We start from the raw sequence: 72,089 nt of genomic DNA, 5'->3' as shown, positions 1-72,089 counted from the left end.
CCTGGTTCCTCTAAAATACACGTAATCAAAATTCCTGACTTAAGTATTCTTGGCCAATACCATGATGCATGATTGGGGCATTTCATGACCCTCAGGTGTTTCCATTCTCTAACCCTCAACTAGCAGACTCCCTTAGGGTAGTAGGCGTGTCCTTCCACGTGCAGACCTTGTATTGTGAATTTGACTGTGAATCTGCTGCAGATTTACATACCAAGAGCTCTATTTTCCTTCACTCGTTCATGCTGAGACTGCTGGGTGAAAATCCCACAGACTTTTGTGGGCATGCTGTTTCTTACCTGAACTCTAAACCAATTGTGGAAAGGGTTTACAGATGGTTCAGCTCTTGTCAATTCCTCAATTATACACTTCTCTGTACCTCTAAACAGCATATCTCTTTAAAGATAGATAACGGGTCCAATGAATATTTAAAGCACATATACAAATATAACCTTCTTCCAACAAATGGACTTGGTCATAATTTATGATGCCTAAACTGCTCCCATTGACATTTAGCTATCCCACACATATCTTTGGATTGGATGGAATCCATATGGTATACATGATATTCTCCATTCCATGCTTTAGTCTTCCCTTTTAATAGATTGAAGAAATCTGTATCTACTGCTACTGGGGAAGACACTGCAACTATTATATGCCTAGAGGGGGTTTGAGATGTGTGTTACATAACATCTCTGCTCCGTATTAATGTAGTGTTCTACTGGAGCCAAATAGGCTGCCTACAGCGTAATTAAATTGTCCTTCTCAATACTTTTTGCTGTTCCACAAAGTGTATCCTGTGATCTGTTAAAATTGGGTTAGGTGAGTCTGGCCATAAGAAAGTAGATGTCAACATAATTTATGTTGGGGTCGGTGCGGTGATCTCGGACTTTGGAGGTCATTGTACTGACAGGTGCTGCATTGATTCTTTGGCCACAAGGCAGAGGTGCATGGACATTCTTCCCGCACAACAGTGCTGCATTGGAAAAGCAGGCAATAGAAGGGCACCATTTCGATTTTCAGGTTACTTTAGTTCTTTGCAGTTCTTGGCAGCAGGAACAATCTCCAAAGGCCCAGAACTTGAGTTGGCACCACAAGGCCGGTCAGAACTCCCAGCAATGGAGTTCAAGAATGCAGCAGGTGAAGTCTTTGTGTCCCTGAGATTTCAGAACAGGAGGCAAGCTCTACATCAAGCCCTTAGCGATCTTCTTTAAGAAGGGCAAAAGTTTCAGTCCTTTTTTCTGCCCAGAGATAGAAGCAGCAACTGCATGCCAACCCAGCAAAGCAACACACAGCAAAGGGGTAATACTCCTCCTGGCAGCTCTTCAGCTCTTCTTCTTGGCAGGGTCCTCTTAGTCCCAGAAGTGATCTAAAGTGCTGGGAGTTTAGAGCCAATACTTATGCCCCATTTTCTCTTTGTAGTCTTTGTTTCTAGAGTCTCTGAGCTCAGAAAAAAACAGTTCTGACCTGGCCAGCTTTACTACAGGAGGTGGAGACAGCATTGTGCAGTGCCAACACAGCCTATGCAGGTGCTAGGGAAAACTCCTCCCACAACCCAATATGCAGAAAGATCTATTCAGCCTGGTTATGATTCACCAAGGCAAGGCAGGTTACACCTCAACCTCCTTGTGACTGCCTAGAGTGAATGCACATCTCCAGCTCCTGTCACTTCAAAACCAGACAGTAAATACACAAACAGGCAGAGGTACACAGGATGGTTAAACAAGAAAATGGTCACTTTCTAAAAGTGGCATTTTCAAACACACAATTTAAAAACCACCTTTACTAAAAGGTGAGTTATTGGGCCCCAGTTCAGTGCGCATAAACTCCAAATCTCTAGCTGTTCCCAATTGAAAGTTACACATGTAAAATGTTACAAAGCAGCTCCAATGATAGCCTTTCGGAAAGATAGTCCTTACAATAGTGAAAAACGAAATGCACAGTATTTCGCCATCATGACATGTAACACACACCAGTACATGACCTACCTTCCACATACACTGCACCCTGCCCACGGGGGTACCTTGGGCCTACCTTGGAGGTGACTTACATATAAGAAAAGGGAAGGTAAGGTCCTCCTGGCAAGTGGGTGCACTTGCTTGCCAGGTCAACATGGCAGTTAATAACTGTGTGTACAGACACTATGATGACAGGTCTGAGACACATTTGAAAGGCTACTTGTGTGGGTGGCACAGTCAGTGCTGCAGGCCCACTAGTAGTATTTGATTTAGAGCCTCAGGGCACACAAAATGCACTTTACTAGAGACTTACCAGTAAATCAAATATGCCAATCATGGATAGCAATCATAATCACAATTTACACAGGGAGCACTTACACTTTGACACTGATCAGCAGTGGCAAAGTGCCCAGAGTCCTATAGCCAACAAAAACAGGGTCAGAAAAAATAGGAAGAAGAAAGAAAAATGTTTGGGGATAACTCAGCAAAAAGGGAAAGATTCAACAAACATCCTTCAGGACTTTTTCCAGGTGAACACAGTCTTACAGATTGCTAGTTCGAGCTATTCAAATGATATTGATATGTCTTTAGTGTGCACTTCTCTCGCTGGCACTTAAAGCCTTCAGACACATCAGGATATGTATTGTAAAGGAAACACACATTCATTTTCATCAGTTTTTATAGTGTCTCTAAATATGGTGGGCTGCATGGCCAACAGGGAAGCAGAGTAAACAATTCTTCTACCCTGATATACCAGAGTATGGTCCACCAGGTCCTAAATGTTGTGTTGGTCTGATCTGATGGAATTAGGAACATAAGTGTGTTGTCTGATACAACAGGATTGGTTACATGTTTGGGGGAGTGATGCAAAGTAACATTGTGCAAATCAAGAAATTCCAGAAATTTTGAGAAAAAAGGGAGGAGAGATACTGGGCAACAGCTAGAGGATAAGGAAGGGTCAGCTGAGGATTTGTTAGAAGAGGAAGTACAGCTGCAAATTTGAAACATTGTGATATAAATCACCTGTTTATTCAGGACCATTAATGCTCACAGGTCATAGAAACAGAAGATATCAACTTCTATTGTTCAAGTTGTGCTGATGGTATGAACTCAGCAAACACAATGAGATTCTGGACGGATCGCTGAAACTTTTCAGACACTCACCCCCATTCACAGATCTGGGTTGAGTACATCATCGTTCCTTAGCTCACTTTGCGACCCCAGTTCAGACACAGCTATATGCAAATTAGTCTTGACCCTGTGCCTCATGGGAACAGTCAAGCCGGAACTGCCAAGCCATGTCTTCCCTGGACCGGAAACAAGCATCTTGGGACCAGTTTTGGGGTAACACCCCTCATCAGCCAGACTAACTTGAATCCAGTGGCAGAGTGAGCAAGGGGCCCACGTCTGGGCATATCCTGACAACTTAGGGCGAACAAAGCAAATGCAAGGAAATGATGGACAGAGCGCTGAAACTTTTCAGACACTCGCCCCAGTAACAGATCTGGCTTGAATTCATCATTGTACTTCAGCACACTTCGTCACCCCAGTTCAGAATCAGCAGTATGCAAATCAGTCTTGACCCTGTGCCTCATGGGAACAGTCCAGCCTGAACTGCCAAGCTATGTCTTCCCAGGAACAGAGACAAGCATCCTGGGACCGGTTTCAGGCTACCAGCGCTCATCAGCCAGGCTAACTTGAATCCAGTGGCAAAGTGAGCAAGGGACCCACGTCTGGGTATACCCTGACAAGTTAGGGCGAACATAGCAAACGCAAGTGAAGGATGGACGGACGCTGAAACTTTTTAGGCACTCACCCCCAGTAACAGATCTGGCTTGAATCCATCATTGTTCTTCAGCACACTTCGCCACCCCAGTTCAGACACAGCTGTATGCAAATCAGTCTTGCCCCTGAGTCTCATGGGAACAGTGGGGATAAGCAAACTGTGCACTAAGACCACATTGAATGTGTAGCCCTCTTTGTATTACATCTGTTTGCATACTCAAAAACCTCTCTGTCCCCTTTTCATCCTGGAAATGTTTGGAGATTTACTGCAGCAGAGGGCACATCGTGGGGAAGTGGATGAAAGGTTTTCACCATGGACAAGAAAAATAAAAATCTTCATTTGCACAGTGGATTTAAATCTCTAGGTGTACCTGTGGGAATATTTGTGAATCTGTGAAAGTAGTAAATCTGCACCCACTCTTAGTAGTAAATCTATAGGTTCAGATTTCAAAAAATATTTTAAATCGGATCCTTGGTGTTTTTTTTTATAATCAAACTTTTATTGATTTTTGCAACACACGTAAAGAACATAACAAAGTTCACAGCACTCAGTACAAAGCATGATATCTGCACAACATAGACATTAAAGCAAACAACATCAGGCCAGAATATATCCATCACCATCCAAGTTATAATATGCCCTCCACAGCCAACAGATTTTTTAGTGTTTACGAGGGCAGCCATGGGACTAATTCTAGCCCCATCTTTCTTGGCACACCAGACCTTCATAGAGCACCATTAGCGATGGTGGGTGGCGAGGGGAATGTCCAATGGTGCATAATCTTGGAATTTGGCTATCACAACACCAATGCCAACAATAGCGTGCTTCTCCCGTAGTCTCCTTACACCCTCCAGGACACCCAGCAGTGCAACATGGGGAGCAGTCAAAAGGTCTCTCCAGAATATTGGATAGTATCTTGAAGATCGAGGACCAGTACCTTTCAATGATCAGGCAGATCCATCTCATGTGATAGAATTCTCTGTTGATGCTAGTGCATCTATGGCATACAGGGGTGCGTAATGTGCTCATCCTCATCAGGCACTGTGGTATGAGGTAAAGACCATGAAGACATTTCAACTGGATCAGACGTATATGAAAAGGAATGACCAGCTCACATGGGGCCATCCTAGCTTCTCTCCAGTCCACATCATGAAGCTCACCAACCCTTCTCTCTCCCACTCAGTTTGAAGAGCCCCAAAGGATTCCAGAGAATTCACACCAGGGCCCGAAATATCTACGAGTTGCCACTGCGACCCAGCTACCCCTGTAAAACCTGGGTCTCAAGGGTGCTGTACTCTGGCAGATCCTGCAGCTGTCATTTATACACTGCCAGTGCATGCAGAAGCTGCAAATATCTGTAGAACTGTGTCCTATGGAGAGTAAAATTCTTCTTTGAGGGCCTGAAAGGACTTCATAAGCGAGCCTTCTCAAATGTCCGCAAGGTGGGATATGCCTATAAGGTCCCAACGTTCAAACCCATTCAGGCCAAAGACAAGGAGTATCCATCCGCCCTGCCATAGGGGAGTCGCGTGCGTCAACTGGCAGTCCCAACCAATTCATTGGACGGCACGCTGCCAGCCCAGGAGAGTGATCCTTGTAGGCCCAGGAAGGTAGCTGCAGATTGGGCTACTGTACAACAGATACAGGATGCGTTTTCGGCCCATGAGACAAACCTCCAAGTGAAAAGCTGGGTCCTCAGCTCCCCGAACATCCAGTTGTTAATGCTTTGGAGCTGTGAGGCCCATTAGTACAAATAAATGCCAGCTATTCCCATCTGCAAAAAGAACAAGTGATGGACAGAATTCAGAACAATACCATACATTTACCCCAGTACAGAGAGCTGGGCCTAAATCCATAGTTTCTTTTGCTCACCATGCCATTCAAGTTTGGACCCAGCCATATGCAAATCAGTCTCAACCCTGCGCCCATTGGAAACAGTCAAGCCCGAACTGCCAGGCCAGGTCCTCCCTGGACTGGAAAAAGCATCCTAGGACCAGTTTCGGGCTTTCAGCCCTCATCAGCCAGGATAGCTTGACTCCAATGGTATGGAGAGCACAGGACCCATGTCTGGGCATACCCGTCCCACTCGGGGTGACAAATGCAAAAAGAACAATTGTTGGACAGAATGCAGAACAATGTCATACATTTACCCCAGTACAGAGACTGGACCTAAATCCATTGTTTTTTTTGCTAACCATGCCATTCCAGTTTAGACCCAGCCATAAGCAAATCAGTCTGGACCCTGCTTCCAATGGGAACAGTCCAGCCGGAACTGCCAGGCAATGCCCTCCCTGTACTGGAAACAAGCATCCTAGGACCAGTTTTGGGCTTTCAGCCCTCATCAGCCAAGATAGCTTGATTCCAGTGGCATGGAGAGCAAGGGATCCGCGTCTGGGCATACCCATCCCACTCGGGGTGACAGATGCAAAAAGAACAATTTATGGACAGAATGCAGAACAATGTCACACATTCACCCCAGTACAGACATCTGGGCCTAAATCCATCGTTTTTTTGCTCACCATGCCATTCCACTATTGACCCAGCCAAATGCACATCATTCTTGACCCTGTGCCCAATGGGAACAGCCCAGCCCGAACTGCCAGGCCAAGCCTTCTTGGACTGGAAACAAGCATCCTAGGACTGGTATTGGGCTTTCAGCCCTCATCAGCCAGGATAGCTTGACTCCAGTGGCATGGAGAGCACAGGACCCAAGTCTGGCATACCCGTCCCACTCGGGCGACAAATGTAAAAAGAACAATAGATGGACAGAATGCAGAACAATTTCATACATTCACTCCAGTACAGAGAGCTGGACCTAAATCCATCTTTTTTTGCTCACCATGCCATTCCAGTTTGGACCCAGCCATATGCAAATCAGTCTTGACCCTGCGCCCAATGGGAATAGTCCAGCCTAAACTGCCAGGCCAGGTCCTCCCTTGACTGGAAACAAGCATCATAGGACCGGTTTCAGGGTTTCAGCCCTCATCAGCCAGGATAGCTGGACTCTAGTGGCATGGAGAGCACGGCATCCACGTCTGGGCACACCCGTCCCACTCAGGCTGACAAATGCAAAAAGAACAATTGATGGACAGAATGCAGAACAATGTCATACATTCACCCCTGTACAGAGATCTGGGCCTAAATCCATTGTTGTTTTGCTCAACATGCCATTCTAGTTTGGACCCATCCATATGCAAATCAGTCTTGACCCTGCGCCCAATGGGAACAGTCCTGCCTGAAATGCCAGGCCAGATCCTCCCTTGACTGGAAACAAGCATCCTAGGACCAGTTTCGGGGTTTCAGCCCTCATCAGCCAGGATAGCTTGACTCCAGTGGCATGGAGAGCACGGCACCCATGTCCAGGCATACCGTCCCACTCGGGGTGACAAATGCAAAAAGAACAATTGATGGACAGAATGCAGAACAATGTCATACATTCACCCCAGTACAGAGATCTAGCCTAAATCCATTCCCATCCTGCCATCGTAGGGTGATTGGACACAGTTACAGAGAGCTTTTTGGGGTGTTTGTTCACCCACAGGAAGGATTGCCCAGAGGAGGCTTGTAAACCAGGATTGGGGAACAAAGAGAAAGAAGTTCTGCAGTATATAAAGAAGTCATGTAAGTGCAATAATTTTGAATACTTTGACGCAGTCCAGGACATTGACTCAGAGGGAAACCCTTTTGGTCAGGTCCAGGCAAGTCCGGAGCAACAGCGGGCAATGATTACTCCCAGGTAGGGAAAGTTCAATCTGTGCATAGGCAATCCTGCCAATCTGGAACATGGAGTGATTTGGCCCAGTTGACTACAATCTCAGAAGTGTCACCATAGAGCTGGATCATCTGGAGGAGTCTGGGCCTGGTGACGTGCGGTTGGCAGAGGAAAAACGGATATTGTCTGCATATAAGGCAATAAGATCTTTTGGATAATTCTGCCACTGGAATCCCCAAATTTGGGTGTTGCACTGATCCCAGGTTACATGGGGTTCAGTTGCCAAGACGAATTAAAGGACTGGACTTTGCTCTCTGCATCCTGCTTTCTTAAGTTCTCCACGGGTTTGACTGAGCTTGCTTCCTGTTGCTGATGACTTAGGGACATCAAAGACTTTGCCTGCATCTTGCTACCTGCACCTGGACTCCTCTGCTGTGAGTTCTGACCTGCCAAGTGGTGCCAATCGCAGTCCTATGCCCTTAGAGATGTATTTGGTGCTGCAACCAAGAAACCAACGCATCAACTCCAAACCATCAGTTGAAACTGGCTCATCCCTGTGAAATCGACGCATCATCACTGCTTGCACCAAAGTCATGGACACCGCTAGCCAAGGGAGCAACACAACGACTTTGACTTCAACGCAGCCTCGACTTTGCCACAGCGTCTCCGAAGAACCACTGCAGCGTGAGTCTTGACTACACAACACCGATGTCCGTGGTGCACCATCTTGACTCCGATGCATCCCCGGCTCTGTGTGACTCTCAGTCGATGCAGTGCCTTAGGTTCAGCGGTTCGACTTTGATGCAGAGGAGTATGCGCTCTGCACTCTAGATATCGACGCATCATCGACACCGCAGAGCGTTCAGGAAGTGAGGTCTTTCACAACCAACTGACGCATCTCCTCCCCTGCAACCAATCATCATCCTGGAGCAGCAAACCTTTAACAGCTGTGTACGGCCTTAAGGAACCGACACCTCACCTGCATCTGCGATGCCTCACATCCTCTGCATGATGCTTTGTCTTCAGTTTCCTATGCAATCAATGTACTGTAAGAGGGGTCTGAGTGACTCCTGTATTTGGCCCGCTCTCCATCGTGGTCGGACTTAACTTTTGTGTTTGTCTCGGTCAGGCGCGACAACGAGCCCCAGTTGGAGCAATAGACTTCTAAGCATTGAATTTTGATTTAAACTTTGAAAATTCATATCTTGAATTTTGTATACTAGATTTTTGTCACTTTGGTATTGTTTTACTCAGATAAATGTTGGCTAATTTTCTAAACTCGTATAGAGTACTTTTGTGTTTTTTTTTACTGTGTTACTGTGTGTGAGAGAGCACAAATACTTTACTCATTGCCTCTGAGGATAACCCTGACTTCTCTGTGCCAAGCTTCCAAGAGGGTGAGCACAGGTTAACTTTGGTGTGTAATTTACTTACCCTGACTACAATTGTGGGTCCCTACTTGGACAGGGTGCATGCCTCTGCCAACTAGAGACTCAGGGCCAGATGTAGGTCTCCAAATACCGGTCGGTAACGGCCGATTTTGGCCGTTACCGACCGGTATTTGGTGATTGAGATGTAGGGGGCTAAAATTTTACAGATTCAGTAAATTTACTGAATCAGTAAATTTACCGATTCTGTAAAATACCGATTCGGTAACTTTACCGTATCGGTAAATCTATATGTAGGTGGCACTGCAAACAGTGCCACAGGCTCCTAAGAATTTGTTATTTACCATGTAATACTATTGCATGGTAAATAACGAGTTCCTGTGTACATGCACATCTGTGCATGTACACCTGTGCCATGTGGCACACAGACATGCCCTAAGGGCATGTCTGTGTGTCACATGGCACACAAGCCTGAATCAGGGGTGCAACAGGGTGTCAAAGTGACACCCTGTCCCGCTTGTCAATTCTGTAATTTTACGGAATCAGTATTTACTGATTCGGTAATTGCCATAGGTTCCTATGGGCCTCAAGGCCCATAGGAATCAATGCCAATTACCGAATCTGTAAATACCGATTCAGTAATTACCGAATCATTCCGATTCGGGAAAAATTACTGAATAATTACCTACATCTTATTTACCGAATCTAAAATACCGAATCTGTAAAATTCGGTATTTTAGAGTCGGTAAATAAGATTTACCTACATCTGGCCCTCAATCTCTAGAGCTTCACAAAGAAAAATAGATGTAAAGTTAAGAAAAGCAAATCTATATGTTTCTCTATGCACTTACCTGCTTTGACTTTTTGGCCACAATATTTTGGTAGCACTAAGGTTCTGTTATTGATATTTAGACCCCATTAATAATGATCAATAAAGCTGTTTTTTTTTTTAATGCAGCCCGTTTTCCTTAAAGGAAAACAGGATGCATTTATGAAAGAAAAATCGAACTTTTCAGTTTTATTTTTGAGGTCTTAAAATATATTTGCTCATCCATTCACAAAGGGAAAAGAGTCCCGTGGGGATCCCTTCCCGTTTGCGAGTGGCCTACCACCATTCTGAGAAGGGTGGTTAACTGCAAGTGTTTTGCGACCATACATTGGGTATGGACTCGCTATTAGGAAGAGACGCCCTTGGCACACCCCTTCCTAATAGTAAGTCGCTAACCATATTTTGCGAGTCGCAAAAAGCGACTTGCAAAATAGGGTTAATACATCCCCTTTGAGACCACAAAAAACGGTTGTAAATCTGGCCCTAAGTGCCTGGGCCTAAACATTTGCTCTGAACCTGTGGCCCGCTCTATCAAAGGTTGAGGTGCTAAACATCAAGGCTCCCTAGTCTTGACTCCACCCGATGCCACTTTAATTCACCACCCGGCAGTCTATACCTTCTTTTATCTCACTCCTACGTGCTCTTTTTCATCCCTATTTGCTCCCAGTACCACTTTTTTTCTGTCTTTCTGTTCATCCTTCTATTTTCGCCCCGTATCACCATGTTTTCTGTCTTTCTCCTCATCTTTCTTTCTGTGACTGTGTTTTTCTCTTTTTTACTCTGGCTCAAAGCCACGTGAGGAAAAATAAATACAGCGAGAACCAGTGGGCCCCACCTACAACCAATAGCACAAATTAAGCACTGCTTTTGCGCTATTAATCGTACAGACACCATTTTAGTGAGTGTTTACACCTAACTGTGCGAGCGTGTTTAAAGATGGCTGTGTTACCATGCTGCCGAAATTACAGTTGACTGTAAATTTAAGGAATTATCGCCACTGAGATCCATTAAGCGAGGAAATGGACTTTTTGCCAGAACGCGCGGGAAATTTCGCTGGGAACCAGTCCTTAACAGCTTTCCGTAAGGCTCATAATAGCTGTTAGGATTAAGCACGATTATTTAACTTGAAGTTTGGTGATTTTAACGAGCAGGACTTTCCCATCGAAGCCCACAGATTGTTTCAGATAACCTGCTTTCCTTACCCTGGCGCCTAAGATCTTTTGGGGTGATTCACTGCAAATAATCCGCTCACGAGCAGCAAATAATGAAGTTCAAGCATCTGATTCCTAACGCGGTGTGTGGGACACTTCCCCGGTCTGCTCCTCTGTAGGGTCGTTCACCAATTACCAAATCTCCCTAAATCTTTGCTGTGAATAATTGGAGACGATATCTCACCTGATTGCTGCTTCGATAAACTCTACAACATTCTCTAGGGAGAAAAGAGATGTGAAGGAAGTGCACGTTTGAGGAGTTTAATAAAAAATAAAAGAGTCTTTTCACAAAGATATTTTGGGGAACCTAAAGTAGTACTCCTGTATTATTAATTTATTTAATCTTACATGCCTTTGTAGCTTGGTCTCAAAACATCGAAAATGAGAATAAAAACAAAATAACTATGAATAGTTAATTCACATAGAAAGGACTGTGCCCCCATTGCACTTTTACTAACAGCGATCTGAGAGGATTCAAAATGCATGTTAGAGTACGAATAAAGATTGCGCATGTAGTACGACTTCCTATGCACCTAAACGCTTCTGTGACCCGTCTCCCTCCATGTTCTTCTCAATGCAGACCATGCTGTTTTCATACTATTTCATCATAAACGGTTTTACTAATCTTCCCCTTTTTGCTATTCTCTGACACATTTCAAGTGAATAAGAGGATTTGGGGGCATATTATCAAGGACGGCGTTAAAATTATCGCCGGTTCAGTGCCAGAAAACTGCAGCGAGAGCGGCAATAATGGGCTTGATAATATGCCCTAGAGAATTCCAATAGAAGCCCGTTTTGACACCAGAACATGGACTTCTATTGGAATTCTCAAGTGCATATTAACAAGCCCATTATCGCCGCTTCAGCTGCAGTTTTCTGCCGCTAAACCGGCGATAATTTTTAACGCCGTCCTTGATAATATGCACCTTGGTGCTTTGTTCTGTTGTGGGAGAATTGGCATGAGTACGCCATATAAAGTTGGAGCTTAACAACCGTTAAACCTTTACTTTGAACTGTTCACGCTTAAAATAGTGATTCCAAGTAACACTGGATAAAAAGCAAGCATTTGTAATGCAATTGGCCTCACATTTGTGAAAGTTAGGGACTTTGGCATTTAAAATTACAATCTTTTTACTTTAGTTTTTTTTATATGCAGTGTATATTGCCATTCGTATAACCTTGTGGTGCTAAAGAGCCCGAAATGCAAAATAGGTCATAAGGGAGGGGAGAGAAGAGTAATATGCTACCTAAAAAAATGTACCATCCTTGAAAAAGCAATCACTCATAGGCGCTGCAACATTAAGAAAGCAAATGCAAGGAGATGATGGACGGAGTGTTGAAACTTTTCAGACACTCACCTCCAGTCATAGATCTGGGTTGAATCCATCATCAATCTTTAGCTCACTTCGCCACCTCAGTCTAGACCCAGCTATATGCAAATCAGTCTTGACCCAGTGCCTTATGGGCACAGTCCAGCCTGAACTGCCAAGCCAGGTCTTCCTGAACCAGAAACAAGCATCCTGGAAGCGGTTTCTGGACAACACCCTTCATCAGTCATGCTAATTTGAGTCCAGTGGCAAAGTGAGCAAGGAACCCACATCTGGGCATACCCTGCCAACTTAGGGCGAAGAAAGCAAACACAAGGAGATGATGGACGGAGTGCTGAAACTTTTCAGACACTCACCCCCAGTCATAGAACTGGGTTGAACCCATCACCATTCTTTAGCTCACTTCACCAACTCAGTGGCCCAGATCTCTTGACTGGGGGAGAATGTTTGAATCATTCAGCATTCCGTCCATCATTTGTTGCAGTTACACTTTTCGCCCTAAGTGGGATGGGTATGCAAAGACGTGGGTCCCCTGCTCACTGCGCCACTGGATTCAAGTTAGCCTGGCTGATGAAGGCTGACATTCCCCGAAACCGGTCCCAGGATGCTTGTTTCCGGTCCAGGGAGGACCTGGCTTGGCAGTTTGGTCTGGACTGTTCCCATGAGGCACAGGGTCAACACTGATTTGCATATGACTGGGTCCAAACTGGGGTGGCATAGTGGGCAAAAGAACGATGGGTTTGACCCAGATCTCTTGACTAGGGGGAGAATATTTGAATCATTCAGCATTCCATCCATAATTTTTTGCAGTTACACTTTTCGCCCTAAGGGGGATTCGTATGCCCAGACATGGATCAGTACAAAGAGAATAACCTCTTATCAGGCCTTTCTTATTTTCAACATGGTAATGACTCTAATCATAAAATTTTCTCACAACATAGAATCTCAGCACACAAATAACCTTTCTTTTTAGTTTTATTTATCAAAAAATATTTTTATATTATTGTTTTTTATTTTCATTTTATATTCAATTATATAAGCATAGCAATTTGTACATACAATGAAATCACAGTATTGTTTCAGTTAGGAAAAAAGAAACATCCTTTGACTTTTCTAAACCGTAACTTATGTTTACAATGACCCCCAAAATTTACTCATCATTCTTCCATTCTCACCTTTCATTTACTCATAAATATCAACTATCATACCACACAAACAGATTCATAATAAAAACACATATGAACAGAAATCCTACTCGCTAATTCTGTATGTATTGTATGTGTCAGTTCCACAGTTTAACAACAAAACACAAGCCCATCAGTTTAGTTTTAGTTGCTTCTTCTTTTTAGCTTGGGTAGGGCTCTCAGATGTGTGTCACTGGCCTACGTACGTTTCGGTGAAACCAGAATTGTCTCACCTTCATCAGGACCAAGAAAGTACATTTTCCATCTTAAAAATGGTCTGGGGGTATATCTGTAATTATACAATCTAGTGCATGAGGGCATATTCTGTGAGGTATTCCTAAACTAAAGATACAGTCAAATTACTTTCAAAGAACATTAGTTAAACTCTAGTTAGGTGCTTTGAAGTTAAACAGACGAACGTCACTCATAAATCACCAAAACCTGTGTTTGAAAAGCAAAGAAAATGTGATGGGGTTTAGTATGGAAAGCATTGAGAGACCTCCCACATGCTAGGCAAGTCGCCACCATAAAAGGAAAACCTGTTGGTGAGGGCAAAAAGGAAAGAGAGTGATATGATAGAAAAGGCCTACACCAGGTTGAGTAATAAACAAGAGTTTATCTTTGGCCTGCATGTCTCAGACGTGCATCCCTTGCTCACTGTGCTACTGGATTCAAGCTACTCTGGCTGATGAAGAGTGACACACCCCGAAACCTGTCCCAGGATGCTTGTTTCCGGTCCAGGAAGGACCTGGCTTGGCAGTTCGGTCTGGACTGTTCCCATGAGGCAAAGGGCGAAGCCTGATTTGTATATGGCTGGGTCCAAACTGGGGTGGCATAGTGGGCAAAAGAACCATGCATTTAACCCAGATCTCTTGACTGGAGGAGAGGGTTTGAATTATTCATCATTCCGTCCATCATTTGTTGCAGTTACACTTTTCGCCCTAAATGGGATGGGTATGCCCAAACGTGGGACCCTTGCTCACTGTGCTACTGGATTCAAACTAGCCCGGCTCATGAAGGGTGACATACCCCGGAACCAGTCCCAGGATGCTTGTTTCCGGTCAAGGGAGGACCTGGCTTGGCAGTTCGGTCTGGACTGTTCCCATGAGGCACAGGGTCAAGACTGATTTGCATATGGCTGGGTCCAAACTGGGGTGGCATAATGGGCAAAAGACGAATGGATTTAACCCAGATCTTTTGACTATAGGGAGAATGTTTGAATCATTCAGCATTCCATCCATCATTTGTTTGCGTAGCACTTTTCACCCTAAGTGGGATGGGTATGCCCAGACGTGGGTCCCTTGCTCACTGTACTACTGGATTCAAGCTAGCCTGGGTGATGAAGGATGACCTACCCCAAAACCAGTCCCAGTATGCTTGTTTCCGATCTAGGGAGGACCTGGCTTGGCAGTTCGGTCTGGCCATTCCCACAAGGCACAGGATCAAGGCTGATTTGCTTATGGCTGGGTCCAAACTGCGGTGGCATAGTGGGCAAAAGAACAATGGATTCAACCCAGATCTCTTGACTGGGGGGGAATGTTTGAATCATTCAGCATTCCATCTATCATTTGTTGCAGTTAAACTTTTCGCCCTAAGTGGGATGGGTATGCCCAGACGAGGGTCCCTTGCTCACTGTGCCAGTGGATTCAAGATAGCCTGGCTGATGAAGGGTGACAAACCCCACAACCGGTCTCAGGATGCTTGTTTCCGGTTCAGGGAGGACCTGGTTTGGCAGTGTGGTCTGGACTGTTCCCATGAGGCACAGGGTCAAGACTGATTTGCAAATGGCTGGGTCCAAACTGGGGTGGCATAGTGGGCAGAAGAACGATGGATTTAACCCAGATCTCTTGACTGGGGGAGAATGTTTGAATCATTCAGCATTCTGTCCATCATTTGTTGCAGTTACGCAACATTAAGAAAACCATGTGAAATGTAAGCAGGAAAAACATGGTTAAATTAACGCTTTTACACTTATTATTCAGAAATGAATGAGTGTTTTTTCCTGAAAAGTTAAGGACAGGTCCCAAACAGGACCCGTTTCATTATCTAGTGTTTATATCCTTACAAAATGTGAGCAGTATGGTTTAAAAACAGCACATACCTGAACTTAGCCACGGTACATATTTTATAAACCAAAATAAGGAAACAGCTCATCAAAATCACATTAAATGTTTTCCACTCAACGCATCAACCAGGTATTGAAGTACTTGTAAGAATGGTGCACTTCCCCACCCAGGGAAAACAAGCGGGCATATTATCAAGTACCAGCGATAATTATCGCTGAGCGCGCTTACCGTGTTTTTAATTATCGCCGGCTATCACTGGAATATATCGGCAAGCTAGCGCTGTATCATCAACGCTTAGCGCTATGGAGATAAATATTCCAACGATAGCAGGGTTTTCCATGGAACATCGCTGGTTTTCCTGCGGTGTTCCATGGAAACCGGCGATAAGCTTGATGATAGGCCCTGTGGCCTTACCCCTACAATCCACCTCCCATGTTAGGTATGCCTTAGTCAGGAATTTAACAGACGTTAACCCCTTCCATGCTCATGACGGAAAGGTTCAGTCCTGAGCGTTGGTTGAGCTGTGCTCATGACGGAATTGTTCCGTCATGAGCCGATAGGCTCATTAGAACCTTCAGCACAGCGTGAAAATTCGCGCCGCGCTGAAGGGGTTAAATTCCTGAGTTAAGGAAGCAATAGCGAGATTTTAATTATCGCTATGCCTCATTTTTAATATCGCGAAGCTGCCATCCCGATATTTTCCTATGTTGTTTTCACAGCCACTCCTACTTTGCATCTCATTATCGATGCGAGGTGAGGCGTGTGAAAAACGGGAGCTAAGTCAAGGAAACACGTGCTAGCGTGTCCTTGTAAATAATGCAATATAATTATCACCGCTTTGTGCCCGAAAAACGGACGCTAAAGCAGCCATAATTGTATAGCCGGCCCTTGGTAATATGCCCCCAGGTTTTTGAAAGAATGATGAGAGAACGAAAGTAGCACGTCACTGGCAAACTCCGTAAAGTGGAATGAGATACCCCATACATCTAAAGTGAAAGACCCACTATTAACCAACGGGAGGAAGGTTTAGATGGTTTATTTTACTCAGGATACACGGAAGGCACCTGAAATTGTCAACAACATAACTAGAAGCTCCACATGAATGGAGGGAAAGGCAAAGCAAAGCTACCCACGTATCTCATTTGTCAAACAACCCCCAGTTTCACTTTACCTGGCCTCGGAATACACGATTTTTGAATTCCAATGCCTTATAAGCCTGACTATCAATCACTCTCCGACACCCCTGCTCTCTTAGATAAAAACCACAGGCAACGAATATTCAGGAATGCATAGAGAATGCTTACTCGAGGTCCAGCAGCTCAGCCTCCTTGGCAGCTATTTTCAACTTATGAACTTCCTTTCGATCACAGACTGTGCCTGCGTCACAGGTTAGTGTACCAAGACACACATTTACATGGACTACGCCTGCATGTCAGGTTAGTGTACCAAGACACAAATCCCAAACAAGGACTACCAGCTTGGAAAACAAACTTAAAACTCATTAAACTAATGCCAATTGGAGTCCATCACTAACCCAGCTCTTAAAACCTAAGAAAGTAAGTTTAAACAGAATATCATTATTTCCTTTTGAATATGCTCTAAAGTTTTTTGTGTTTTTTTTTATATGCTGAGATGTTGTGTTGAGAACCACTATTCTGATTTGAATTATATTTTTAGTGAAGTCGGCTTTGCGTTATCAAAGTTACAGTAGGCCCACGAGCCTTGTTGGGATTTTGGATAGCTAGCTGTCATTAGAGCAGATGACGGTTTTATTTATTTCAGTTAATGCATTTTTATACAGCGCAGACTTTACCCAAAGGTGTCAGAGCGCTGTACAATAGAACCAGTTACATTTCATGAGAGAAATGGTACAAAATAGAACGTCACAAAAATCAACAAGAGAGGTAGAGTAAAACCATATAGGCAATCTCACAATAACAGACACAGCAATCAAGGGTGGGAAATAAATAAGAAGATGTTACAAATTTACAATGATGAACTAACTTCCTGGAGGGTCTGAGAATGAGGGTATTAGTTCTGTAAGTGTATTTAAAAGAGAAGAGATTTGAGGTCAGCTTTGAAAATCTGGATGGAGGTGGTGGCACGGAGCAATTGCGAAAGCGAGTTCCAGATTCTCACTGCATTACCTGAGGACGATTGAGCCATCGATCTTTTCCTTTTTGAAGGAGGGGGGCTCAAGCAGAAACTTTACCACATTCCTAGAAGGTCTCGAACCTCCTGACATTATCAGTGTATTCACCAGGTAATGAGGGGAGGAAGTGTGCAAGGCTTTGTGGGTGATGCAGGCAGTTTTATAAATGGATCTTGCCTTGATGGGAAGCCATCGAAGAGAAGGCAGGATAGGAGTAATGTGGTCACTTCATGTGGATCCTGAAATAAAGCGAGCTACTGAGTGGAGGACGGATTTGAGGGGGGAGAGGTGAGATTTGGGTAAGCCAGTCAGGGGAGAATTGCCATTATCGAGAGAACTAGCGATTGGACCAGTGTTTTTTAGGTCTTCCTCTGGGAAGAACCCATGGATCCCCCACAGGAGGCGCAGATGGTAACGTGCGTTCTTAGCAATGGAGTTGATGTGGGAGATCAGATTGAGTTTTTTGTCACGTATGACACCTAGGGATTTAGCGCTGTCGACAATGATGGGTTTATTGTTCAATAGGTTCAGCTGTTCCATCCAGGATTGAACCGGAGGAGGGGAGAGAGAGGTAGATAGGAGGAGGAATTCAGTTTTGGTGGGATTGAGAATGAGTTGATGAGCTAACATCCAGTTGTGAATAGTGTTGAGTAGTGAAAGATCGTGTGCAGAAGACACCTTGTCATCCGCATAGAGATGGTAGTGGATCCCAGATTTACTTAGGAGGTTCCCCAATGGTTCCAGTTAGAGATTAACCAAAGTGGGTGCAAGGATAGAACCTTGAGGGAGGCCTTGACCAACCGCCAATAGAGATGAAAGGCTGTTTGCTATCTTGATCATTTGGGATCTGTCCGAGAGGAATGAGGCAAACAAATTAAGCACAGTGCCTTCCACGCCCATTCTCTGTTGAAGAGTGTTAAGGAGGGTGTTGTGATTAACAGTGTCAAAGGCTGCAGAGAGGTCAAGAAGAATCAGAAGGTACGATTCCCCAGAATCGAGTATATGCAGCGCATCATCAATCACTTGCACCAAGGCTGTTTCAGTGCTGCAATTTTGGATGAAGCGAGACTGGAACACGTCAAGGAGATTATTATCCACAATATGTAGGGAAAGTTGTTTTACAACACATTTTTCTGTGATTTTAGAAAGAAATGGGAGATTGGTGATGGGGCAGAAGTTGTTGAGGTCATTCGCATCTGAGGAAGTTTTTTTTTAGTAGAGGGGTAACCTGCCCTGTATTGAGGGCAGCAGGGAGGGAACCTTGACTGAGGAAGAGGTTAACTAGTCTGGTCCAGCACGAGAGAGTATTGGTGTAGAAATCAATGTCAATGCCACTAGGGATAGGGTCAGAGGAATGGTTGGAGGGTGTGGTTTCAAGGATGTTTTGAGGAGGTCATCTTCTGAGATGGCGGCAAAGTTCTTCTAAGTGACTAAGGATTTTCATTCTTCAATGGGGGTGGATGACCTGATCCACTAGTGATTTTACCTTGTCATCAATGAATAAGGCAAATTCTGCTGCTTTCCTTGAAGAATCCTCAGGCTTGATGGTTTGGGGGGAGGAGTTTGGGTTTTTGGTGAGGTCAAAAAGTTTTTGGGGTCATGGAATATGTGCCTGTGGTATTTGGATCTTGCTGAACGTAAAAGAGAGAGATTGATGGTGGATGTGTATTGTCTCCACTGTTTCTCCAAGATTCTAAGGTTTTTCCTTTCATCATTGAGAGCTTTATTGTACTAAGGTGCTGAGGGGGTGGGTCTTTTCTTTTTACTTTAGAGTGGGGCAACTATATCGATTTCAACTGTTAGGACTGACAGGCAATGGGAGGTGAGATCATTGACATCCCCTCTAGAGTCTAGTCTAGGAAGTGATTGCAACGCAGAGTCACACAGAGTGTCAAGATCAATGTTTTTAGTGTTGCGGAACCAGGAAGTCGCCCTTTTGGGTTGGCCGAGTGTAATAACGTGCAATAGATGAAAACGGAAGGGAATGAGGAAGTGGTCTGACCAGTCTACATGGACAGAGGGAGCAATTTGGTTTTGGGCTTTAAACGCTGAGCTATACAAGCGTTTGAACCAATTTATAAGTGATGCTCAGCAAAACAAGAATTCAATGTGAACCCCAGGCAGTGCATTTAAAGAGAGTTCCCCAACCAGCACAATAGCAATTCAGGCGTAATTATACAGTACTTGGCCAGAGCGCCTGACCAAAAAAACTGTGAGGTACTGACAATGGACTCAGCCTATGGGAAGCAGCAGGCGGTGTTACATGCCATATACCGACTACAACAGGTCTTGCAGACAGTGCATGTGCACTGATGCTCGACCTAAAAATTACTGGGTGCTGATTGCATTTGGGTTTTGGATCAATACGTGCTCAGAGGGCTGAGATGGGTTCAACTTCCACCAGTAGATTAGGGGCTTAATCCAAAAAGGAATATAAGCCCCATTTCGTGGCTAGCTTGTAAAGAGCAGCAATAACTGGGGTGCAATGAGGCCATATTACTCCTGCGTCTAATGCCACTGCATTGGCTGCACAACTGTTAGATATGTCCCTGACTTCTATTTTTAATGCGTAGTAAGTCGATTTTATCTCATTTAACAAAATCTATATATTTAGAGCGAACTCTTATTAACTAATCTCATCAAAAACATGGAAATCCTACTACACTGCTCTGGAAATCTGTCCTTGGCTGAATCTGAAGTAATATTACGATTATGAGTTGCAGCCATACAATTGGTAAATTGTATCTTCATCCTCCTTTAATGAGGGTCTAAGATGTCTGTGTGTATGTGTGTGTGCGCGCATGCATGTTTTGGTCTATGTATCACTTTACACTAGAGTACTGCCCACCAACTAGTGGGACACCAATGCAGAAGCTCTGTAGAAGTTTGTATTTAACCTTGGAGAGGCGACTGAGATCAGGGACTGCATACCTGCCAACTTACAAAATATTTTCACCATGTGAGGGTGTGGGCCTGGTGCCGAGAGCTAACCAAGAGGCCCACTGCACCTCACCAACTCTCCCAGCCCCTCCCAAAAAACAAATAAAAAGCACAGGGTCATCAAGACTGTCACCGATGTCCTGGAGTGTTTTCATACATTTTATGGGTATCCACTGCTTACCGCCCCCGAAAACGAGCTGAAAATCCACACTTTACGGTGGTTTTCAGCACGCTTTCCCTGCCACAGTGTGATTACCGCTCCTCACCGGGTGACCGTGTGAAGGGGGACAAAATCATGTGACATTCGGTGGCACCCTGTGAGTTGGCAGGTCTGGGAACTGTTATTAATGAACTGCCTCGGAGGTGACAATTTGCATTATTCTCCACCTACACAACATATGAAAATTAATTTTTGCTGACAAGCACACACCTACAGTTAATCATATGGTGTTACAAAGCACCTTAGTTCAAAGTACCTCTACCAGGGCAGTTTATATTAACTGTTCACTGAGCCAAATAATAAACTGCCTGCTCGGAGCTAACATGATCCCAGGTCTGCATAGATAAAATATCAACACACATTTTTGCTGCAGCAGAACAGCATTGCCTGACACAAGAAATGGCTCGACATAGCACGCCCTTACAATTAGAAATGTGTTGGTGAATGAAACAGAGATGCAAATTACCATGACTCGGTCAGTTTATATAATATAATCTAGGGCAGTTTATATAATGTCGTTTATAATGTCCGCATTTGTATTTCAGAACACACCCATGATATGTGAATAATATATTCATTATTAACATATGACCACAGAAGTACCAATAATTAAAAAAATTATTAGTGTTTTGATTTCCGTCTTAACGTTATTTTTAAATGAGTGGTGTTTCTTGCTGGCATAAATTCATGGCTTATGTCCCTCCATGACTTCATGAAATTATGTTAATTATTTTACACATTAATGGGCACATGCATCAAGCTATTTAGGAATCGCAAACGGTGCGATTCTGTAAAATCGGTCGTTTGCGATTCCTAAATACCTTTTTAGTATGCATCAAGCATTTTTGGGAAAAATCGCTATTTTTAGCGAATTCCAAAAATGCGATTGCTCTTAAGGAATCGCAAATTTGCGATTCCTTAAAAGCAATGAATGATTCATTTTAAAATTACGAATTCGCAATTAGGGGGGGCAAATTACCACGAGGGTGAACCTCGTGGTAATTTGCGAAAAATGTTTAAAATGCTCAAATTAGCATTTTAAACACTGTCATGTTACAGACACACATGTCCTTCGCATAATATTTGCGATTCGGTAAAAATTGCGATTTTTACCGAATCGCAAATATCATGCACTTTCAATAATGCATCCCGTTTTGCGATTCCTTATTTGCGATTCGGTAAAAATCGCAAATTTGGAATCGCAAAACAGGAGTTTGATGCATGTGGGTGCTAGCTAAAGCTGTTCTTTGACACTCAATGCTAATGGGAAAGAAGTACCACATCTGGCAGAGATCACCTTCATATAGGTCTACATACAAGACAGATTTTGAATGGCTTTACTGATCTGGTAGGCAGCACAAACATAACATAAAATAACATAACATAACATGTGTATTTGTAAAGTGAACGTTCACCCAGAAGGGTATCTTGGCGCTGAGTAACAGATTTTTATCGTTAGCAACTCAATGGTACACAAAGAAAAATACACAACATATTCCCTAAAAAACTGAAGTTGAAAGAGAGTTAATGTTGACTAAAGTATTAATAATGGCTTCACCATAAAAAATAAAAGTAAAGATATTCATAGATAAATGTGACAGCATCAACAGGTTTCAAAACGTCCAAAACTAATCCAACCTTATCTCCAACCAATACCATCACGTTTACTACAAGAGAAAGTATACAAGAGTGTATTACAAACACATTCTTGTTTTTAGCAAGTGTTGTTAACAGTTTCACAGTAAATGTTAAATGTCCTCATGAACAATTTATGTAAGTTACATAATAGAGTATTGTTAAATAATGACTGTGTGTGTGCAGTTTGCTGTTGCACTGGAATATATTAGCTGCAAACAGCAAAGTGATGGAAGGAATGTTTGAATTAATATCAGTCACTGGTGATCACTCAAGGCTACATTCCAGCCCTCTGTTTTCCACCCACAGTGGCATTCTAGAGAGGGAACAGTCATGCGCAAATCAGTCTTGAACCTGCTCAAAAATTAAAAGTCCATCCCAAACTGGCAGAAAAGGTACCCTCTAGACAGGAGACGGGAGACCAGACCAGGTTTCTGCCTACTTGAGCTTTGTCAGTGATGTATAGCTAGAGTCCTGTGGCACAGTGAGCACGGAACCCGCCTCTGGGTATATTCAATGTACCTGGGGTGTCACCTACACCAGACAACACAGTTGTGGAAGGAATGCTGAAACTAATACACTTGGTCACATTCCAGTCCACCCAATTTCACCTGATAGATAGGCCACTCAGGACAGAGAAAGAGATCAGTCATGAGCAAATGTATCTTGGCCTTGCTGCAAAAGAGACAGCCCCACAGAACTTCTATGCAGGTGCCCCCACACTGGAACAGAAACAACCCAGGGTTGGTATTGGAATACTTGGGTCAAGTCTTTAATTCATAACTTTTCTCCTGTGACATAGTGTGATTTGGACCCACACTAGAACATACTCATCACACACAAGGTATCTATTACAACGAACAAACAAAAAAATGCACTGGAACATGGTAGGCCTCTTACTCACCAGTGGCTGAAATTAATTCAAGCATTCCACCTATCACTTCATTTATGTTTTTCTTAAAATATAACAGTGGTGATGCAGGTGTTGTGTGTGTGTCAGTGCCGTAGCTAGGCCTTAGGCCGCCAGGGGGGTCCCTGCGTTTGCCACCCGCAATAGCCCCAGGTAAGAGTGGAGGGGGAGGCTGCCGCCCCGAAAACTCGTGCCGCTTCAGGTGGAACGCACCCTCCTGTCCCCCTAGCTACTCCACTGGTATGTGTGTCTGTGTGCGCATGTGTGCCATTTTGCACTAGAATTACTGTCCAGCAACAATTCGAATAATCTGTGAAAGGGAATTCTCATAACCTAACTACTTATTACTTCCTCCTCTAGAGTTACTTGTTTTAGCAGCTCGTGGGAACCATTTAAAAAGCTCTGTAGTACTTTGCATTTAGTCTTAGAAAGCCTACTGAGCTCAGCTTCTGTGATTAACGAACTGCCCTGAAGTCGCAATTTGTATTGTTCTCCACCAAGACAAAGGGCCAGATGTATTTTCATGTCATTTTGCGAGTCGCAAATTGCAGTCAATTGTGAGTTGCAATTTGCGACTCGCACAATGACAGGTACAACAGTGTCAGAGACACTGTTAACAATTCTCAATGTGGTCGCAAATTGCATGCCTCATCGATATTCATGAAGCACTTGCAATTTGCGACTCCATTGAGAATGGCTGGCCCTCCCAGGTATGGTGGCCCGCTGGGCTCAACAGACCTCCATGTCTGAGGCTGCTTTTAAATAAAGCTCTTTTAAAAAATGCAGCCCAATTTCCTAAAACATTTTCGTTACATTTTTCAAGGGCAGGTAGTGGTCCCTGGGATCACTGCCTGCCCCTAAAAAATATTTTCCCCTGCATTCACAAAGAGGAAGGGGTCCCCTGGGGACCCCTTTCCTTTTGCGCGTGCTTTACCTCCCTTCTGAGAAGGATAGGAAACTGTGACTGTTTTGCAACCGCAATTGCGGTCGCAAAACAGTCATACATAGGGTAGCGAATTGCAATTAGGAAGGGATGCCCTTGAAACGCCCCTTCCTAATTTCAAGTCACAAATCATATTTAGCGAGTTGCAAATAAATTGCGACTCGCTAAATAGGGTTTGTACATGGCCCTGTAGGTGTTTGCATGTGCAAACGAGTCGCAAACCCATTTGCGCATGCAAAAATGCGTCATACATCTGGCCTAAAATATGAAAACTGATTTTTGCGGACAAGCACCGAATTGCAGTCAGATGGTGTTAAATAGCACCTCAAATTAAAGTAGCACCACCAGGGCAGTTTATGTAAACTGTCCTCAGTTCCAAATCATAGACTGCCTGCTCAGAGCTAACATGAATCCAGGCAGGCACAACACATATTTTAGCTGCAGCAGAACAGCATTGTTTGACGCTAAATCAAATGGCTGGACATAGCACGCCCTTACAATTAGAAATGTGTTGATGATGACAGAGAGATGCAAATTAGCATGGGCCTGACAGTTTATATAAGGTAATCTAGGGCAGTTTATATAATGCAGTCTAGAATGTCCACTTTTGAAACACGCCCATAATATGCTGCACATGTATATGTGATTAATATTTTAATTAATAACCTACGGTCACAGAAGTACTACTATTAAAAAAAGGTTGCTTCACTGCTCCGTCGTGGCATTACTTTTAAATGGGTGGTTTTCCTGGCTGGCACTAATTCAAGGATGATGTTCCATCTCTGCTGGATATTAAATAAACCATATTCAGGGCCACTGGAATTATGTGGAGCAGGAGCACCAAATTATGCAGCAGAGTTGTCTACATTGTGTGAAGTATTTCGGGGTTCCCAAGGCCTACACGCTCCAGAGATTACCCACTTACACACAAGAACTGTTGGCACGGAAACTGTAAAAGGCAAAGAACAAGTTTATTAAGACCCCATGGGGTGGTGGTACACTCAAACAGCACCCTTCGGTAATGCAAGAGGTATCACCCCGAACACCGGTGTGACCCCGTTTATATACAATTTTTGGGGCAATAAAAGATAGGCGGCACAAGTTAAGACACAGTTTTAGAGACATATATGGTCATGTTTTGGAACACTGCCAGCTCATTGGAGGGTTTCAAACCCGCTGGTCAGTTAGCGGCACATTCCTGAAGGTTTACGGGTCAGTGAGAACTGCGCATGTGTGGCTTGACCAGTACTAAAAATAGCCTGTTGCTGGGCAGATGAGAGTGGTCAGTGGAATGGACAAAGGACTAAAGGGCACGTCGACCACGAGGCCGCTCATGGTCTAAGATGGCCGCTGCAACATTCAAAATGGCGTTTATCGTATATAGCCAACTTAAGGAGGACGACGTGTAGATTCAGCTAATCGCTAATCCAAACAAGCCAATTACGACAGACGACCCTTTTAGCGTTTAGCTGAATCTACCTCATAATGAACATACTCTGGATGTTCGTCCTCGATGTCTATTAACATAATCTGTGTCACCTCTTTGTGCAGCATTATTTTGTCATGGGCAAGAGCTCGCCTCGATGGTAAGCAAGCTGATAGACACATTGAACATAAGGCAGGGCCACATTGGATACACAAGCATATAAAGAACATTGCTCCCACAAGTATGCAGAGAATTGTCAACAGTTTCCAGCCCCAAGTTGCAATCATGGACCAGAACCATCCAGAAAGTGTCCAAGTTCCATTGTCCGGGTGTATTTCGGCAGCTATTTTATGCAGCTTGGAAATCGCATCATACACAGATGGAGAATTATCAGGCACGTAAACACAACAGCTGCTTCCGATGATTCTACATGCCCCCCCACGATCAGCCAAAACAACATCCAGCACCATCCTGTTTTGGAGGGTGACAATTCTGGAAATCTGCAGTTCTTCGGTAATATTTCCCAGGGCAATAGCAGTGTCGTTCGCAACAGCCTCGACAACGCGAGTCAGCCGTCTGATTTTCCGGCTGTTTAATGCGGCCCCCACAAAGGAGAATAGTCCCAAATTGAAATCCACATACTGTTGTAATGCAGTGTCTGTTTGATCAATGTCCTCTAAAGCAACAGTTCGCTTAACTCTGTTCAAAACAAAATCGTGGTACAGAGTATAGTCGTTGTGATACATCGGAGGGGCAATGAATACAGGAGGTAGCACAAACGATACATAACATGTGCCCAACCACCCCACTGGAAGCTGATGGTACCCCTTCGTTCCACAGATAAAGTAGGTGTTTCGAGATGCAACAAATGAAATGCCATTCGGGCTATCAAACGTGAGAGTAATGTTACATTCACTTTTCCCCACCGCAATCGTGCCCTTATTCCGGATACATAAATCGGCTTTTGTGGCAATGACATTTATAACATGAGCACTGGATACATTCACGTTTCGCTGATTGCTGTATATTCGTGGGGCAGATACATTGTCGGGCCTATACTCCTCCCATTCAAACCGTGTACCCTCAGCCCGTGGAAACCCATCCTTGTCATGGGGACATTCTTTATTTAGGCGAAAAAGCACCCCCCCTTTGGTTGGCCATCTCAGGGTAAAGAGGAGGGTGTACCAAGCGTTGCATGACCCATTATGCGAAAACGGGAGTGGGATAAGTGGGGTGCCCCCTCTCTTCTGGTGCCCAGGCAACATTCCACACACCCAGCAATTAGAGGTATTGGTCATATTATGCGTGTGGTGAAGAATCTGAATGAAGCTGTTATTTAAGTACGTTTGGCGGTGGCGCTCTTCATGAAATGGCAGTGTAAAATGAAAATGTTCAGACGGTGCCGGGGTAGTCGGCAGCAAATGTTCACGTACAGGCACCACAAGTTCGACTACCCAGGCTATAACAGCTATCACCACAATCGTAAAAACAAAAAGAAAGGCACCCAGTATTTTCTTATCTCGCGATGCCGTCGATGCCATAGTTCAAGAAAGTTCTGTGCAAAGTCTCAAATAACACAAATTGTTCACAGTTTCTCACAAATAGTCTCTGATACACGTACGTGTATACCTAAAAAAAGAAAAATGCGGTGCTGAACTCCGAGGTAGCCGTTGTTTTCTTCTCCGGGCCAAGACGGGTGTCGCTACTCTGGCAGAACTGATCCCCCCCCCTTGGAATTCCCGGTTTCCGTTTCACAAACCTGGAGCGGTTACCAACCAGTCTAAAAAGGAACAAAAAAAATCTTCTTTATCGCGGTCGTAGATTGTAGCGCTCTCTTCCAGCAGCAGATTGGTCCGGGAAGGCTCCCTCTACTTCGGCCGACGTCACAGCTGGGCTCTTTTCTTTCTCCAAGATCTCTTTATAATCAGTCAGCACAGCAGGAGTCACCAGATCCGGAGAGACTCGGCGACAATGTGTCGAATGCACCCACCGCTTCCTGTTGGTCACTCGTACGGCGGTGCGGGTCGCCAGAAGGACCTGCTCGGGGCCCTTCCACCTGGGCTCCAGACTGCTTGCTCTTTCAAACGAACGGATCATCACATGATCCCCAGGACGAAGATCGTGGCCCTCTCCAGTAGAGTTGTCAGGGAGCGCTTCTCGAACCTGTTGATGAATGGAGAGCAAATCATTTGTTAATCGTGCCAAATAATCATTCATCATAACACAAGGCACATCATGTATTAATCGCGGCTTGGGCACTCCCCAGATATTCATGGGGCGACCAAACACCACCTCATAAGGTGTAAGGCCTGTCCGTGAATGGGGTACTGATCTAAGAGACAGTAGTGCTAGCGGCAACGCATCTGGCCACTTCAATGATGTAGACGCCACAATTTTGGCCAGCTTAAGCTTTAACGTGGCATTGTACCGCTCGACCAAACCTGCCGACTGAGGGTGGAATACAGCGTGGAACTTTTGCTGAATCCCTAACCCCTTCAGTACATATTCCACAATCTTTCCGACAAAATGGGGCCCATTATCGCTCCACAAACATTTACAAACTCCAAAGCGAGGAAAGAATTCCTTAAGCAACACCTTAGCTGTTGTCAAAGCCGTATTGTCTTTCGTGGGGTAGGCCTCAACCCATTTGCTAAAGGCACACACCACCACTAAGACGTACTTCAGGTTATTGCAGCGCTCGAGTTGAATGTAATCCATTTGAAGGACTTCAAACGGTGCAGAAGGTGGAACGAACCCTCCTTTCGGAGTATAGGCCCCCTTTCCAGGATTGTGTTGCAAACATACCAGGCAGGTCTGCACTACTCTCTTTGCAGTATTCGCAATCTCGGGATGTTCCCAAACTCGTGTTAAAAGCCGAGTGATTGCAAGAGCTCCGACATGCGCCAGTCCATGTGTCATCTGGACCATCGCCTGTAAGTAAGCCGCAGGCAATTTCCACTTCTCCATGTCTTTGCTTCTCCAACATCCCTCATCATCTAGCACCCCATCTGCTGCCCAAGCCGCAAGCTCAGATTCTGTAGCTGAATTTTGTATATCCCGTATCTCTGCTCTAGCATCACTCCATCGTTCAGCCTGCGATTGTACCACGTACATGGGGGAGCTAGTACGGGACATAGCCGTTTGCCTTGCTATGCTGTCTGCAAAGGCATTTCCTTGGCCCACCTTATCCGTAATTTTCTTATGGGCACTGCACTTCACTATCGCTACTTTTTTAGGGCTAAGCAGCGCATTTAGGAGATCACGCACTAACTCTCCGTGCATAATGTGCTCCCCATGTGACGTCAGAAACCCGCGTTCCCTCCAAAGAAGCCCGAAGTCATGGGCCACTCCAAAGGCGTACCGGCTGTCTGTGTATATGTTCACACATAGGCCAGCACTCAATTCGCAGGCTCTTGTTAAAGCTATCAGCTCTGCTGCCTGAGCCGATTTTTGTGGTATTCTAGCTGTTTCTACCACCGTCTTAAGAGTCGTGATCGCATATGCTGCGGAAGTCGTGCCATCTGGCAGCCTCAAACACGATCCATCAACCCACAGTTCCCCATCCACATCTGGAAGTGGCACATCCTGTAAGTCAACACGACCCTTTGTCTGTTCCTCAGTCAGGAAAACACAATCATGATGTTTTTCTTCCTGACCCTCCTCGGCCGGATAGGGCAATAAAGTCGCGGGGTTCAAAGTAGCGCATCTCTTCAATGTTATGTGTGGCGCTAAAAGTGTCAGCTCATATCCTGTAAGTCGTGCACTCGTGAGGTATTGGGTCTTTGTTTGGTTTAACAGGGCGTCTACTGCGTGAGGAACCAACACCAGCAATTTGTGTGATAACCCTATGCCCTCACTCTGTCGTATGGCTACTGCTGTTGCCGCTACTGCTCGAAAACACCCAGGCAGCCCTCGTGCTACAGGATCCAAAATGGCAGAGAAGTATGCACATGGTCTCTGCTTATCCCCGTGTAGCTGCACTAACACTGACAACGCGCACCCATCATTCTCGTGCACGTACAATGTGAAAAGTTTCGTGTAGTCTGGTGTTCCTAACACGGGTGCAGAACAAAGGGCCTGTCTCAACTGTTCAAAGGCTTTCTGACATTCGTCTGTCCACTCAAGAGGCATCGGTGTAGTTTTGGACAATAATGCTAGCAGAGGTTTTATGATATGTGAGAAACCCATGATCCATTGTCTACAAAAAGATGTCAACCCTATAAAGGCACGCACATCTCTCTGCGTGCGGGGGACTGGTGTATCTAAAATCGCCTGAATTCGATCAGATGTTAATGCCCTCCCCTCCTTAGACAACAGATGACCGAGGTAGGTCACCTGGGGTCTACAGTATTGAAGCTTTTTCTTGGAGACCTTGTGATTGTTTTGTGCCAAAAAGGACAGCAACGCAAGCGTGCTCTGTTCGCATTGTATATAGGAGTCAGCAGCAAGCAAAAGGTCATCCACGTACTGGATGAGCACAACGCCAGTCTGCAATTCGAAGGAATCTAGTTGTCGTTTCAAAGCCTGGCTGTAGATGCTAGGGCTCTCAGTATAGCCTTGGGGAACACGACAAAATCTATACGATTTATTATTGAGCGTAAAACCAAACAGATATCTGCTATCTGGGTGAACAGGGATAGAAAAGAACGCATTCTTTAGATCGATAACGCTAAAAGTGGTGGCTGTCGGTGGAACCAAAGTAAGCAAAGTCGTAATATCAGACACCACTGGGTATTGGGGAATGACAATTTTATTTATTTCACGCAAATCAATAATAAATCGGTAGATCTTGCCATCTGAGTCTCTCTTAAGAATTGGTAGAATAGGGCTGTTACATACATTATAAGGGACCTCCTCCACTACCCCTGCAGAAATCAAATCCTGGACAATATGTGTTAGTGCAATTTCGCCTTCCTTCGAGATCTTATACTGTGGCACTCGTGGTAGAGGGGCCCCCTCCTTAACAGTGATATGTATTGGTGGAATACGCATCTCTCCCACATCCGTATCTGATGTTGCCCACAACGTGTGCGGCAGAGAGGCCAAAGCGGGAATATCTAAAATGACACAGAATCTGTCAGGTTCAGGGCAATCATCAGGATCAGGGTAGTTGTCATTCAGAATAACCCGCACTCCTTCTGGAGCGCAGCGTATTGTTGCTCGAAAATATTTAAGCAAATCAATGCCCAAGATATTATCTGGGGTATGGGGCGATAACAAAAATTGGCCAAAACTAAAGTACTTGTCAATGCATAGTGCAAGGGGCTTGGACAATGGGCTGGGGGAGGGTGTGCCATCAAACCCTACACACGTAATCATTTCGCCAGACAGGGGAGCCCTCGGAACCAAGTTTTTCGACAGAGCGCTACGAGTAGCTCCTGTGTCGACTAGAAACTGATCAGTAGAACCCAAAATACCCGCTGTTACATATGGACCTTGCTGATCTACTGGCACTTCAACTGATTCCTTACCCCATCCTACGCAATCCTATGCATGCACATAATCCTGATGTTCCACATTCTCTCCTTCCAAAATCTGATATGGATTTCGTCTATCAAACGTATTTCGTTCGTCCTGGCCACGGCCCCTCTCCTCAACCTGTCTACGATCACCTCCGCCACCTCTCGCTCCAGTATAACCTCCTCTTGACCTTCCACTGCCTCGACCACGCTGACTACGCTGTTCACGAAGTACCGGACAATCATCGGCCCAATGCCCAAACTCCTTACAATAAGCACACTGATCCTCCGCAATGTCCGTACGACCATACGACGCATTGCCTCCACCTCGTCTACCTCTATCATTCCCTCTACTCTGTGTTCCCCGAACCTGCGCCAACATCACCTTCGTTTTCAATTCCTTCGTCTTTTTCTCTACACTTTCTTTAGCCTCCACCTCCTGCCGCTCATAATACTGAGCCATAGTTAACAAGGACGCAGGGGTCGCCGTGGCCCAGGAACTCTCACTCGACTTCAATCGCTTTGCAATCTCTGGTAGTAGATTAGCCACATACTTATCTACAAACAAATGCCGACCCGTATCGTCAGTTAAAGATTGACCACTGTAATCATGAAATGCCTCCTCAAAGCGTGTAAAGAAATCTGAGACTGTTTCATCTGGTTTCTGCTTGCACGACGTTAACATGGTCCAATCTATCTTTTTGGCAGGAACAAGCGTTTTCAATTTATGCAAAATAGCTGCCGGAAGATCTAGAATTAGCTGACAAGGCTTACATTCTGGTTCTCTATCTAAATCTGCAGCATTTATCTCTTTCCAGGTCCCCCCCAAAATCGTTTCGTCATTAGTTTTACGAATTTGCCTCCACATATCAGGTGGTAAAATTAGCCCAAAAAACAAATCTATATCTACAAGAGTCATCACACAAGACGATATAGCCCCCTCTACCCCCTCATAGAATGCCGCTGGGTTCTTTCGGAGATCAGGTAAAGAGTTTTTCAGTGCCATAACATCTGCCCTATTCCATGGCGTATATACCCAATTGTACACAAAATACCCTTTCGCATCCTTCGACAACTTATCATCATCCGTACCTTCCCCTTTTGGTGGAACATACAAGGGCGCCGCTTCACGCATAGGCATAACATGCAACACAGAGCTCTTATCTGAACCACGAAGAGAACACTCCTTAACCGCCTCATCATTTCCCGGCTCAGACTCCTTTTGCCTCCGTTTCCGCTCCTGTCGCAAATGGGTTGTCTCATCCCGCAGCGCGATCAAATGCTTGAACAGGTCATCAACATCTGTAAGATCAAAATCACCTTTAGCTAAATTCTCACGATACACCGACAAAACTTTAGGCTCTAACGTATCAGAAAACTCACGATATGCGCTTACAACTTCATCCGCTAGGCTGGACAAAAAATACATTAATTCAAGATCCGACCACCCCATTTTCTCTGATATCAATTGATCCTGAGTAACACTATGCTTATTCACTTTGCGAGCCCAACTACGTAAATGAGCGGACCTCTCCGCGGTAAACCTGAGAGCCGATACCCCCTTCTTGCCCAACTTATCCCGTCCGTCATCATCATAATCCACATCTGGAGCCGTCGGCGTAACGTACGGAGGCGGTGACCGATCTAACAAAGAGAAATCATCAATTTCATTATTAAGGACAGGATAGAGTGGTCGGCGAATAGGAAATTGACCAGTCATTAGCAATTTACGCTCCCGTTCCTCCCTTTCTTTCTTCTCCTGAGCCTCCTTCTCCTCCAGCTGTAAAGCCTTATCCCGAGCAGCCTTGCGCTGCTCTTTGTCCGCCAAGGCAACCTCACGCTTCATTCGTTCACGCGCCGCTTTCTCCCACATTCGCACACAATCAAACATGTTTTGTCTAGACCTGCGTTGAAACATACATTGCTCTACAAATTGTATTTTACTCAAATCGTATGACCCGTGTAGGGGCCATTGCAATTCGGGATCGGCCTTAGTGTACTTATGCCATAATTTACTGTACATAATAGGGGGAAGGCCAAACTTAATATACATCTCCCTATTTGGTGTTCCCTCTGGGGGAGCCGGCTGTGATTCCGCTAACCTAATTGAGGTACCATCTCCTAAACAACACATTCCCCGGAGTGTACTGAAAACAGGCATGTTCAAAGAGTATCACGAAAGCGTGACACTGGACCAAATGGCACTTACAGTTCTCCACACAATTGTGCCGCTCAAAGGAAAAAAAACAAAGTTAGAGAAACATCTCTACATGCCTGCCTATGTGAAGTGCACTACACATATAAGTTCAAAGATCACAAATTCAAAATGTTAGCTAACTCAAATCAAAGTTCATAGAATTCGGCAAGCGTCCTCACCGATCACAAAGCACAGATTTTCAGTAAGCGTCCGAAGACTACCTTACCGAACACAATTCATAGGACTTCAGTAAGCGTCCGAAGACTACCTTACCGAACACAAAGCTTACCAAATACTCAACTGTCCAGGTTCCAACTGCCAAGGTCTTGTAAGCCAAATCAGCCAAACGGCACTCTCTCAGTGATGCGGACACTTCGAAAACTCAGTCGGAGACCGGCGCCACCTGGAAGGTCAGATCGGAAGGAAAGGAAAAGACACCGTGGCAGCCAAGACTCGGGTCACTCGTGGCAGTGCGCGTCCATGGCGAGTTTCCAAGCCTTCGTCACGACCTCTCCTTCGGGCATCCGAGTCGCCGATGAGTCCCTTCGTGGTCGCCAATTGAAGTATTTCGGGGTTCCCAAGGCCTACACGCTCCAGAGATTACCCACTTACACACAAGAACTGTTGGCACGGAAACTGTAAAAGGCAAAGAACAAGTTTATTAAGACCCCATGGGGTGGTGGTACACTCAAACAGCACCCTTCGGTAATGCAAGAGGTATCACCCCGAACACCGGTGTGACCCCGTTTATATACAATTTTTGGGGCAATAAAAGATAGGCGGCACAAGTTAAGACACAGTTTTAGAGACATATATGGTCATGTTTTGGAACACTGCCAGCTCATTGGAGGGTTTCAAACCCGCTGGTCAGTTAGCGGCACATTCCTGAAGGTTTACGGGTCAGTGAGAACTGCGCATGTGTGGCTTGACCAGTACTAAAAATAGCCTGGTGCTGGGCAGATGAGAGTGGTCAGTGGAATGGACAAAGGACTAAAGGGCACGTCGACCACGAGGCCGCTCATGGTCTAAGATGGCCGCTGCAACATTCAAAATGGCGTTTATCGTATATAGCCAACTTAAGGAGGACGACGTGTAGATTCAGCTAATCGCTAATCCAAACAAGCCAATTACGACATGTGTACCAACAAAAGGACAATTATGCGACATAATGCAGCACTTTTATTTATAGTATTACTTCATTATTGTGTAATTTTTACACATGGTAATACTGGCTGGACAAATAGTTCACCTCATTAGTTGCAGTTTCGAGATCAAATAGGCAACTGAAAGATGACCAGTAATCCTTTACGACGGGCCTTCCACTGCGAGTAAACACGTTGCCACGTTTTCAGTAATTGTGGATACATTTGAGTTAGACATGTATTCCTAACTATTCCTAAGTTAATGTGGTTGCTTCACTAAGTGTCCCGACCCCCCCCCTTACTACTGTTACTACTTGAGAAAATGTTAAATCGTGTTTTACAAACTAATATGTGTTTTTAGTAAGTGTTAAAAGTTGTAAATTGTTTGTTTAATGCATTTATGAACAATTTATTTAACCGACCTAGTATTGTTAAATAATGGCTGACAATTGTTTATTGATATATGATAGTTGCAAACAGCAAAGTGATGAAAGGAATGGTTGAATTAATCTCACCCACTGATGATCACTCAGAGCACATGCCAGCCCTTTTGTTTTTGGACCCACAGTGCCGATCTAGACAGGGACTTCCAATGTGCAAATCAGGCCTAGAACTTCTCCAATAGAAAAAGTATTGGCCAAACTGCTAGGCCAGGTCTCCTCCAGACAGGAACACAAACAACTCTGGACCGATTTCCACCCATTTGAGATTTATCAGTGAGATATAGTCAGATATCTGTGACAAAGTGAGCACCTAACCACATCTGGACATATCCAGCGAACTTGTGGTATCTACTACAACAACAAAAAAACAAAGAAATTGGTGGAAGGAATACTTGAAGTAAGTCCTTAGGCAGCATTCCAGTCCACCCCTTCTCAAGAACTGAGCAACTCTAGACAGAAAACAGTTATGAGGAAATCGGTTTTGGCCCTCAATCACAAGAAACAACTCAGCCCGAATTGCAAGGCAATGTGCTATCCAAACGAGAACACAAGAAACCCCAGAAAAGTTTTGCCCTGCTGAACCCTTTTCAGAGAGGAGCAGCTTTAGTCCTATGACACACTGAGCATAGAACCCATGTCAGGGCATACATGTCACACTTAGCCATCATATTTAACAAGCAACAAAGTGATGGAAGCAATTCTGCAATTAATCTCAGCCACTGGTGTGATTAATGGGTGAACAATAATGGACTGCATTCCAGTTAATTGTTTTTCAACCACCATGTCACTCTTGACAGAGAACAGCCATCTGCAAGTTCTGTCTGGAGGGGACCCAAACCAGGTCCCCTCCAGACAGGAACACACACAACTCATGACTGGTTTTGGCCTACTTCAGCCAAGCCAGTAAGATATAACTTTAATCCTGTGACGCAGTGAGCATGGGTCCTATATCTGAATATACTTGTCACACTGAAAATGTCTATGGCAGCAATCAACCAAAAAAAAGATGCACTGGAATTAATTCAAGCATTTTCCCCCATCGCTTCTCTTTTGTTTACCTAAGTAATTAATAGTTGTATCGCATGTGTATGGTGGTTCATGTTTGTGTATGTAAGATGGAGACAGTAAGAGTCTGTGGTGGTATATGTGTTGGTAAATAATTGAGAATCTTTGTGTAAATGATGATGCCTTATCGAACTTTGGTGTATTTGAATAATTGTTGAAATGTGAGGAGCTTCATTATGTATGCATGTTCACAAAAGGGTGTATGATTGCATCTCTAAGTTCTTGTGGAGAACCTTTTATCATGGTTAAATCATGCTTGTTTGGATTCATGATGTCTTTTAGGTTTGTAAATGATTTTGGATTTTTGTGTGCCTTATGGTAATATGGTTATGTACTATTGTTTGTGATTACATGTATTAAGGTAGGTGTGTTGGACTATCATTGTTCCTATGTAAGTGCAGGATGGTGTGTGGGGGATGTTTTGATTGTGGGTGTATGGGTGTATATTTTTGTATGCTGACACATTAATTTGGCCTAAGATAGATATTGTGTGGAAGTATGGTGCATGCTGTGTTGACAAATAATGGTGATAGTGCATTCATATATGGAGCTCTGTGCACAGCTATATGATGGTAAGGGGAATTGGCTTTTACAACGCATCCCTAAACCACGCGTCTGCCTTAACCACGCATAAATGTGGTTAAGGCAGATAGCAATCTAGTGTCTGGATGGGCGGGGAGAGGAACAGGAAGAGGAAAAGGAAGCTCCGGACGCAGACAGGTAAGTGGGGCTGGAGTCAGGTTTGGGAAGGGGGCAGGGTTTTAGGGCTCAGCGAAGGGGGAGGGTTGGAGAAGTTTTAAGGCCAAGGGCTTGGCTTGGGGAGATAGTTGTTAGGGGTGGGGTTGGATTTAGGGTTAAGGGAGGGAGTCAGACAGTCTTTTTAAAGTAGGGCAGGGCTTTAGTTAGGCCTCAAGGCGGGAAAAGGGGCAGGGGTAGCTTTATAGGCAGCATGAGGGTAAGTTTTGGGGCTCAGAGTAGGGTTTGGGTAGTTTTTGGTAGGGGCAGGGCTTTAGGCCTCAGTGCGAGAGGGAGGGAAAGGGTCAGTGTTAAGGGCATGGCAGAACTAATTTTCGGGCCCAGGGTAGGGGGGTGAGTAGAGGAATAGAATTTTAAGGCTTTGGGCAGGGAGGGGGGGGGGAAAGGGGAGTGGTAATTTACCATGCATATCGCTTTAGCAAACATGCCTGTACAACAAAATATGTTGCAAAGGCATGCGCAGTAAAGACATGCATGGTAAAAAACTGCATGGTTAAGACTAAGGGGCGTAGTTCGCGAAGTAGCGCTACGCGAAGCTACGCGAAGTGCACTTACGCACTACGCAAACTTCACGTAGCACTACGGGAGCTGCGTAGTAGCATGTTCACACTGTGCAAGATGCGTTTTCAACGATTGCACAGTGCGGACAAGCATCCGGCACTGTGCAATCATTGAAAACGGCATCTTGCACAGTGCGAGCTGTAGTTTTCTGCTGCTCAAGTAGATTATTACACGAGCTGCAGCTTTCTCAACGCGAACTGGTAGTTTCTCATTGAGAGCGGTCGCGAGCATGCGCAACCACTCACAATGAGAAACCTTACCTCCCGCATTGAGAATCTCTCCGGGATGTAATTTTGCTTGCTCGCGGTCGCGAACATGACGTTCATGACCGTGAACAAGCAAAAAATGAGCGCTGCACTACGCTACGCTGCACTAGGAGTGTTCGCACTGTGCTACGCGCAGCTCGGTAGTGCGAAGTTGCGCAAACTTCGCAAACTCTGCGAGCGTAGCGTAGTGCTTCGCCCAGGGTTAGTAAAGACACATTTGTGGTTTGGACCTCATTGTAGAGGCTCACGGGGTTCAGCCATGTTTGCTTCTGTCATACAACCGATGGTGAGTGTTAGACCTCACCACCTTTGGTGTGGTATTCCCCCAGACTTTTCATCTTCACTGCCTTGTTTTTAGTTAACCTTTTTTTGTTGGTATTTGGACTCTGCACACTTTACATCTGCTTTCTCTGTCTTCCAAACAAAATAAAATTGCTATAAATCCAATTGTCACATTTAATGCACCTATACCTTCCTAGTAAATGGTACTGCATGTACCCAGGGCCTGTAAATTCAATGCTACAAGTTGACTGCTGCACTCATTCTGGTCACTCACTAAAGTAGCACTGAAAAGTATGCGTTTGGGCTACCAGTGCAGCCTGCAGAGCAGTTGTAATCTGCCATTTCGAACTGACAAAATAAACCTTTTGCAGGCCTAACCCTTACTTTTTAATACTTATAACTACATATTAAAGGTAGGGCTTAAATGCTCATATGGTAGGGTTCATGGTATTTACAAAATAGGACATAAAGCCCTTAAATTGTACATGTACTGACATTGAGAAATGCTCCTAAAGTAATTTTACATTGTAGCTAACTCTCCCATAGACTAACACTGGGTTACCTTATTACACTTAATAAGTGATAACTTCAGTTTGGGAGCAGACAGAGAAATACTTCTTTCACTCTTTGAATTGTAATTTAAAGGAATCTTTAATAGTAAAGTCAGATTTTAAATAAATATTCAAATACCAATTTTTTTTAAAGAAACAAAGGTACCTGGCTGCCATTTATAACATGCTGTATTTATTTCAACAGACTAAGGGCCAATACATATAGTCTTTGGACCTAGCTTAATCATTTCGTAATGATTAACATATTCAGAAAACACTTTTTTAGAACATTTAATTTTAAATTATTTCTGAGACATTCTAAGATACACTATTGAGTACAATATAGAAATGCAAATGTACATTCAGCAGACACTTTGCAAAAAACAAAGGATAACAATGAAAACATAAATTTCATTACAGTCAAATGTGAAAAATTACACCAGTACGTCTTTAACACACAAAATCAAACAGTGAGCACTCCCATAAAGTCCTGTTGTTAGCTTATTCTAGAGAGATGCTCTCCATGGGGTAGGAGCTGTTTGGCTGTGCCAAACCCCTTCTTGGCTTTTGAAGATGCCTGCCCTGTCACAAATACAGATCACACCTGGGCCTGCTTGCCCTTTGTGTCCCTAGACAGATTGGAGCTAAACCCAGGAAAAAGGGAAGACCTGCCAGGAACCAATTGGAGATAGAGAAAGAGGGTTGGGTATAAAAGTTCCATCCTCCGAACTGTTCATCAGGACACTCCTGGACCAGAGAGGATTCAGAAAAACAACTGTCTGCTATCTGGAGAAGGAAGACTGGACATGTTTGCCTTTAACCCAAGACCGCAGAAGTGTCTCCAAAGGTCAGTTGGCTGACCTTCTGTTGAACTACAGGGACACAAGTTTCCAGAGGCATTCCCTGCAACTGCCCAACTGACTAGCACCAACTGAACCTGCCTGGACCCTACTGCTGGCCTCAGCTGAAGTGAGTTCTAATCCACAAGAGGTGCTTCCCCATGTCCTGTACCCCTGACTAGTGTCAGAGTGTAATCCTCCAGTCTGCAACCTGCAAGATCTGAGCTCCAGGTGAAAATCCAGACGGTCCTGAGCTCTTTGTATAAAAAAAAACCCATCTCCGGTCTCCTGGTGAACGTGAATGGACTTCACAGAGACCAACGTGGGACCTGCATGCAATGCCCAACACCTGCTTTCCGGATACAGACTCTGGAATTCACCCACACAGTGCTCTTCACAGCAAAAACTACCCTGCATGCCAACAAAGACCGCACCACTAATACAAAGCTCTGACTGTGGCTCCTCGTGTGGAATTGGATGAAGATAGAAAGTCAACTTTCCACTGGGACAAACTTGGTCCAGTGTCTAACTTGCACTCCATTGCGGTCAGCCTGAACCTTTACTTTGACCAGAGAATTGCAATTGGCACTTTTTGCTTCTTGGCGCTAGTTATACTTTAAAAAGTTCGAAAGTCATTAAATTCTACTTATTGGATTTTTCTCAGGTTGTTGTCCTTTTTTTTTACTACAATGTACTCTTTTTTTCGAAATTGTTTTGGGATTTTTCTTGTGTTGTGTATTGACTTTATTACTGTTTGAATGTTGCATAAATATTTTACACATTGCCTGCAAGTTAAGCTTAACTGGGTTTGTGTTAGGCCACCCAAGGATTAAGCACAGGTTTATTTAGTGACTTTTGTGGTTCAGCCTGTCAACGATTGTTTGTATTACTTGAGAGGGACTTTCACCCCTCTTAACTAACACCACAATTTCTTACAGTGAGTGTTTTGTGATTTGATGATTGGTAAATGCACATACAAGCGTGTGTTTTTTGACATATGATGATTATTGCGTGGCATTTTAAATGATGGTTGAGATGGTGACTCTGTAGTATGTTAATTCTAGTTTGAAAACATCTGTGATGTAGCATAGAGTGTATGCTAATGATGGGAGTTAAGGTTTACTTAGTATGCAGTGTTGGGAAAAGAATTGAAGAAAGCAACTTAATCAGGAATTTTCTTTACATTTTAATTTTTTTAAGTGAAACCACTATCAACATATTAGTTGGCAGAACTCTTGGTATGGTATTCCACAAACCTTTTTGCCTTCACTCCCTGAACTCAGTTTTTTTGGCATTTAGGCTCAGTGCAATTTATCATTGCTAACCAATGCTAAAGTGCTTGTGCTCAGTCCTTACAACACAGTAATATTGCTATACACCTAATTGAAATATGTATTGTACTTTTAAGTCCATAGTAAATGGTACTTTATGTACCCGGGACCTGTAATTTCAATACTACTATTGGGCAGAAGCACTCATTGTGCCACCCACTAAAGTAGCACTTTAAAACATGTCTCAGGCCGTCTACTTGCAGCCTGCATTTCAAATGTAAACTGAAATTTTGACCTAGCACAATAAACCTTTTGCCAGGCCTCATACTTAAAAGTAATCCTTTAAGTGGCCCTAAGTGCCCATAGGGCAGTGTGCATAGTATTTATAAAGTAAGGCATGTAGTTAAGTTTTACATGTCCTACAGTGAAAAACTCAAAACGTTGTGTTTTGCTGTTGTAACGTCTGTACCTCCCATAGGCGAACAATGGGTTACCTATTACATTTAATGTGGGCTAGCTTCAGATGTGATTTAAAACCATCTTTAATGATAAAGTCAGAATATATATCACTATTTTGAAAGAGACACTTAACTCTCTAGCAGTTTTGCACAAAAGCAGTCAGACTTAACTTAGAGGCAATATGTATGTATTTATACAGCACACAAACAGCAAAAATGTGAAAACACAGCACAAGATGAATCCCAAACAAATTTATTAACATAGAGTACATTTCAATAAAAAAAAATTGACCAGAATGAGAAAAATCAGGAGAAACAGGGATATTGAATTTGAAAGCTTTATAGTGTAAATTGTGCCAAGTTGGAAAAAACACCACCTGCCATTATCTGGTCATGTTGGACCCAAGGAAAATCAAAAGTTCAGGCCATCCGTGATGGAGAGCACATTGGATACAGGGAAATGGGGGCAGATCCAGTCCTTCAGAGCTCCTCACAGGTCACAGACAGCAGGTCCAGCTCTATTCTGTTCCTCCTCAGGTCCATAAGGTGTTTTGTCTAGATTACATGGGGTACCACATTTATGGCTGGCACCAGCTAGTAGTGCGGGGTGACTCCTGGACACTTCCTAACCAATGGGGTAAAAGTTCCTAGGGGCAACCCTACCCATTTTTTCCGTAGCTCATGTTTGGTTTAGTACAAACTGGCCCAAATTTCCAAGTGTCCTGGCATTTTCAAGATGGAAGTAGCTTTCGGCCACAAATTACTTGGGCTGTGAGGATTTTGGCCATGTAGGGGAATGCACTGTGGTAACCATTAGTGGCCTCCACTATTTAACACTAAAATCATGTTTGAAACAGCCTCTATACCCCCAACAAACTAGGAGATAGAAGTCTGTTAGGGCAAAGGCCAGGTTCTAAGCGATATAAAATAATTCTCCAAGTATCCTTGACATCTTCCTTTCCATTGTGCTAAAGTGTCACGCATGACTCAAATAGACCTGATATTGCGATATCAACAGATGCCCACAACCTCCACCCTGTGTAGTCAGAGTTCATTCCACTCAGAGGAGTCATACCTGCCCATTCAAGTCAATCTATTGTGTAGCTCCGGGGAGAAATGTCACTCTTATTTCTCACCTCCTCTGGGCTGAGGCTGAGGACACCTAGGAGGTGGCAGAGGCTAATGCTAATTAGCCTTCTGAAAGTGTGGGCAGGTAAAGGGTAGCTTTCTAAAAGTTACTTTAATCAAGTGTTTATTAACAATCTGAATTCGATTTTTGATAACTAGTAAAAATAGTGGTTTAATTATATTTTTAGCTGGTCCTACTAGACACAGTATTAGTATTTTAATGTATACTCTGATTTTCTACAAATCACAGCTAGGCCTATCACAGAGAACAAAGCTTTTAAAACCTTATCAGTATAAGGACATGGTAATATTAATTTTCTACATGTCCCTCTTTTAAATACCATGAATCCGCACCTTATGGGCTGCAGTCCTACATAGGAGTTGGTTACTAACATTGAAAGGGAAGTATTTTACCTGACAAAATTAGCATGGTCAGTGACGGCTACCGCCCCTCTCCCTGTATACCCACATCAACCCAGAACACATTGACACGGAACATGATTTGTCTTTGGAAGGCGGGGGATCGCAAGATCCCCCGGCCCTATTTATTAAGATACAAAATAATAAAAATTTGTTAAACAAAATATACAAATTTTACACAAAAATATTCAGGAACATTAAGATACATTCATATCGACAAGTGTGATCGGCTAACCTTAACAAGATTCTAATAAAGCTTGTTTCCTAACCGAATCTAACATCCTCATCTGAAAATTTTTGCATACTAACATTTATGGCCATATGGCAAGGTCGCTAACCGGTGTCAGGTCTTACAAGCTGCGCCCTTACCGCAGGTGCGCATGCGCAGCCGGGCCCGTTAATTACCCGGTCCACCCGTGCAGCCGAGCCCGTTAATTACTCGGTCCACCCATGCAGCCGAGCCCGTTAATTACTCGGTCCACCCCGTGAACTCCATTTAACCACTGAAGGAGGGCCCTAACTCACCAGCTGCCCCTGATGTTCTAGGAGGGGCCAGTGACCCCTCCTCCCCCTGGGCGGACACCTCCAAAGGATGATGCCGCCCCCTCAGACCTTAAAATAGCTGCTCACCAGTCATGACCTTACCGCCACAGGCCAGCATTGTTACCCGACGATCTGGCCTCCCCCCTTCCTACTCCTAAGAAAGGTCATGTTCACCTCGCAAATCCCTCTAGCCATGCTAATATGTTGTTCAACCACAGGACATTCCCAGCCTCAGTCAAGTGCACTCCGTCCCGCAGGTAGAAATGCTCCCCCCAAATACACCCGTGAGGAATCGTCTGCAACCGGGGGTCTCGAAATAATTTGTCCAACTGTGTGTTGATCCTCTTTACCGAGTGATTCAACGCCTTGACTGAGTCCCCCCCTTGCCACTGCCAACGAGGAATAAGTTGCGACCAAACTACCATGCAACCCGCGCATGTTCTGGAAACCCACCCCACAGTGGAGATGATTTCTTCTATCAGGATGCGCCTCCCTAGTTTGGTCAAATCGTTCTCCCCCAGGTGAAGTATCACCACTGATGGGGGAGCGGGTTGCTGAGATAATAGTTCCAGAAAGTAGTCCTTGAACTGCTTAAGGCCTAAGCCTCCCCTCCCAAAGAAGGAAACGGAGAACCCCTTTTCCTCAGCTCTTCTCCTCCTTTCACCTGAAAGAAACACATTTTTTGCGCGCCGAACATAAGAATGGCCCACAATCCAAGTCACCAATGTCCGTTGATCTTCTTGTTGCTTGTGTTGCGAAGCTGATGTTTCTTGCCGACATTCGACGAGTTCCTCCCCCTCGTGACAGGTTCGAGAAACTGCTAAACCAAAAGATACCAAGCGTGAGTCATCTGGTCATGTCACAACATGTCAATACGTACATAACGTTTGTAACACTCAGACGACCATCTCCCAATCCTTTTAACCTTTTCGACTGGGAGTCCCCTTACAACTGCCTCAGTTGCTGCCCCAATTCTGAAAGAATGGGTGCCAAATTCCGTGGGATCCAGGCCTGCTTTTGCGACCGCCAGCTCCAGGACTCTCTTAAACTGATACCTGGTCAATGGTGTACCATCCGTGTGACACAATAGTGCCCCCCCAGCGTACCCTCCCGCTGCTGCCTTCTAAAAGCCTCTACATGCGGGACTGGGCAATAAGGGTTGGTCCGAGCACGGTAAAGCACTATGGTATCCCCCCTCCCTCCTGGTCGGTTTTCGATCTTTGAATTGTCACCCACATTGTATCATCCTGGATCACCCCACAGGCCACTTGAAGGCCGCCCCGTTTATCACCCTTTGACGCTGCTACCAGCTCGCCTATCCTTTGAGCTCCATAGAACGCTAGTGTGAACGCCGCTTTGAAAAGCAGCACCTCCCATGTTGAGCTACAGACGCCCTGGAGTGCTAACAACAGGGCTGTGAGCCTTACCAGCCCAATCGGCTTTCTCGAATCTGTCGAGTGTCCCTGTATGCGACGCCAGCCCCTCAATGCCTTGCGCACTACAAACGTGTTCGTAGGGTCCCTCATGCCCTTGGCTTGTGCGAAGAAGGAAACTGCCGCCCTGTGCCTGTTTGCAGCTGCCACCGAGCGCCCTTCTTCGTGCATCAATTCTAAGTATGCTACAAAACTGTCCTCCTGTGCCCAGCTAGCCTCCCAATTATGCCCTAAGAAAGTACGGTAAGACAAGAATGCCCCTTCGTATGCCGTCTTAGTCCTGGGGGCTAAGCTAGATGCCACGAGGTACGGTAGTCTGGGGCACCAATCCGCCAGAGAGCAACCGGAAAAGGTGCTGGCGATGGGTCTGCTGCTGGAAGCTGCTCCCTGAATACCTGCATTTTAAAGCGAGAAAGGGCGTCAGCTGCATTATTGAGAACGCCTAGCACATGTTTGGCTCTGAAAATCACATTCCATTTCAAACATTGTAGCACAATCTCCTTTACCAAGCGCAGTATGAATGGACACCGTGCCGCTTGTTGGTTAATGCATTCTACCATGCTCATGTTATCCGACCAGAACACCACTGACTGATTGCTAAGGTACTCCGGCCAGACCATCAGTGCTACCCATATCGGGAATAGTTCTAGAAATCCGATGTTGGTGGTCAACCCCCACGACCCCCATTCTTCAGGCCATCTCTGGGCGACCCACTTGGTCCCCAGGATGGCGCCAAAACCCACGCTACCAGCAGCGTCTGTCCATAAACCCAACTCTGCTGATGTCGTGGGGGGGCCAGGCCACACTATCCTGCCATTGAAGTCCTCCTGGAATGCCGTCCATATCCGCATATCCTGGCGAACCTCGGATGACAACCCAGTGCGGTGATGTTTCTCTCTCAAACCCTTCATGGCTTGGGCAATCGACCGAGAGAAGGGGCGTGCCATTGGGATGACTCGCAATGCAAACTTCAATTGACCCACTGTCTCCTGTAGCTGCTGCAAGGTAACCTTGTCCTTGAGTAAGCACTGGCGCAGGGCCGCCTTGAACTTAAACACTTTGTCTTTGGGTAACCTGTAGCACCCTTCCAATGAATCAATTTTGATACCCCAAAATTCCAAACAGGTGGACGGGCCAACCGTCTTCCCAGGCGCTAGCGGAACCCCAAAAGCCCGCATGAGCACGCACAATTCCTGCAATGCCCAGGCACACTCCCGAGTCCCTGCCGCTCCCAGGAAAAGGAAGTCATCCAAATAATGCATGACCTGTTCGTGGCCCGTGGACTGTCTCATGACCCACTCTAAAAAGGAGCTAAAAGTCTCAAAGTATGCACATGAAATCGAACTACCCATAGGCATGCATTTGTCCATGTAAAATTTGCCATCAAAGGCGAAACCAAGGAGGTGGTGGTCCAAAGGATGCACTGGCAACAGACGAAAGGCAGAATCAATGTCCGATTTAGCCATGAGAGTGCCCCACCCCAACCCCCGCAATAGCTCCACTGCTTGGTCAAACGAAGCGTACTTCACACTACAAATACCCTTGTCTATCGCATCATTCAAGGACGCCCCTCTTGGTGCCGATAAGTTGTGAATCAGTCTAAACTCGCCCTTCTCCTTCTTGGGGACTACACCCAATGGTGAACACACAAAGTCGGGTACTGGCACCTCCAGGAATGGCCCAGCTATCCTGCCCATGGACAGCTCCTTTTGAATCTTAGCAATAACTACTGCAGGATTATGCTGTACTGATAACTGATTCCTACAATGAGCGCTGCCTGTGTATCCCCACGCCGGGATCCGGAAACCTTGGGAGAAACCCTCCTGTAGTAGGGCAGCCGCAGCGTGGTCTGGGTATCTGTTCAACCATGGGATCATTGCCAGGACATTAAAGGAGGAGGGGCCAACCGTGCTTTCTACGCTATTCTGGTTTCTTCCCTTCTCTCTGACTCTGATTACCACTTCTCGATCTGCATGTTGTCTCAGGATGGGAAGTGTGACCACAGATTGCTCAGGCATGTCTGAATCTACATGTGCCGGCCGGCCTCGTACAGGAGTGCTTATTAAAGTCCGAACACACACCCTTCCTTTCCCCGCCGCCCCCCTACTCTTCCCCGGGAACTCACTCCCCTGTGCTGCACGAAAGGGCTGCTGGGGTTTAGCGGGGAACACACTGGCTACACTAGTAGGCTGGGCAGGGGCCGTGTTCCCTGAGAACTGCTTATGCCACGACAGCGAGTCAACCTTGTCCCATGTCAATGACAAGTCAAATTCCTTAGATTTCCTGAAATTGACATCATATTCCTTCCATGCCTCCCCAGGGTACTGCTCGCTCCACCCTACAATCCTGCTCTGGTAGCAAGCCATTGCCGCCTGTACATTAGGAGGGCGTTCAACAGTGATAGTCGTAAGGATGGAGAAGGCCCTGATCCAATTAACCAGAGTTTCCTCCACCCTAAACTTCGCACACTGTACTCTCCATTCACTAGGGTGCATCCATTCCTTAAGTATTTTGGCATTCTCCATTTCCCTATTGTCCATTAACAGAGAGAAAATATAAATATACTTTCCCGTCCAAATCATTTCTTTCACCGCCCGAGAAACATGTTACGCTAAATCTTCACTCCTAGACGGGATCGTGCCGTCTCCTAAGAGAGGCAGAGCCACCTCCTTACCATTACCGGACACTGGGGCCGGTCCCGCGTTGCTTCCATTCGGTTGAGCGGCATCCATACCTGCAGAAGAAAGAGAAACAGCCCCTCTCGCAACTGTTGCCGCCCTAATCTTATCCACCATCTTGGCCGCCTCAGCGGTATGGTCTAGCATTGAGGGCATCATACCCCCCTTCTGCAGCCAAGGAAGTATAGCTGCTATCTGCGCAGTTAGCTCAGGTGGGATCGGAGCTTCAGAATCCGGCACTGCTGCCGGCACCACCGGCGGGGGAGGCCCTATGGGTGCTGGCACGGGAGGCAACGGGAGTGGACAAACAGGGGCAGGCAGGGCCGGCCCGACACAAGGGGCCCCTGATGGCAAGGCAGGAGCCGGTGCCATGGGAGCCGGGACTACCGGCTCGGGGGTAGTGGGAACAGCCACATGTGCAGGAGCGGGTGCGCAGCGCCTCGATCTCTTAGTCTTGTTCCTTTTAGGCGAGAAGTCGGAATCCCCATCTGGCAAAGGCGCAGCAATCTGCCGTTTAGGTCTACCGCGTGGGCCTGTGATATCATCAATCCTCTCCATCACGCGAGCCTCTAGGCGATCAACCTTATCCAATCTCTTATCCAATGCATTCATTTTACGCATCATGTCCCGTACGCATCATGTCCCGTTCACACATCCACTGTACACCGCTCCGGCACGTACGATCCACGCTCCGTCTGTCTGCTTCTAATGTCGCGCTACCACACACTCCAGTAACAATCTTCGACCTGAAAGATAAGAAGAGAAAATTAGGGGGCCCGAGCGCCGGGCACGACCAGTGTGGGGGAGCGTCAGGCGACAAGAAGGGCCAACTGAGCGCTCCCCCTCCTTTATTCCCGGGGACGCGGGGAGAGGGCGGGCCGCCCCCCCCCCCTCACCGCCCGCCCCTCTGACCCGGAAGACTGCACCACGCCTTCCGGATCAGGGATTGGGCGCCGGCCGACCCGGTGGTGTGGCACACACCTCCCGCGTAATAGTTGGACGCCGGGAGATCACGCCCCCACACCACCGGGAGGCAAGGGGAGAGGGGATCGCCGCACCGCAATGCTGGCGGGGGGGCCAAGGGCCCCCCCATTCATTATTCCTGCTTGTCGCACTACAGGTTTTACACTGCAGCAGTCAGGCTACATGATAGACCTGAAGCCATGTTTTCGTTTTCTCACTAGTGGATGCCACTGTATGTGCTGCAGTTCACAGGTGGCATTTAACTGTTCGAGCAGTAGCGGCTCCCCCCCCCCCAGCGCCTTGAGACCCCACGGGTATGTAGCGCGCTTTATAAGTGTCACTGATTGATTGATTGATTGATACATGGGTGAATTTTCACACCTTATACTAACACCTTACAGAAAAGTTAAATCAATTAAATACCTATCTAATAACCACATTTAACAAATGAAATAAAATATGTTAGGGAGGATACCATTTTTTTATGTTTTAAATTAAATATTTATTTAGTACTAATATAATTGGATGTATTAATGTGCAGTAACCTTTCATTTCATTTTCTCTAGGTTTAAAATAAATATTTTAAAATAGTTTACATTTTTACATTCAATATTTTTAATGACTATTTTTCAATATGTTTTCCAACACTTTTCCCACGGCGAGATCTCTGCCAGCATGGCAGGGATCTCCACATACATGTGCAAAATAAGCAGTAGTACATTTTTACACTTGTTAATCCTGTTGTACAAGGCCCTGTATCAGACACATCTATCTTTAAATCTATACTTTGAAATGGTGAATAGCAGAAAAAGTGTAGAGTTGCGACTAGGTTTATACTTAATATACATGTAAGTATACATATATATGTATTTACCATCTGTGAATAGACCCCCAAGTGTATAATATGCCAGTCTTTTTTAATTTATTTTTAGTGAGAGGAAGACTAGAGTGACGTATGTGCAAAGAAATTGTGTATTTATTGACACAATGCAACATCTATAAAAAAAAGTTACTTCTAGAGAAAAATCGATGATTATAGATGGAAGTTATGAGTTTTGGGGGGTCAACAGAAATTATTTGCGACAGCATAAGGTTGAAAACACGCATCACTATACTGCCTTCTGGTATGGGTACATTTCTTCTGAATATTAGAGGTAAACACAATAAGAACATGGTCCAGTGTGTTTCACATATTGTTTTTGCACACGTATCCTAACCCATTTCATGTTTTACCAATTGTTTAATAATAATAGAGTGGCATTCGGTCACCCCATCTCTAAGGCTCCCTCAACAATAATCCTGGCTGAGAGTGCCTCTCTCTATAAGTTAACATTTTGAATAGTATTTTCCTACAAGAAAAAAAAATATTCAGTCAAATGCAGAGTCGTCGTTCCACTTGCATGCATAGTGCACTGTGGGTCTGGTCTGCTTGGTCACACTCTGTCACTTTATGTGAGGAAAGGTTGCTTGGTGTCTGCACATGTGTGAAACCAGCTGTGTGTTTTAAAGCAGCTTGCAGTGCTGCTGTTTGTGTGTGGGCGAGGAGCTCACCTGTATCTGCCTGTTTAGAGCAGTGCTGCTGTCCACAGTGGTCTGTTGTGCATTTGAAGGGTCCTTGCAAACTTTATTATGTTTGTGCATAGACAATTCTGTATCTGAGAGAACCTTGCACTCGTGATGCCTGCTTTTTCTGTTTCACATTTGCATGACTCCTTTTTGGGCAGTGCAAGGGGTGTTTGATCTGCCGTGACCTGTACTGTACCTGTTATGCTTATAAAAAAAGTTTGAAATGCTGCCTCTGAAAAGAGCAGCCACGGCCTGTGCATGTAAGAGAGGCTGGACCGGGCTGGGGTGGGGTATTCAACTGGCAACCATGAGGGGAAATTAAAGAAATATTTCATTTTCCCTCGTCTTCTTCTGTCGAAATACCCCCAACCAGACCCCGCCGTTCCACCACTCTTACCTGCATGGGCCACGGCAGGAAACGGGTCGCATTTAAGTATAATGTCTGACATTCTAGCTGTGGTACCAGATCTCTATGCCAGATCCATATACCACTAATAAAAGTTACTTGAAACATAGTGGCCAAAGATTTGTTTTTTTTTTTCTATTATTTTTTGGGTGTTGTGGAAATGTATCAGATGTACTGTGAAATATTTTTCTTGACTTCGAAAGTTTGATAAATGGTCGTCAGTGAGTGCATTCATCTTCGATCTAGCAGAATATTACCCCATATTAGTATTTAAAGGATAGCTATGCTGCAAGATTTCAAAATCATTGGTACATAAGTAATCTGAGAACCAGCTAAGATGCCACTCCTATAAGGTTATACAAAATGTACTATTGAATATAAAGATGGCCCCTCTGAATCCTTAGCATGTCACATCTGACTCCCTTTGAGACGGTAACCTGTAAGCCTTTTGTACCTTGAGGTACATCTTTGCTGTAAGTCTCAGCCTATGAGCTCTGTATATCCAGATGTACTTTAGTATGAGACCTTAGCTGATAAGACTTACCTAACCTAAGATATAGGTATCTTGTCTCATGTCTGAGCCAGTAACATTTCTTTATTGTCCCCTGTGTTTGACCCTTTATGGTTGCAATTCTAATAAGTTGTTGGGCTCTTGAAATTGTTGTCCTTTTTCTTCATCCAAGAATCAATATTGTGTATAAATCACATTTTGGAGATATGGAATTTGTATCACTCATTAAGTCTAAATTGCCCAAATAGGGGTCCCTGCAGAAACGTCTGTAGCATGGATTAAATTGTTCTTAACACAGCATTCGCAGTGTACAGCCAAAACGGCCTGAATGAGCCGAAAACGGTCAATAATTTCATTAATATTCCAAACAGGGGACACCAAAGTAAGTTTGACCCAGGGCCTACAAAATCCCCCAAATCTCCGTTATGCCAAGCCCTCCTCCCCACATTTCTGGCCATCTGATCTGACCAGCAGGTTGTTCATCACAATAGGGTTGCCACCTGAGAGGTTGGGGTGGTGGGGGATTGGTTGATGAAGGTGAAGAGCTATTCCTCACCAGGGGTTCTTTCTCACCCATGCGATAGAGATATAACTGGGAAGGGAGGAATGCGTAGGCAAGTCAACAGAGGTAACTGTAGGCTTTGTGTAAGTGATTGTTGAGTAACTGGCACAAGCTGACAGAGTACAGTGATCCAACTTTACCTGTCAACTTGCAAAACAACATTGCAGAGGCGCTAAGGACCCACCTCCTAGTGCCCTACCTGTCGTTCAGGAATTTTAGATTACTCCAGGAACTACTGGGAGAGCTCAGGGAGGAGGGCCTTCCAGGATTTACTCTTCCTGGCCAAGTTGTCCTGTTGTCGTCCTTTTAAGAGAAAAGGGGAGATTATTATACTGAAACCTGACCAAGAGTTAACAGTCCATCCTCCCACCTACACCTGGGTACCTGTTACTTTGATCAACTGGACGACTATCTAACTGGTGGTGGTAATGTTCATGACTCCGCTGACTGGGAAATGCAGTATAGACTTACTCGAAGAGATACAGCCCAGATTCACACGTTATGATGAACATACTATGATACATGCACAGCATTTGGCATTCATTTGTGTGAACATGCCACGTACTTGACATCTCTGGATTGTCGTATAGGATAAATAACCATAACATAGAAGTTGTGTCACTCATGTGAACAATAGTTAAATTCAGTAGGTCGAATAGCCTCATGTGCGCGGTACAGTATTATTCAATCACTGACCGTTTTTTGCAGTGTTCTGCTGTTTTTGTTATGTTATATGTTATGTTATATATTGATTTATAATGCGCTCTGTTAGTCGGGACTGTCCTGGCGCGGTGAGGAAACTGAGTCAGAGTGATCGAGAAACAGCTATTCAGGATGTGTAAAAAGGTGAGTTTTTAACAGTTTTTTAAAATTAATCAGGTTGGGGAATATCTTGGAGCATCAGGAAGGGCGTTCCACATCTGAGCTCCCCTTACCGTCAGAGATTGCCCCCCTAGGCGAACTCTCTTAAATCTGGGGACGACCACCTGCCTTCGGGAGGCAGATCGCAGCTGACGGGTCGGTAGGTAAAAGGCAAATCTTTTTGCAAGGTAGGGAGGACAAGATACATGCAGGGCTTTGTAAACGAGTACCAGAGCCTTGAAACGCACTCTTTGGGCCACTGGAAGCCAATGGAGCTCCCTCGGTTGCTTACGAACGCTGATCCTCCTCGGGATGTTATAGAGGAGTCTCACCATCGCATTCTGGACTACCTGTAGCTTTCTAATCAGAAAGTCAGGTGCCCCGATGTAAAGGGCATTCGAGTAGTCCAGGCGTGAGAGCACAAGTGCTCTGGCTACCGTTTCTTTGGCCGCTTGGGGGAGAAGGGGAAAGAATCTTCGAAGGGTGGTCAGAGTGCCGAAACAAGTCCCAGCCAGTCTAGAAATCTGGTCGCGGAAACACAGATCGGCACCAAACCAGACTCCTAGGTTCTTAGCTATCCCACCCTCTCCCTTGGGGCAGGGTAATCCACTGGGCCAAATGGACTCCCTAAAGTCAGTTGGAAATTGGCCGTAGAGCAAGATTTCCGATTTGTCCTCATTGCACTTGAGGCAGGCTCTTGCTAGCCAAGCAAATACTGAGGATAGGCATTGGCGGACTCCTGAGGTGCAGATAATATCCTTGTTCAAGGTAAAGAGAAGTTGGGTGTCGTCGGCGTATGCCATTATCTTCGCACCCAAGTTCTCTGCCAATAGAATCAAAGGTGTTAGATAGACATGAAATAAAAGGGGACTCATTACCATTGAGTTGGGTAACAATAACCATCTGTTATTCAGCGCCAAGAAACCGCTGGGTGAACGTGCGCTTTACAAATACACATGTTATGTTATGTTATGAAGGTCGACCCTTGTGGTACTCCAGTCTCTACCCTGCGGTTAGAAGAATGAAAGGGGGTAGCCAGATTTGTTGAGACCGGTCTGACAGGAAAGACCTGATCCACCCAAGGACCGCGCCCGAGATGCCAATATCCTCCAGCCTAGACAAAAGCTGGAGGTGAGGCACCGTATCGAATGCGGCAGAGAGGTCCAATAAAATTAGAGCCGCTCTGCCGCCTCCGTCCAGGCACTCCCTGATGGCCTCTGCCACCTCCACAAGCGCAGTCTTGGTGCTAAAGGAGGTACGGAACTCCGACTGGGCCGGATGAAGTGCCCCAGAGGATTCCATGAACCTCTCCAGCTGCCGAAATGCGGCCTTCTCGCATACTTCGGCATGGGCAGGGAGAAGGGATATGGGCCGGTAGTTGGATGTAATCAGTGGATCTGCAGTGGGTTTTTTTAATCAGAGGGAGGAGTTTGGCTTGTTTCCACTGGGAGGGCACCATTCCTAAAGCTAGTGACTTGTTGACCAGAGCAGTAACCATAGGGGCGATTACCTCGGCCACTCCACTCAGAACCCTCGCAGGACATGGATCTGCTGGGGACCCAGACTTAAGAGCTTTTAGTATAGCCATCACATCCATCTCCTCAACATAAGTAAATGTAGACATCTCGGCTTTAACCTCTGATACTTGCCAAAGTGAAGGCGAAGGTAGTCGATCAAGTAGGAGTTGATCGTCTTGCAGAGGAGGTGGCTGGTAAGAGGGTTTGAGACTATCTTGAATTTTTTGTATTTTATCAATAAAATAGGTGGATAGTTGCTCATACCAATCTGTAGAGATCGGGGATGACATCTTCTCTGCCACCGGGGCTGTGAAGCTCTTAACAATGGAGAAAATTTCTCGGCTATTATTCTTAGCTTTAAGAATTCTAGCCGCATAAAATTCCCCCTTGGCCGTCTTAATCGCCGCATAATAGTTTTGTTGAGGTACTCGGAGTTCCGATTTTGCAATGGGGCAGTAATTCCTTCTCCATGCTCGCTCTCGCTCCTTACATCCTAATTTTAAAATCTTTAATTGGTCGGTATACCAGGGGGATGTGGGGGTGGCCCTACGGTTGTTTTTCCCTTTACACTCTGGTAGTGATCTAATAGAAGAGTCTATCCAGGATGAAAAATTATCAACAGCTTCGTCCAGATTTTGTGCTTTCACTGGGGCATTGTGCATGAGGCCCTCCACCAAGTCCGGAATATTAATTCTTCTTGGGTGTTCCTCAGGCTGGGAGTTAGGCAGCACACGAATGTTGTTAATGTCATCATAGTTCAGTTTTTTTGTATAGTGAAGAAAATTATATGACATAAGCGTGACAGTCTTGGCTTTTATTCCTACACTAATCCCTGTCCTTCGACATACATGAGTTAAAAATGTGCTTCTTTGAGTGCTGGTTAGTTGGTGAACCTTCTGTTAGACAATGCACCATGTTTCTGTTAGCTATTAGCCTTTGATGCGCTATTCTAGCCACAAAATAGAAACTGTATTACTTGTAGCCATCTTGTGCACCTTATGCCCGATGTTGCCTTGTGTTACCTTGTTTGTTTGTCCATTTCTTTTCTCGTATGCACTTCCGGTTCTTTTCTTTCTTTTGCAGGGTTCCAGGATTGGCAGATTCCAAGTTGCAGAGTTTCAGGATTTCACAGAGAAGGGCAGGTCGGTGCGCGTTAGTTGGTTTCTCGACGCAAAGCGTGCACCGGCGGTCGGGCGCGGTTTAAATGGACTGTGCCCAAGACCGCATCCGGGATGGCTGATGGGATTTTCTGATCCAGCGTGATTACGCTCGTTCTGGAGCAACAATAACACATGGTTGTAATGTCGTGACTTGTGACGACACCGTCACGTCGCGACGTAAGGGTCATGTGACCCAAAGTTAATAAAAGTAAGGGGACGCGCTCACGTCGGACAGTTGGCAATGGAGGAAAACCCCATAAGGTCAACCACTAATTAAGTCTCCTGTGGTTATTATGGTTTAAGGCCTCAGACCCTACATAATTATGCCCTGCGAGTGTCGGCGATGCCCTTTGCGCTCCACACAACAATGGTTGGTCTACAGAGCAGGAAGTAGTGTCTGCCTTGATATCAAATAGAGCATGAGATTGATGCTTCCAGTGCAGGGGCTGAGATAAAAGGATAAATAAAACATAGCCTGTAGTGCAATACTCCTCATTCTGTGACCAATGCAATTAGACATGCAATGCAATGATTCAATGGTGTTAAACAATAATACTTTGACATTTAATTATCCTTATTTCATGACCAATGCGACTCAAACAGGCAACACAATGATAGACAGTGACCTGATACATGAGACCCTTGGCAGAAGGATCCGTAGATGCTTAGCTGGATGCTGGGTCCTAGCGACCCTTACCAGAGACCTCTGAAGAAGACTGCTGGGCGAGGTAAGGAGGTCTTGTCTATTGGTTTCTGTGTAGGACCAACAATATTTTCCTCCTCCTCTTCCTCATCAACCACCTCATCAGGATAAAGTATCATTGTAAGGCTCAGCGTCCTCAGTGTCTGAAACAGGGAGATGATTAAAATTGAAATACTTAAAATGAAGTTTTTTTATCAATTCATCTAGAGGCTTGTTTCACAATACATTTCAGAACGAAGCCACTCTTAAAAGTTGTTAACAGAGTATAAAAATTCATATGACGGTAGGAGTTGATCTTTGCTACATGTATACAATGTCAAATCATCAACTAAGGCCACTGATGCAGCTTTGTTGAAGGATCTCTTTACTTCAGCTGCAGAACCGGTGTCCTTAAAGTTTAAGTTGGTGTTGGTAAGACATCCTCAGATCTGGTTAAAAAGTAATGTTAAATATAAGAGACAGAGTTATGACTCAAAAGATAGTGTTGTATTCTAATATGATGTCAGCTGTGGAATTCTTAGCGGTCATGTAGAATGCTGAGTGTCTAGCAGTGGAGTTACGGTTGGATGGTTACCGGTCGTGCTCCTGCCTGCTGTGGTTGTCAAAGTTGTCCTTATCCTGTATTAAACCTAACTTGGTACAACACGACGTGTGGACCCATTTACTACACAATTACTGGCGACGTTTGGGAAATACCAAGAAAGGAAACTCAGAAGAAGGATAAGAAGGACAACGTTCATGTTTAAGCTGCATATCTCATTTGTCACGTACCTGAGCCTGAGTGACATCTTCTAAGAAAAAAGATTCCTGTACTCCGGTAAAATATTTTATCTTTTCGTCAAAGTGACTGTCTGATAATGGTGCCTGGAAGCGGAAAAGGAATGCATGGAGCTAGAAAATAACTTTGCCTTGCAAGCAGCGCTATTTTGTCGAAAACCACGTATTGAGAACTGAAAGCGTGCGAGATATACGATTTAAAGCCGGAAAAAGAGGTTTTAACTTACTGTTCCTGTTTACATTCACCGTTGGATTGTGCATGTTTCGAATCGGGCTGGAATCTTGTGCTCGCTACAGCTCCGTCTCCTGCTCCATAGCGACCGTGACGTAGCTTCAATTCCTGCTCTTGGAGAGAAGGCGTGTGCATTCTGGGTATTACCCTTTCACCTCTCTGACGTGATGACGTCAGCAACGTGCCACCATTTTGTTTTTGTTTCACGACTGTAATCTGGAAAGAAATTTAAGGAAGCATCTCCATTTCTTGTTATGACTTCGTCGTGTTTAAAATTTAATTACCGATTTATAAATTGGCGTATGGCTACCATTTGGAACGTTTAAAACAAGGTATTTTTTTTGGGGGGGGGATTATTTTCCTGTTTTAATTTCATTCCTTTTCTAAAAATGTCTAACATTGCTGCGCCACCTCATTTTCTTCAAACTGCTAGTGAGCCAAACATTGAGTGGGATTTGTGGTACCCAATGTTTTTGGCTTACGTCGATGTTCTGGAAAAGGATGGGTGCTCAGCCAAACGCAAATTAGCTCTCCTTAGACATTGCCTAGGTGGAGCAGGCATTAAGGAATTTGACAATCTTCCTCCTGTAGACGATGCTGGAGACATTGATGTCTTCGAGAAAGCAACTAGACAGATGAAAATTCGTTTTGGCAGGAAAATAAATACTGTGATGGAACGATTTAAGTTTTACTCCCGTGTCCAGAAACAAGACGAGTCGATCAAGGACTATGTTTCTGCTTTGCGTTCTTTAGCTTGTTCGTGTGCCTTCGAAACGATTTCTTACGAACAAGTTCTGAGAGATCAGATTATGATGCGTACAAAGAGTAAGAAAATTCAAGAAAGACTTTGGTTGGAAATAGAATCCTCTTTGAGTGCCGTAATTAACATTGCGAAAGGCATTGAACAATCTGAATTATTTGTGTCTGAGATAAGAGGTCAAACACCAAAGTCACAAGTTCCTGAGACTGAAGTCTCGTTAGTAAAGAGCCAAACAAATTCATTTAATCCCAATAGAGTGCCTCCTAAAAAAGATGGTGATAAGAAGATTTCAGAAAATAAGAATGTTGTTGACAATAAGTTTGCTTACAGGAAAAATATTTCTTGTTATAGATGTGGCAGTTCGAATCATTTTGGGAACTATAGGGGATGTCCTGCTTGGGATAGAGTGTGCGTTAAATGCAAGAGAAAAGGTCATTTTGCAAATGTTTGTCGTTCTTCCCAAAGAGTAAACTATATTTCACAAGAAGAAGAAGAAGTTCTACATAGTTTTAACTGCATTTTGTCGGTGGATGAATCAGAACAAAAGGAATTTCCTTCGTACACAATTTTAATTGATAACCAACCAATCCTTTTAATGATTGACTCCTGCTCATGGTATTCCATTATTGGTCTAAAAATGTTTAAAAGCTTTTGGGGTGACAGGGAATTAACAGCTCCTGATATTTTCCTTGGGGGATATTCTGGGCAGAGAATAAACATTGAGGATTTCTTTTGGGCTGATATTCAGATTGAGGATAGATACACCAAAGGGAAAGTTTATGTAGCTACTAAAGGGGTGGCTACTTTGGGGTGGCCACATCAGCGTGCGCTTGGGATCAAACTTGACCCCAATGCCGATCCTCCAGTATACTTGGGTGATATATGTGTTTTGAGTGTAGGTGATATGGGAGAAAATACACTTTTTGTGGAGAACGTTAAGAAGAATTTTCCTGATGTTTTTAAAGAGTCTTTAGGGAGATTTTCTGATTTTAAACACAAGATTATCCTTAATGATAATGCAATTCCAGTCAGGCACAGAGTTAGGAATGTTCCGTTGGCTTATCGTGGGAAACTTAAAAAAATTCTTGAGGATCTTGTGTCTAAACAAATCATAGAACCTATTGAATCTTCCCCCTGGGTTTCTCCCATCGTTTTATCACTCAAAAGTTCTGTCGAGCTCCGCTTATGTGTGGATCTCCGCAGTCTAAATAAAGAGATTTGGGTTGACAAACATCCCCTTCCTGACATCCATGAAATAATCTCGTCACTTACTGGTGCCACTGTTTTCTCAACGATTGATTTAGCCAGTGCTTATCACCAGGTCGAGCTACATGAAGAGTCAAAAAAACTGACGGCTTTTGTAACTCCGGAGGGGATGTTCCAATATTTGAGAATGCCTTTTGGACTTGCCAGTGCCGCATCTGTTTTTCAGCGCTTAATGAAGGAGGTTCTTTTTGACTGTAAAGGAGCCATCCCGTTCCAAGATGACATCCTAATTTTTGGGGAAAATTTTAAAGAGCATGATCACAATCTGCATTGTGTATTGGCTAATGTTCAGAAGAAAGGGCTCACTTTAAAATTCAACAAGTGCAAGTTCAGCCAACCTAAGGTTGAGTATTTAGGACATGAAATCTCAAAAGATGGTATAAAACCTAAATTTAATCATTTCAAAAGTATTACTGAAGCCCCTGTTCCCTCTTCTAAAGAGCAATTGTTGTCTTTTTTGGGACTCACTGAATTTTATGGTAAATTTGTCAAAGATTACTCTACTATTGTGCACCCTTTACGGTCTTTGTTGGAAAAACAAGCGAAGTTTGTTTGGGGTAAAGATCAACAAGTTTCTTTTGACATTTTAAAGGGTAAAATTATTAATGCTCCTTTTCTTAAACCTTTTTCTGTCCATAAAGAATGTATAGTTTGTGTGGATGCAAGTAATGTGGGCTTAGGTGCCGTTTTGATGCAGAAGGACAGTTTGGGTGAACACGTGGTGTCCTATGCATCAAGGACTCTACGAGATGCTGAGTTTAATTATTAGACAATAGAGAAAGAGCTTCTTGCTTGTACTTGGGCGACTCAACATTTTGGCCAATTTCTTTGGGGGATGAAATTTTCGTTGAGGACGGACCACAAACCTCTTTCAGTATGTTGTCAGCTGGTGGTGGTAGAACTCTCACTGCTCGTCTCGCCCGTCTTGCTGCTAAGTTGCAGGAATATCGTTGTGAGGTTGTTTATGTTCCTGGACGTCTCAATGTGCAGGCGGATTGCATGTCACGTTTTCCTATTAGTGATTGTTCGAATGGGAATCATCCTGAGGAGTGTGATGTAGCTTTTACTTTGTGTGATGTTAACTTAATTGCTGGGAAAGATCAGGAAAATTCTATTACTGAAAGTGTTTGGTCCAAAGCTATGCTTCATGATGATGTTCTTGAGAAGGTGAAAGTTTACTTAAGGAATGGTTGGCCTGAAGAAAGAAAGTTGAGTGGTGATTTGGCTTCTTTCTTTAAGGTTAAAGATGATTTGATGGTGATTAATGATATGGTTTATAGAGATGATAAAATTGTTCCTCCAAAGGATATTAGAGAGTCCATTTGTGGTTTGGCTCATGAAGGCCATATGGGAATGTCTAAGACTAAGAGAAGGATTAGAGAATTTTATTGGTGGCCTAGTATGGATGCCATGGTTGACAGGTGGGTGAGAAATTGTTCTCCTTGTTCTTTGAGCGATAAGTCTGTGAAACCAATTTCTGCTGGCATTCCTCCTGTTGAATTTGCTCTGGGACCTTGGAGAAAATTGGGTATCGACATCATTGGTCCTTTCAACTATCAGTCGGGGAAGGATATGTTTGCTGTTGTTCTTGTGGATTATTTTTCGAAGTGGCCCGAATTGAAGATTGTGGAAAAGGTCAGTTCTGAGATTTTTGTTGAGTTTTTAAATGAGGTTTTCTGTAAGGAGGGTTTACCAGAAGAAATTGTTTCCGACAATGGCCCGCAGTTTGTGAGCGAAGTGTTTGTTTCGTTTTTGAATGTCTGTGGTATTCTCCATAAAAGGGTTTCAAATTATTCTCCACAATCTAATTGTCAAGTGGAGCGATTTAACAGGGTTATTAAGGAGTCTTGCCAATTAGCCTTGCGGAGTGGTTTGAAATGGAAGAAGGCCTTACAGGCTACTTTGTTCACTTATCGCATGTCTCCCAACTCAGTCACCGTTCTATCTCCTTTTGAGATGTTACGTTGTAGGAAGCCAGGGACGAAAATTTTGCCTTGGTGGTTGAAGGCGAGAGATTGTGATTATCTGGAGTTAGATATGAAGAATATTAGAGATCGTGTTGGTAGATACCAAGAGAAGATGTTACAGAGTTGTTCTCAGAAGTCTGATTCTTCTAAACTATCTGTGGGTGATTTTGTGAGAGTAAACTTTGGTGGTATTATCCCAAAAGGTGTTTCCAGATGGTCTTCTCCAGTTAAGGTCACTGAGGTCTTTAGTAAGGCTGTTAGAGGTGAGGGTGGCAAGATTTGGAATTTTAGGCGCATCTCAATTTGCAGATCTAATGATTTGAAGGGTAAAAATGTTTGTTTGGATGTGAAATCTCATGAAAGTCAGTCGTTTCCTGATGTTGATTCGGGTTTCCCTGGTTCGCATGAGGTTTTTGATAATTTGGAATCATCTCATGTGTATGCACCTCAAACCTGTATCAACAATCCTCCACTACAGCTTGCTTCTGCTAATGTTCATGATGTTATTTGGACAATACTCAAGAATGTAATCTGGAACCTGTTTGTGCACGCAGAAGCTCTTGTGTAAAACATATTCCTGCAAAATTAAGAGATTTTGTATGTTCTTAAGGGTTCTTTTAAGAGATTTTGAGTGGTTTTTTTTCTCTTTTCTTTTTTTTTTTTTTTTTTTTCAAAAGGGGGGAGGTGTGTTGTATTCTAATATGATGTCAGCTGTGGAATTCTTAGCGGTAATGTAGAATGCTGAGTGTCGGCAGTGGAGTTACGGTTGGATGGTTACCGGTCGTGCTCCTGCCTGCTGTGGTTGTCAAAGTTGTCCTTATCCTGTATTAAACCTAACTTGGTACAACATGACGTGTGGACTCATTTACTACAGATAGCAGTGGAATTTGATACAAAAGATGTGAATAAAGAGATATACATGAAAGGTAACCATTAAACCATAACAAAATATAAATCTAAATATTTGTTACACTTGAAATAACATACAAAGGTTGGTGTGAAAGGAAAAAAGATGAGCTATGAGATCTGTGATGGCAGAGGGCATCATCACCGCTGCCAGAATGTCCCATAGTGTCACCTGTGTCATGGGTCCCGATGTGGACACCGCGGGATGCTGTCTCACAGTAGTTGATGAGACAGGTATGTAGAGAGGAATAAGACCCCCATAGACTGAAATGATGTTAGTATTGTGTTGTGTTGCATACGTAGTTTGACAAACACACTGGATCTGCACCTAGATTGTAGGACAAACCTGAGAGATATGTTTAGAGCAAACCCAAAACAGAAAAACTGTGCCTACCAGTCTCCACCATCCACCTGCTGTGTGTAGCCAGTACTGGTTTTGGTGCAGGGCTAGGAGCAGAATTAAAGGTAATGGGAAGTGATGGCTTGGACACTTGTCCTGAAAATTGGATTAAAATAAAACGTGTTCGATTATATTAGTGTTGGAAACGTGGCAATATAAGTTATAGTTGAGTACACTAGTTCATCAAAATAAAATACCACATAAACCTGCTTGGGTACAACAACGAAGTAAACAAATCCCCTAAAGTGTATTAGTGCAATTGGTATCCTAATAGCATACCTGTGTGTGGCTATGTTTGTAGACAATCTCCTGGAGGGTGCTGAGAAGGAGATGGGATCCAGGTGTACATCCAGAGGTAGCTTTTTCCAACTATATTTTGGAGAGCTTCACTTTAACATGCCTCCTTTCATCCTACCACCTCTTAATGTGCCCTTGGTAGTGAGTGCCTTAATGTAATGTATGAATGCCATAAGGCTGCATTCTGTGCTCCACTGAGGGTGAATAGAGGCTGAACATGTATGTTTGTAGTATTTGACTACAAATGTAATTATAAGGGCTGTCTCTTCCTCTGTAAAATTCCTCCTCCTCTTGAGTGTTGTAGTCTGGCTCCTGTTGGCTCCTAGATCCAAGGGGAAGAGTCCAAGGGGAAAAGTGCAGAATCTTAGGTGTGGGCTGTCTTGTATTTTTGTGGTTTCAAGTGAATTGGTTTCAATGTGCGTGTAATTTGGGTCATATGCCTGTTGCATTCGATTTAAAGGTCTCAACCTAAGTGGCCGAGATCGCATTCTTCATAGAAGACATCTCCAACTTGGGGGTGGACATGGCAGCTAATTACACTGAGCATACAATATGATTCTAACATTGCCTGTAGTAACTTTCTGATTGTAAATATGCTCGTATGGGGCTCAACTCGCTCATTGGAAGGCTTGAAAATGTAACTAAAGTAAGGTAATTGCAAATTTACACCATTTGTATTCAAACAATTTAAAGAAAGAAAAAAACTTTTTTGGAAGCAAAAGAGAATTTAATTCAAGATTGCATATATCCTATTCAATGGATATCATATTCATTTACAACATACTTTTAGTACCACAGTTTATATATAATATGCGTGCCCACATTCACAACAGGAAGGGGGTGACGTGAGGGAAAGTGTAGGGGGTAGGATGTATGTGATCTGATTCATTCCGTGACAAGTCTTATTTAAGCTTCTAAGACAATGTACATGTGGTCCCTGAAACAGGGCCACAGTTAGTGGCTCAAAAAAGAGTCCAAATTATCGAATGATAAACACCGGCCTAACTCCGTTATAGCCGTAAGTGTCTGAATGGGGACCGGAGTTGGTCGTAGGTGGTGTAGTCGTCTACGTTTCGACCCAATATAGGTAGGTTTCTTATCCTTACATAAGGGTCTTCATCAGGACAAGCAGAGTTGTGGGTGGGCAACCTCCTGGGGAGTAATAGGAAAATCGAATTAGAAACACACCAATCCTGTGTTCTTTTTCTTAGGAAGGTGGTACATAAATAATCGTTAGAGAAGGGGAGACAGCCGTGTTGTCTATCTCTGTGTAAATCCTATACGTAAGATTGCTAAATATGGACTCACGCTCACCTTTCACAAAGGGGCGATCGGGTTGGACTTGAAGATGATTATCTTGGTCCAAGTTTTTGGTAGATAACTCTGCAATTTTAGAAAATAAGAAGAAAAGACTGCTGTGGTTACATGCAAATCTATTAGTTTGTCTGCTAGTACATTTAAAATCTAAGTTGGGGGTCTAATCTCCCAAAATTTAAGATGTACCCAGTCATCTTAGCTGAATAACAGGGGGGCTGGTTCATCCATAACGCTATGGGCTCAAATATCCTCTATATTATTACCTGTAGGCCCGTATAGGGTATCTCCCTAGTTGGTTGTGGAAGCAACTTGTTAATGGTGGATAAGAATTTGCAACCTGCAGGGATGAAAGGTAAGATATCTGTTTATACAACAAATACCACTTATGTAAGTATTATTGGTGTAGTGACAGTCTTGTTATAGGGGGCTTACCACTATCAACAGTATGTAAAATTCTATTTGGTAGACCTCACTCAGGCACAATTATTCCTTGCAGAGCACCCACGTGATTAGGGTAGGGAACCTAAGTATGACAAGAAACTCATAAAATAAATTTTTATTAGTCTTGCAGAAAAAAAGGCTGTTTAATGTGTCTATACTTAAAAATCACTATCATTACCAGGAGGAGGCAACAGATGATTGTTAATCTACTTGACTTTCTTGAAAAATTCAGCGATTCTCTATCGAAAAGGCATATACGAATTGCACATTTTGAATTTCAAAAAACAGCTTGGAAATCTGCCTGGAGGGGGAGAGAAATCTAAGTTACTGAAATGCTGAACCGCCTCAAAATATGCATCTAGCATTAATTAGGAAACACTGGAACTGGTAACATTACCAAATAGGCTGCTCGAGAAATATGTATTTAAACAATCCTTAAGCCATCTCAGACACTTACGGCTATAACGGAGTTAGGCCGGTGTTTATCATTCGATAATTTGGACTCTTTTTAGAGCCACCAACTGTGGCCCTGTTTCAGGGACCACATGTACATTGTCTTAGAAGCTTAAATAAGACTTGTCACGGAATGAATCAGATCACATACATCCTACCCCCTACACTTTCCCTCACGTCACCCCCTTCCTATTGTGAATGTGGGCACGCATATTATATATAAACTGTGGTACTAAAAGTATGTTGTAAATGAATATGATATCCATTGAATAGGATATATGCAATCTTGAATTAAATTCTCTTTTGCTTCCCAAAAAGTTTTTTTCTTTCTTTAAATTGTTTGAATACAAATGGTGTAAATTTGCAATTACCTTACTTTGGTCATGGGACCCCTTCCTTTTGTTCTAATTGTTACCCAGGTCCCTATTGACTATATTGGGTTCAACCCTGTTTTTTATAACATAGTGTGTACAGGCGCATGCCTGTGAGGTTACACTACCTCCTCCGCAGGAGGTTTTTCCGTGTTCTTTGAAAAAATCCTGTAGATAAGTTTGCTCTTATTAAGATTTATGACTCACAAGTATGGGAGATAAGGAGATACTTTCATACACAGAAGACTATACTGATCAATTGTTACACGATCCAGCCAACAATTTTCTGTCAGCTAGTACACCCATTGTAGACATTATCCTGAATGACAAAATCTCTCAGCTAGAAAGATTAGAAAAAAAGCTAATTCACACAAAATTACATGGACATTTTCTTGCGCAGTGTCTTCAGAACAACATTATACCTACAGGTTTACAGGTCAGAGTGGAGCCAGCTATCTTTGTGGATATCCCTAAATTTCGTGAAGGATTCAGTTTTGTTGCAAATAACTGTTCTAGACATTGGATGGTGTTGGGGATAGAGACTGCAGCAGAACAGGTGGCTATACTTACCAAACAAATAGCCATATGAAGGCAAGCATCTCAGGTGACAGCACACTTACCAACTCCAAAGAGGCGCTATCCAAACTTGTTGAGACTCTACAAGATTTCGAGACCTCTAACATTAAGAAAAAGCTAGATAAAGTAGCTCGTGATCTCAAATTCTACGACAAGAAAAAAACATATCCTTATCTGTCTGAGGACTATTTCCGACAGGATCAACAAGGACGTTTTACAAATCGAGGATATAGGGGTGGTAGATCCAGGGGACGCTATACCACATTCTCTGACTCTTCCTACAGTTCCGGAGAAGACTCAGAACAAGCTGGTCCCAGTAACTCCTACAGATATCAGGATAATTTTTATCCCCAATATCAACCTAATCCTTCTTTTTTAGAACGAGGAGCATGGAGACCACCTCGTGGACGAGGCAACAACTGGAACCGTGGTACAGGCCGGGGACAACAAGGGCCCCAGACGCAGTGGGACAATGACGGTGGAAAAGGCCGCGGAACAAAACAAGTCCGATTCCAGCTGGAAGAACACGGCGAACGCTCAACGAGGCGCAAGAACTACAGGTGGTAAGATCGCCTGATACACCAATCATCAATTTATCCTTCCATGAACTCAGTGAGGATGAACGCGGAGTGCTGAGTAAGGGTTTGTCCTTCGTCCCTACAACCCCTCCTAATAGTTTCAACACAATAATGGAACTTTCTAAATTCTTTAGAAAGATACAACTACGATTCTTTTTTAAGAACAGACCACCAACGATGCAGACATCTGTAACCGGATTCAGAGTCCCATCCACTTTTGTACCCCAATCTAAAGCAATGAGCCACCGGATATTGGCTTATGAAAGCATCATCACCGAAGAGGTCAAGAAGATTTTGAGGGAGAAGACCTATGTAAGATACAATATCAGCAAGTTAAGGCGTCTCCATGGTGGGCCTTTAACAGCGCCACCGAGAGGGAGCAAGGGGCCACTGTTGGCAGACAAAGGACAGCTGTGTCTTGTGATGTGATGCAGCACACCCCACTGTGGATTCATTTTTGACATTTCGTGTGTTCAAGGGCAGGCAACCCACTGGGGAGGACAGGTAACTACATGTACCAGGATGCCATCTGGCTGGTCACGCCCACTGAGGCGGGAGTTATAATGCTGTGTAGCTGCTGAAAATCGTTTGCCTTTGAACACAAGCCCGGGCCTCTGATGAAGTAGAGATATGAAACGCGTCAGGCTGGACTTCTAAGTTGTTGCTGAAATTTGCATCCATTTCACTGCTGCTTCCAACAAGGTTATTAAAGGCTGAACGTTAACCTTGCTTGTGGGTCCCCTCCTTCCTTGCAGGCAAATTCGTTGGTATTTTGGCGGCATGCCTGAGCCGCGGAGGGAGCCCTGGGGCTGTGCTCGCCCACCATGGAGACGCCTTAACAGCGCCACTGAGAGGGAGCAAGGGGCCACTGTTGGCAGACAAAGGACAGCTGTGTCTTGTGATGTGATGCAGCACACCCCACTGTGGATTCATTTTTGACATTTCGTGTGCTCAAGGGCAGGCAACCCACTGGGGAGGACAGGTAACTACATATACCAGGATGCCATCTGGCTGGTCACGCCCACTGAGGCGGGAGTTATAATGCTGTGTAGCTGCTGAAAATCGTTTGCCTTTGAACACAAGCCCGAGCCTCTGATTAAGTAGAGATATGAAACGCGTCAGGCTGGACTTCTAAGTTGTTGCTGAAATTTGCATCCATTTCACTGCTGCTTCCAACAAGGTTATTAAAGGCTGAACGTTAACCTTGCTTGTGGGTCCCCTCCTTCCTTGCAGGCAAATTCGTTGGTATTTTGGCGGCATGCCTGAGCCGCGGAGGGAGCCCTGGGGCTGTGCTAGCCCACCATGGAGACGCCTTAACAGCGCCACTGAGAGGGAGCAAGGGGCCACTGTTGGCAGACAAAGGACAGCTGTGTCTTGTGATGTGATGCAGCACACCCCACTGTGGATTCATTTTTGACATTTCGTGTGCTCAAGGGCAGGCAACCCACTGGGGAGGACAGGTAACTACATATACCAGGATGCCATCTGGCTGGTCACGCCCACTGAGGCGGGAGTTATAATGCTGTGTAGCTGCTGAAAATCGTTTGCCTTTGAACACAAGCCCGAGCCTCTGATTAAGTAGAGATATGAAACGCGTCAGGCTGGACTTCTAAGTTGTTGCTGAAATTTGCATCCATTTCACTGCTGCTTCCAACAAGGTTATTAAAGGCTGAACGTTAACCTTGCTTGTGGGTCCCCTCCTTCTTTGCAGGCAAATTCGTTGATATATATATATATATATATATATATATATATATATATATATATATATATATATATGTATATGTATATGTGTATGTGAATATATATATATATATATATATATATGTTTCACCAAAGTGCCCAAAGCGTTTTTGGAGGGCACACACAGAGTTCCAACCATACGGCTTTCTCACTGTTTGACTTGCCATTTACATCACGCACTGATTATTTCTTGCCCAACGCATTTCCAGGATACAATCCTTTCATCAGGGGCTTGCTTCACTTTGAGCACTTTGGTGAAACATATATATATATGAACAAGCTCCCTAGTGGAGTGAAACGCGTCATCTTTTATTGAATAAACCGTCTTCCTGCAAACTCACTTGAGGAGTGACTGTTTCTTGGCTGTATTTTCGCTGTACTGAATGAGGCTTTGGAGGTCCAGACCTATTGGGTTCCGCCGTTCATAGACGGAACAAGGACTGCTTTTTTCATATATATATATATATATATATATATATATATATATATATATATATATATATATATGTTATCTAAAAATACCAATGGTTGTAGGGACAAAGAATTAAAAAAACCTTGGAAATTCACTGGGAAAAAACAAAGGTTGCAGGAACGTTATAGTAAGGCTCTCATTTCACTCTAACAAAACCAGAGAAATTCTGCAGTTATAGTTACCTGAGCTAGCCATAACTTACACCTCTGCAACACACTTCTTATGACATCACATATTTCATCACTCCTGACATGATCAGTGACATCACTGATGCCATCATCAAGTGAGTGTAAGTTTTTCTAAGAGTTAATGTTTTTTAAACATATATAATAAGTTACTGCGAACGTTAAATTAGTATACTAGGTGTACAACTAATGAGTGATACTATTTTAAACATATATTACGTGAGTTGTTCTATGACTGTGTATATCTGTGTGTGAGTGGGTGTGTGAGTGGCTGTATAGGTGTGTGAGTGGGTGTGTGAGTGGATGTATGTGTGTATAAGTGGGTGTCTAAGTGACTGTATGGGTGAGTGAGTGGCTGCATGGGTTGGTGAGTGAGTGTGTGAGTAACTGTATATGTGAGTGAGGGAGTGGGTGTTTGAATGGCTATATGAATGAGTGGCTTTATGGTTGAGTGAGTGGGTGTTTCGTTAAGTGAGCTGGTGTTTGAGTGGTGGTATTGGAGGCTATTTCTCTCTGTGTATGGCTTTATGGGTGAGTGAGCGGATGTGGGATTGATTGCATGGATGTGTAAATGGGTATGTAAGTGGCTGTGTGGATGTGAGTGAGTGTGAGTGCTTGTATGGGTAAGTGAGTGGCTGTGTTAGGAGGCTGTATGGGTGAGTGAGTGGGTGTGTGAGTGAGTGACTGTATGGGTGAATAATTGTGTGTGGGAGTAGTTGCATGGGTGAGTGTGTGATTGAGTGAGTGGCTGTATAGGTGTGTGACTGTGATTATGTGAGAGGTTGTAAAAGGGTGTGAATGGGTGTGTGGATGTTTGTGGGGTTGATTTTATCAGCAATGTCATATTGATGTCATTAGTGATGTCACTGACCATGTAATGAGTGATGTAATATGTGAGGTCATAAGCAGTGCATTGTGGGGGCATATGGTATAGTTAGCTCAGGAAACTATAACCGCTGAATTTCTCTGGTTTTGTACAAGTGAAATGTGAGCGTAACTATAATGTCCCTGTAACCTTTGCTTTTTTTCAGTGAATTTCTAATGTTTTTTTATTCTATTTCCTAACTGTAATGCCCCTGTAACCTTTGTTTTTTTAGTAAATTTCTATTGTTTTTTAAATTCTATTTACTAACTATAATGTCCATGTAACCATTGTTTTTCAGTGAATTTCAATGATTCTCTACATTTTATTTCATAACTGCAGCCTTTGATGGTGGTGTGCGAGTGGCTGTATAGGTAGGTTAATGGGTGTGTGAGACTCTGAGTGGGTGCGTAACTGGGTGTGCGAATGTCTGAGTGGCTCTGTGAGTGGTTGTGGGAGCCTCAGAGCGGGTCTGTGAGTGGGTCTGTAAGTGTCTGAGTGGGTATAGAAGTGTGTGTGTGAGTCTAGGAGTGGGTATGCAAATGGTAACTAGGCCTTGGATCAAAATTCCGCTCCGGTCACGGAGTTTGCGGAAATCTGAAATCTGCATTCTGGAAAGTGGAGTTATCGATCAACTCTGCAATGAAGCAAAATGTATTTGTGCCATAGATGAGCACGATCGAGCACGAGAGACTATGGCTGCAACCTGTAGTTCGCCTGGAGGCTCGAGCCCTTTGCAGAGTGGTTGAGAAAGGGGGTGGGCCTTTAACGACATCTCAGCAATATGGCTGTGGGGGACTTACTTATAGCAACAATAGGGGTTCTTGGCCCCAACGATCCTCAGTAGCCAAGGGGACTCCATCCCCCAACCAGTAGTGCACCAGGAGGCCCTAGTGCATGGTGGTTGAGAAAGGGGGCAGGAACTCCGACAATGTCTCAGCAAGCCAGCTGTGGGGGACCTGCTTGTCACAATAGGGGTTATTTTCCCCCAGCGACACTCAGCAGCCAAGGAGACTTCATCCCCCAACCACTGGTGCACCAGGAGGGCCCTATGCGGAGTAGTTGAGAAAGGGGGGGTGGCCTCCAACAACTTTCAGCAATAACGCTGTGGGGGACTTAGTTATGGCAATAATAGGGGTTCTTGGCCCCCAAAGACCCTCTGCATACAAGGTGACTTCCTCTCTCAACCAGTAGTATGCCAGGAGGCCCCTGTGCAGAATGGTTGAGAAAGGGGTCAAGGCCTCTGACGAACCATTAACAATCCAGTTGGGAGGGACTTACTTGTGGCAATAACAGGGGTTCTTGGCACCCAACGACCCTCAGCAGGTAAGGGGACTTCATCCCCCAACTAGTAGTGCACCAGGGGGCCCATGTGCAGAGTGGTTGAGAAAGAGGGAGGGGCCTCAGCCGAGGTCCCAGCAATTCTCAGCAAGCTCATTTTTTACTTTTATTTTGCCTCTTTCTGCTTGTTACTGACCTTCAATATGCATCTTTGTTCTTGTTTCTGACCTTAATTTTGCCTGTTTCTGTTTGATTCTGATCTTTATTTTGCCTTTTTCTGCTACTTTCTGACCTTTATTGTCTTTTTTTGCTCGTTTCTCACCATTATTCTGTCTCTTTCTGCTCGTTTCCCACTTTATTCTGCCTCTTACTGCTCGTTTCTGACCTGTATTTTGCCTCTTTCTGCTTGTTTCTGACCTTTATTCTGCCTCTTTCTGCTTGCTTCTGACCTTTATATTGCCTCTTTCTGCTCATTTCGGAACTTTTTTTCTGCCACTTTCTGCTTGTTTCTGACCTTTAGTATGTCCTTTACTGCTCATTTCTGACCTCTATTTTGGCTCTTTCTGATCATTTCTGTGCTTTAATCTGCCCTTTTATGCTTGTTTCTGACATCTATTCTGCCTCTTTGTGCTCGTTTCTGACCTTTATTCTGCCACTTTCTGCGTGTTTCTGACCTCTATTTTACCTCCTGTTGCTTGTTTCTGACCTTTATTCTGCACTTTTCTGCTTGCTTCTGACCTGTATTCTGCCACTTGTGCCCGTTTCTGACATTTTTTGTGACTCTTTCTGCTCATTTGTGACCGCTATTCTGCCTCTTTCTGCTTAATACTGACCTTAATTCTGCCTCTTTGTGATCGTATCTAAACCTTATTCTGCCTCTTTCTGCAAATTTTTGACCTTTATTCTTCCCCTTTCCGCTAGTTTATGACCTTTATTCTGCCTTTTCTACTCATTTCTCACCTTTATTCTGCTTCTTGCTACTCCTTTCTGACAGTTATTCTGCTCATTTCTCACATTTATCTTGCCTCTTTCTGACCTTTATTCTGCCTTTCTGCTTGTTTCTGACCTTTATTTAGCCTCTTTATGCTCTACCCAGGACCACGGGGGAACCTCAAGGGTCCCGCAGTGCCAGCCAGCTCCCTGTCTCCTGTGTGACCCGGCACTGCTTTCACATACAGGAAGCTGCTAAATATGCAGCTCCCTGCATGTGAAAGCAATTAGTCTGTTTCCCTGCTCGCTTGACAGAAGGCAGGGAAAATGAAGAAAGATCTGCTTCCAGAAAACAAGAGCATTTTCACAGCTCTCACTTGATGAAAAGGGAGTGTTTGCTGTGACTTGGTGGGAGCAGTCAAAGCTCCCACCAAGCCACAGAAAGCAGCTAAGTTCCAAGGGTACTCAAACTGCGACATACCAGGAACCGGCCAAGGGGAGTGGCGGTCCTCAGGGCCATCAATGGCAGTACTTAGCCACAAGTAGGTGGTTGTCCCCGGGGCTGCAGGGTGCGCATAGCCCCCCCTTGAATAGAATAATTTCCCCGGGGAGTTGGCGGTCAACGGGGCTGTAGGGGTGCCCGTGCCCCCTGCATTAATTTGTATGTTTAGCCCTGGGAGGGTGGCAGGCCCTGTGATGTGGGTAGGCCCAGTGGGCCCGCCTACATACATAATTTTAAATACCGCAGGGAGGTGGTGGTTTCTGGGGCTGTGGGGGCCCTTCGTATTTATTTCAGATTTGCCCTGGGGTGGTGGTGTCCCCAGGGCGTGGGGGTTGCTAAACAGGCAT

The sequence above is a fragment of the Lissotriton vulgaris genome, chromosome 6, assembly GCF_964263255.1.
Source record: "Lissotriton vulgaris chromosome 6, aLisVul1.2, whole genome shotgun sequence".
Lineage (NCBI taxonomy): Eukaryota > Metazoa > Chordata > Amphibia > Caudata > Salamandridae > Lissotriton > Lissotriton vulgaris.
The sequence above is the reverse complement of the archived record's forward strand: the minus strand, read 5'-3'. Positions refer to the sequence as shown.